The 67,638-nt window shown below is 43.6% G+C and overlaps 2 protein-coding genes and 1 long non-coding RNA gene across 6 annotated transcripts in view; all 3 read left to right on the top strand.

Annotated features, from left to right (window-relative positions):
* Nucleotides 1-12,230, top strand: part of dusp27 (dual specificity phosphatase 27) — a 14,399-nt gene extending 2,169 nt beyond the window's left edge. The window contains exons 3-8 of the mRNA XM_079495565.1: nt 126-244; nt 3,877-4,108; nt 5,132-5,343; nt 6,529-6,810; nt 8,091-8,622; nt 9,315-12,230. Coding sequence (XP_079351691.1) covers nt 126-244; nt 3,877-4,108; nt 5,132-5,343; nt 6,529-6,810; nt 8,091-8,622; nt 9,315-11,412 — 3,475 coding nt within the window. The 3' untranslated portion in view covers nt 11,413-12,230. The remainder of the gene's footprint in view (nt 1-125; nt 245-3,876; nt 4,109-5,131; nt 5,344-6,528; nt 6,811-8,090; nt 8,623-9,314) is intronic.
* Nucleotides 12,231-29,413: 17,183 nt separating this feature from the next.
* LOC306917277 (zinc finger protein 513-like) lies at nt 29,414-47,053 on the top strand. 4 transcript variants are annotated; one of them, XM_079495420.1, is made up of 9 exons: nt 29,414-29,481; nt 32,304-32,506; nt 33,641-33,887; nt 36,636-36,758; nt 37,273-37,407; nt 38,074-38,637; nt 43,330-43,577; nt 44,007-44,333; nt 46,118-47,053. In XM_079495420.1, exons 3-9 carry the CDS (start codon nt 33,848-33,850, stop codon nt 46,505-46,507), a joined length of 1,827 nt encoding a protein of 608 aa, XP_079351546.1. In that variant the 5' UTR covers nt 29,414-29,481; nt 32,304-32,506; nt 33,641-33,847; the 3' UTR covers nt 46,508-47,053. The 4 variants fall into 4 exon arrangements, with proteins under 4 accessions (XP_079351546.1, XP_079351545.1, XP_079351547.1 ...); XM_079495419.1 differs by having other exon boundaries at nt 29,416-29,608; XM_079495421.1 differs by lacking the exon at nt 32,304-32,506 and having other exon boundaries at nt 29,416-29,612.
* Nucleotides 47,054-47,120: 67 nt separating this feature from the next.
* Nucleotides 47,121-50,758, top strand: LOC306917067. Its single transcript, XR_013789106.1, has 2 exons — nt 47,121-49,543; nt 49,627-50,758. It is a non-coding gene; the product is annotated as an uncharacterized lncRNA (long non-coding RNA).
* Nucleotides 50,759-67,638: the final 16,880 nt, after the last annotated feature.

Below are 67,638 nucleotides of genomic sequence, written 5' to 3'. Positions count from 1 at the left end.
ACAGATTACAAATTACTTTCAATGAAAAGTTATGATTTACAAAGATGCAAAAAGTATTATATCATTATAATTGTATTGTGAGACATCTTTTTAGCCTCTTGCTTTCTCTCTCTCTCTCTCTCTAGTCTCTCTATGTTATCAGAGTCCAGGTTCTCCATGATCTCTGGTTCTGATGCCGACAGTATCTACATGGAACCCATCCACCTGTCGTCAGCCATCGCTGCCAAAAAGATCATCAACGAGCGTGAGTAGAGCCAGCAAATTAAATAAATGACTGAATAAATTAACTAATTCCTTCATTCATTAATGAGTAAACACAATCACTAAAGGAAGCCGGTGAATTCCTATTTCCAATAAGCAAATATTCAACAGGTGTCTTTGTCTTAGGGCTTTGTTCACAAACTGCACACACAGGTACAGTAGGCCTACTTATTGATATCTAACGATTGAACTGCTTGAAGGCTGCAAGCAACCCATTGTGTTATTATACCCTTCAAGACGGGAACCCCTTTTGGTGTTCTTGTTGTTATGTATGGCATATAGCAGATTTATTTCGAGTTTTTCCAGAAAACCTCAGGTTTTCAGGTCAGGATTTAGAAGACGTTTTTTTAGAATCGGCCTCAGTCCTAAATGGGTTAACAACACAACACCATTATTCACACCTGTGGAGTTAATTTGGTGTTGCTTTTATACAGGCCCCTTTTCCACGGTTCTAGAACTGGTTCCGTTCCAGATCCTTGGAACCATGGCGCTTTCATGGAACCATGCAACGGCCATTTTCTGGTTCCAGTTTCAAACCAACGTTAAGGGTTCTGAACCAATTAATTTTCAGTGGAAGCACTCTGAGCTGGTTCAATAATATTACGCAGGAAAAAACTAACCGAACCATTTCAACCCTACTGGTGGAGAAGGGCCACACAGCATCATAGAGCCTGGCACTTACATAGGGCCACAGGTAGAATGCTGCGGTCACACGGGCAGATGCAAAGCTACGGTCTACCATTCATTGTCCATGGAAAACGGCGACATGAAGATGCAGAATTGTAGTTGCTGCAAAAGCTACAAAAGCTACAAATACACTGTAGCTTTGCATCTTTGTATCTTTTGCATCTGCCCGTGTGAACGCAGAAAAGGAGCTGGTATTCAGATGCAAAAGTCCATATAGGATAGTGTATAATGGTTCCCAAAGTGGTGTCCGGTGACCCCCATGGGTCCTTATGGGGGTTCCAGGGGGTCCTCAAAATGTGTTTTATTAGTAATAGCATAAAAATCAGCTTGTTGATTTTTTTTTTTTTTTTTTTTAAGGGATAGTGAAAACAAGATGAAGCGCTCTGTGTGAGCAGATATGTGCAAGGTTGGGAGTCGCTTATTGTCGGTATACAGTGTCTATATAGACACTGTAACAGTTCCCGTTACAGTGTCTATATAGACCCCTGAGAGTTGGATGCTGAGGTGGCGCGCCACACCTACCATCAGCTCCCAGTACTTACCACACAACGTGCCGCACCCAAGCCGTGCTACTCAATACGCTGGGTTGGCCGTTGCCCGGTATCGAAACCCATGACAATGTGATCCAAAGGCAAGAGCTCTACCGACTGAGCTACCCGGACAGGCGGACACTTATGTGCTGTCCTCATGATTAGTATCCTCATATGCTAGTCCTCAGCAGGACCTTTTATATATATTTATTTTGTATTAGTGGGGGCCCCAGGCGACTCCAAGCCCCATGAATCATTAAGACTCCTCATTGCTTAGTAACAGGCCTGTACGGTGCATGCTTCTGCATTTAGAATCGCAATGGCTGCCGCGTCCCGGTCGGTCGGTCGTACTAATCCCAACGTGTTTGAACGCAGTACGTGATTGCTGCAAGTTAAGGTTTCCTCCAGGACGGATGTCCTGGAGCTGCGCTGATTGATGAAATGATTTCTGACGCGGCAGTATGTCATTACGGTCAACCGTTTGTTCTCGCATGATTGCGGGTATATTAGCCGCACACTGCTTGATGTATAATGCATGTTCCATCTCCAAGAGCTATAGGCCTGAATGACCATAGCAGGTCTGTACCTCTGACAGTGTTCAAATGGAACCAAATGGACCCCGTATGGGTTCCATTTGTCAGAGTTAAGGGGGTCCTTGCAAATAAAACATTTGAGAACCACTAGTGCTAGTTGGACTCCTAATATGCCATAGTGTGTCATACATATTCTGAAGAAAACCTGGAGACTTGGCATTCAGTAATTGGGTCTTATGAAGTTATGATCAAAACTAGAAAAAGTGCCCTTCTGGGCACAGGTCTCCACCAGGAGGATAGGATTGTGTGTGATGTTTGGCAAAATGTTTAGGAGTAATATAAACGTGTGTGTGTGTGTGTGTGTGTGTGTGTGTGTGTGTGTGTGTGTGTGTGTGTGTGTGTGTGTGTGTGTGTGTGTGTGTGTGTGTGTGTGTGTGTGTGTGTGTGTGTGTGTGTGTGTGTGTGTGTGTGTGTGTGTGTTACTCCTGAAAACTTTAGAAGCCAATCGTAGGCAATCAGGATGGATAATTATGAGAAATCAAACAAATCACATGATCACATGACTATGGAGAGCATGTGTACCGATTTGCGTGACATTTGGATAAAATCTGAAGGAGTAATATTAGAAAATGTGTTTTACATATGTCGGCCTCCTGGTGGCGCTATAAAGAGCAGATGTGAAAAATTCCAGGCAAAGGTTTTTCCTTGGCCTCTAGGGAGTGTGCATACATGGTTTTACACAGATCGGTGCAGTTATAGGTAAAACACAAATCGGCCAGTTATAGCGCCACCATGAGGCTGAGTTGAAAATATTGAAGTGGCATTTCTTCCTCGACCTAGTGGGAATGTGCGTGCAAAATTTCACGGAAATCACACCATGTGTTCATGATTTGCAGCATTCTGTTTGAAACGGAGCACTCCTGCGAACTTTGGAAGCCAATCTTAGCCAATCAGGATGGAGTCTGAAAAATCTGAAAGACCGGTTTCGTTGAATGGCTCTAGAGAGACTGTGTACCAATTTGCGTAATGTTTGGACAAAATCTGTAGGTGTACTGTCAAAACATTTGTTTTGCACAAAGCGGCCTCCTGGTGGCGCTATAACAGGCCAATGTGAAAACTTTGGGGCAGAGGTTCAGCTCTGGCATTCAGGGAGTGTGTGTGCAGAGTATGGCTGCGATCAAGCCAACGGTGCCAGAGATTAGCTGTTCACAGACGGACACACGGACGGACACACGGACGGACGGACGGACGGACGGACGGACGGACACACGGACGGACGGAGTGCAAAACATACTCTCTCCCCATGCCTTCGGCCTGGTGGAGACAATAAGAGCATAATGGTGTGTAAAAAAGGATCTAAAATTTGGCACGGACAAGACCAAGTCTTTGCACGGACACATTTGTCCGTGTATACGGACATATTGATGACCCATGCAGTGGTGTAAAGTAACTAAATACATTTACTTAAGTACTGTACTTGAGTACAATTTTGAGGTATTTGTACTTTACTTTACTATTTCCGATTTCCAGTACTTTTACTTCTACTCCACTACATCTCAGAGGCAAATTAAGTAAAGTTTTCAAATAAATGTAGTGGAGTAATAGTACAATTACTTTTACTCCACTACATTTATTTGAAAACTTTACTTACTTTGTAGATTTTGATCATTATTACAAAACATACAGTAACCACTTCAGCTGTACTGTACATTTACTGTACATTTTGGCCATTATAATAGCTTGTAGATTGGCTATTTTCAAAACATTTTTATACATTTGGAAACTTGAAATGAGACATTCTCCTGCATATATAACGAGCACTTTCTACGTTTTGGTACTTGAAGTACATTCTGATCGCCCCACAGAGCTGCCCCCTCGCGGCGTGCGCGTGGACTCCGTGCCCGAGTCCATGCTGGAGAGCGCCGAGCAGCTGATGGTGGAGGACCTGTACAACCGCGTCAAGGACATGATCGACGACCGCAGCCCCTACAACACGCCCTGCGTGATGGACATCCAGAGAGCCATGGTCCAGGACCGCCTGGAGGCGCCGCTCAACCCCGTGGACGAGGTCTGGCCCAACATCTTCATCGCCGAGAAGTGAGTCGATGACAATACATTCAATAATAATAATCGAGTTCTTTAGCTATCCAAGCTCACAACGTGTTGTGAGCTTGTAGAATCGGTTTACAAGAAGTTTCACTTCTAGAACTTCTACTTCTTGTAAAATGTATTCAGAAAATGCACAAAAAGTACATAGTGACCCGCACACCATCTGCACTTGCAATATGAACACTTGTATTAAGCAACGTTTCGGTCATAAAAGTGTTCATATTGCAAGTGCGGGTCATTGTGTACTTTTTGTGATTTTTTTTTTTATACTCTGACTGAGCCCTGCCTACGCATCGTCTCTGAGCCTATCAGGTGTGCATAAGACTTTGTTGCCTACTTATATTGTGGAAGTTATGGAATTTCTTAACTTCCACGCTTTATATTAAAATATGACATGTACCGTGACTGCCGGTATTGTTTAATTAATTTTGGAGCATACGCCAACGTATTTGCGCCTTTGATCCATGACAATCCCCCTGAAAATAGTCCCATGACTTGTTGCCTCGCCGAAAAATCATCGTACCAAAATACAGAAGACAATTGACTGGCCTCAAGTAGCCTACCCGCTGCTATATTATTGATATCACAACATAATGTTATATCATTGTTATATCATCCTAGTGACGCACGGTTATAGATTCACGGTCGGGAGAACTTGGGATTCCATTCTCGCGTATCAGTGGGACATGTCCCGTATACCAGCACAGGTACACGTACCAGTGGTTGGGAACCTCTGTTGTACGTCACAAAACCATTGACTTAGGCAAAAAAAAGCCTATTTTGGCCTAAGTCATACTCTTATTTTGGCCTAAGTCACGAGCGGGATCAGCATGATCCTTTTCAATTAGGACTGTGGCGATTTGACCAGAGGTGGCCAGTGTCATGAGGAGCTGACTTAGGCCTACATTCCTCAAAAAAATGACGTTGGTCATTAGCTTGAGGAGGTGACGATACAGTCCTTGTACAGCGCGGCTCATTTGACGGTGGTTCGCGCGTCTCGTTTTGTTTCAGATCGGTGGCGGTCAACAAAGCTCGCCTGAAGCGGATGGGCATCACGCACATCATAAACGCCGCACACGGCACCGGGGTGTACACGGGAGCCAGCTTCTACGCGGGCATCCAGTACCTGGGCATCGAGGTCGACGACTTCCCAGACTCCGACATCTCCCCGCACTTCAGGACCACGGCCGAGTTCCTGGACGAGGCCCTGCTCACACATAAAGGTGTTGGAGATCTGTCTGTCTGCATGCACTGACCTCATGTACTGGTGTTGGAGATCTGTCTGTCTGCATGCACTGACCTCATGTACTGGTGTTGGAGATCTGTCTGTCTGCATGCACTGACCTCATGTACTGCAGTGGCTTTCAACCGTTTCAATTAGGGATGTGCCGATGAGACATTTTGGCCGATATCGAATTTCCGCTATAATTAATTGCTGTTATGGTCGATAACCGATATTACCAATGTCGATATGATCTCATTCTGTATTGAAAATTTGTATAATTTTGTCCATTCTGACAAATACATGTAACAGGGTGTCTGCACTGCAGGCTTAGGAAAGTCAGATTTAACTTTAATACCTTTATATTTAATATTGTTAGCTTGTAGCTCTGTTCAAGCTGTTACTTTGGGCTTGTTTATCTGTAAAGACAGACCGATTAATCGGACTGGTCCGATTGATTAATCGAACCGATGCCGATTAATCTAAAAACAACTAAAATTGGCCGATACCGATGTGTTTGCCGATTAATCTCCCATCACTTGTTTCAATATCTTCCAGGCTGCGTTTTTGATCAAAACGAGCTTGATTTGCGGCTCTTGGGTGAATTAAATAACATGCGTCGGACATGTTACGTAGCGATTTTACACTTCCTGTTTCTCCGTTTCCGAGTGAAACGGCTTTCAAAATAAGACGGTTCTCTGTTGAAATGAATGGTGGCGGTCTTCGAGTATAGATTCAGCCACCAGATGGCGGTGATGGCACCTAATTAGAGGATTGTGACATTAAAAAAAAGTTTTTGTAATATATTTTTTTTTTCAATTGCACCCCAAAAAACCTGAACTTTTAACATTCAGTAGATTTTCTGTGGTCTGGGGGTTTCTGGCTCAAACAAGTGCTCTGATTTTCCTGTGTTTTCATTGCAGCTCAAAAGGCTTCACAGAAAATCCCAGACCACAGAAAATCCACTGAATGTTCCAGGTTCAGGTTGTTTGCGTGTAATTGAGGTCATAAAGCCTAAAAGCGAAAAAACTAAAAATGAAAATCAATGAAAATGAATGTCATGAAACCTTTAAGTAAAACATTTGAGTACTTTTTCCACTACTGCCTCTTGAAACCATTTGACACTGAGGTGTTTGACATGGCCGTGATTTAATTTCATGTCATGTTAATTGTCCTCTCATCTCAGGCAAGGTGCTGGTGGACTCCATGATGGGCGTGAGTCGCTCGGCCGTCCTGGTGGCCGCCTACCTGATGATCTTCCACAGCATGAGCATCATGGAGGCACTGGGCACCCTGCGGAAGAAGAGGGCCATCTGCCCCAACGAGGGCTTCCTCAAGCAGCTGCGCGAGTTCAACGAGACGCTGATGGAGGAGCGGGACGATGACGACGACACCCTCAGCCAGTGCTCCGTCATCGACGCGCGCGCCCGCGCACGCATCTTCGGCGAGGTCGAACCCGAAGAGGACGGTAGGGAGATGGAACGATAATCATTATTCACCATGATAGGAAACGATCAGGATAATCGTATCGTGGAGATTTAAAAGGAACCACAACATGCATTTTAAAACTGTTTTAATATTATAATATATATATTTTTTAACCTTTATTTAACCAGCAAAAACACATTGAGACTGTCTCTTTTACAAGTGGGAACTGGCGAAGAGGCAGAAATAAAATGACACTTCAATACTACATATACTACGTACATGTCACATTACAGAACAGCAAAATTACAGAACAGCAAATGTCCCTCAAATGTAGGCCTATTTCTAATGGTTTGAGCCTAAATCACCACTCTGATACCGTTAACCAGTCCATGCCATTTCTGTCTGGCTTCTAAAGCAGTTTTAGCTGCAGTACCACAATGTGGTGGGGGTGCTGTGTATGCAAATTATATTCTCCGGCACACCCTTATCCCAGCTACTCCCATGCTTTTGTTCTTGCTAAATGTAAATCGCTCTGGATTAAGAGCGTCTGCTAAATGCCTAAATTGTAAATTTTACTCCCCTCCCACATCTTTGACTCATTATAATAAGGCCCCTCCCCTCCCACAGTCTCCAAAGACAATGCAAATTTGGAACTGAAGAGGGGGAGGGATTATACAAAGTAGGGAGATACCTATGACATCACGAGTAGCACCAAATCAGTTGGCCTCTTGTGACATAAAACCCAAATGTTAAGCTGTGTAGGTCAAGGTCAAGGTCAAGGGTCAAGTTTATTCATATGTCCCAAACTGGGCACTTCGTTTTACAGCAGATAATAAAAGCTCTCAAAGACATTACAAACAGTACAACATACATAACAACAGACATACGTATACATTATCACAAGATACAAATGTTACATTAAATATAAAGTGCACCGAGTGTAACTACATCTACCTCCTCCTGCTTCCCTTGTTGATGGCTCGGATGGAGGTAGGTATGAATGAAAATTTGTACCTGTTTGTTTTTGTAACAGGGGTCTTTAACCATTGGCCGGATGGCAGGAATTCATATTCCCGGTATAGGGGGTGAGAGCTGTCTGCTCTAGGCCTATGTGTTCAACAACACACAAACACAAACACAGCCATTCAAATAACACTGACAGTTATGAGGTGACGAAAGCTTGCCATCCTTAGCAACGGTTGCTATTCACTATTTGGATTGGCATGGGACAATCGCTTTTGGGGTGGGTGAAAGGCGAAGGGCTAATTATTTTCGCCACAATAATAGTGACCTGTCATTTTCATATGGTCCCATTCCTAGAGGACGAGGACACCGACGAGGACGAGGAGCAGAGCATGGTGGGCGTGAAGGCTCACTCCATCATGATGGAGGAGGAGGGCGACGACACCGCTAGCCTCATGAGCAGCGTGGCGAGCTCCGCGGCGGCCGCCGCGCTCAAGAGCGGGATGATCGCGGCCCGGGCTAGGGCTGAGAACCCGGCAGGATCGACAGAGGTCGTCGGCGAGGAACTCGCCCTGCCCGTGTCGAGGGAGAGCGGCGGGGGGGAAGGCGGCGAAGAAGACGAGGAGGAGGATGGCGTGGGCAGCATGATCCGCGAGTGGCAGCGGCGGAACGAGAAGTACCAGAGTGATGAGTGGTGGGAGGCGCAGCTCAACAGCGAGGCGGAGGGGGACGACCTGGACTCGCTCCTGGGAGGGAAGGGGGCGGCGAGGAGTGACGCCGACGGCGGCGACCTGGAAAGCATCACCAGCGAGGACGTCCGCGCCGTCAAGGAGCGGGTGAAGCGCCGCAACCGCCGCGGACCCCCGTCGGAAGCCGCGTCCACCTCAAGGTTATTAGAGTTAACGAAAACTAACGAAATTACGGAAACTAAAATAAAAAAAAAGAATAACTAAAATAAATAAAAACTTGAATTAAACTAATTTAAACTTTATAGTGTAACGAACAGAAATGATAGACAAAATGCCCTTAGTTTTAGTTTTTGTCAATTTATAAGATTTTGGGATATGAAATCTTAATCTATTCGACTGTACCAGTATTACACCAGCGGTCTGCACCACCATATGGCACCTTGTTTAACAAATAACCGAGAGTCATAACGGCCAGGTGCAGAAAGCTGTCGTTTATGGGCATCTACAGTATAATCAGTTTGTGTGCCGCAGCCTCTGCCTCAGATCACGGCTTCACGTTATGGCGTTCAGAGTATGGGTTTTATGGGTAAGTCTCCCATTGGCTTAGATGCAGCCTAGAGACGAGGCAGCCAATCATGAAAAGGTGTCTACTACGGTCGCTACTAGAGGTAGTAGTGAATGTAGGCCAGGATGCTTTTCAAGCACCTGGCTAAAACTAACACTAATAAAACTAAAACTATTACCATTTTCAAATAATTAAAACTAATAAAAAACTAGCAAATCCACTGTAGAAACTAATTGCAACTAACTGAAATTAAAACAAAAATGTAAAAATGAACGAAAGCTAAACTAAAATGAAACCTCTTAAACCCTATTCTGACTCCACCTCCAGCTGCACCAGCTACGCCGACCTTTGGAAGCAGCGTCTGAGGGAGATCGAGGAGCAGGCGGCCGCCCGCTACCGCAAGAAAGACCTCGAGGAGGAGAGCGAGAGCGACGCCGGCGCCCCCGGCGGGCCGGGTGGAGCGGCGCACAGGAGGATGGACGACGAGGTGGCCAGCATCATGTCGGACTCCTCCTCCATGTACAACTTCTGCCAGAAGAACAAGGAGAAGCTGACGCCGCTGGAGCGCTGGCGCGTCAAGAGGATCCAGTTCGGCTGGAACAAGAAAGGGGAGGACGGCGACGGAAGCAGCGTCGTGTCGGGGCTCAGCGGGGCTAGTGGCGAGACGGAGGCGCGCCCTTCGCCGTCGCTGGAAGACGTCAACATGACGGCCTACCAGACGTGGAAGCTGAAGCAGCAGAAGCGCCTGGGTGAGGACGGCAACAAGGACGAAGTCCTGGAGATGAGCCGCGTCGTCGACGACTCGGGCAAGGCCAAGAGGCGGCAGCAGCGGCGCGAGGAGGTCATGGAGCGCTCACGGAAGAACCTGGAGGAGAGCCAGTCCATGTGCGGCGGCTGGGAGTCGGAGAGCTGCGTCAGCGGCGGCAGCGCCATCCCGCTGTCCGCCTTCTGGGCCGGCGCAGGCGTCGCCACCGGCCCGCCGAGCGTCGCCAACAATAACGACGACAACGTGTCCATGCTGAGCGGCAGGTCCTCCAACATCTCCTCGGTGTCACAGGCACGCAGCGTCCGCTCGGCGCATCCCGCGGGGCCCACGCCCCCCATCTGTCCCATACTGCCGGTGCCCACTGTTATGGGCCCCGGCGGAGAGCCCATGGTCAACCTGGCCAGCATCCAGAACTGGATCGCCAGCGTCGTCTCAGAGACGCTCGTGCAGAGACAGAACGAGATGATGAGCCTTCCTCCCCCCTCGAGCGCCGGGTCGGTGCTCGGCTACGGAGGAGGAGGCGCGTCCAGCGTGGTTTCGGGTCGCGGCGGCGACGACAGACGCTCAGTGCTCAGCGGCGCGCCCTCCTACGCCAGCGATCTGTCCCGCGCTCGCGCGGCAGGCGGCCGGGCCGAGTCGGTTCTCTCCGGGAGCAGATTCTCCAGCGCCTCCTCAGGCGTGAGATCCACACTGGACTCCACCAGCGTCGCGTCCAAGAAGAAGCAGATCACCACCACCAGCGTGCCTCTCTTCAGCCTCTTCCAGGACCAAGTGGACCTGAAGAAGCTCGACTCCATGGAGAAGGAGATCAAGTCCGAGTTCAGGGACAAGATGGCCACCTACGAGAAGAAGAAGATCCTGGAGGACAACAAGCGCAGCACGCTCTACAAAAAGAAGAAGCCGAAGGAGGACGAGGACGAGGAGGAGGCGGACGAGAGGAAGAGGCGAGAGGAGGAGTTCCTCGAGGAGGCGAAGAAGAAGGTGGAGAAACCGAAGCGCTCCTACGGCCTGTCCGGGTGCCTGAACCTCAGCACGGCCCTGGAGAAAGGCAAGGAGACCAACATCGATGACTGGCTGAGAAGCGTCCGGCCTCCCCCGAGGAAGCCGACGGACGGAACGGAGGCCGACCCGCCGGAGGACCCTTATTACGACGACCTCGACGCCTCCGCCTCCGAGTTTGGCTTCTCGAACCGGAGAGCCTCGTACGCCATCGAAGAGGAGGAGGAAGAGGGATATGGCGGCGGCAGGTCCCGATACAGGTCGAGCCCCGAGCCGCTTTACCGGAGGACGCCGTTGGACGCGGAGTCGCCACCCTCAAACGGGTTCTCTCGCGGCTACGGGCGAGCGGGCAGGTCCTACGGCGCACTGCCCGACGAGGGCGGCGAAGGAACGGACGGCGGCTACAGTGACTTATCCACAAAGAGGAAGTACGGCCACCTCTCGCGGCATCATGAAGAAGGCACAGAGACGGAAGCGAGACCAAACAGGAGAGTGGAAGCCGAAGCGGACACAGAGGAGGAGGACGTGGAGGCCTTCATAGCGCAGACGAGACAGAGAATCAGAGCTCGGGCCCTCGCCGAGGCCGAGGACGACGAGGTGCTCTCTGCATGGAGGGAGCAACAGGAGACAAAGTCACGGAGTAAGAGTGAAGAATCCTAACGCACGGAAGCAATGATACAGAAAAAAGGACACTTTTCCACCAGGGTTGAACTGGTTCTGTGCTTTTTTTCCCCGGCTTAATTTTGAACCAAATGTGTTCCTAAATCCCTAAAAGTTGGTTCGTAACTGGAACCAAAAAAATACTTCTTCTTGCCCTCAAGTGGGAAAAAAAGTGAGCGTGTCACTATTCACGTTGGAAGATGCAGATGACATAAACCATCATAAGAAATTAAGAACAGAACCAGTTCTATAGAATCAAAGTTCTATTGGTGGAAAAGGGGCCTCAGTGAATGAAAGCTACCCGACAGTAACGTTTCCAGAATCTCCAGAAAATGGGACACAAGCTTATTCCTGAAGTCTGCTGCTAATTCATGTTCACATTCTCCCCTTCTCCCCCTGATTCTTCTTTTTTTGCTTCTTTTTGTTTTACCGGAGTGGACTCTCGAGAGTCCCAAAGCACTGGCAGCCACTATGAAACATAACACACAAAGTTCTCCATCCCTAATGTCTTTTGAATTGAGGACTTTTAAGATTTATTTATTTATTTAATCACAGGACGGACACACCGTATCACATTATGTTTAATATAGCCATTACATATAAATTAAATATAATACAAAAGAGAAAACACCTTTTTATCATTACTGTGATGTTATTAGTGTGAATGTGATGCCATGGCAATGATAATACACAATCAAATTCCCACTGACTGCACACTTCTCAACAAAGACACTGCACAATTTATTAATGACATTGTCAAGCCCATTTCTATTGTTTTGGTATTTTATTATTGATAAATAAATGTTCTGACTACGTGACCAGACCAATCTTTTTGTCTTTTTTTTATTGATTTTATACTTTATTTGTCAGAAATGTAAACGGCACCCGGTACAGTAAGATCTTCAGTTCAGTCCTGTTTATTTTTTATTTATAGTAGCCTACAAAATCACGGGGTCTCTGTGCACTTTACAACAGAAGTACATAAAAAACACAAAACATAGCAATAAGAAAACATAGTAAACTAGAAAAAGTGCCCCTCGGGGCACAGGTCTCCACCAAGCCAGGTCAGGTTGTGGCCTCCTGGTGGCGCTATAATAGGCCAATGTGAAAAGGGTGCCATTTCTTCATACGCCTTTGATGGCAATTGGATGATTTGAGGCATTTTGTTCCAAAAATGTGTTTAGCAAAAATCAACCTGTTGGTGATAACAGGCCAATGTGAAAAGGGTGGGATATATTCCTCAGCCTAGTAAGAAAATGTGTGAAAGATTTCACGTACATTGCATGCTGCGTTCATGATTTGATGGCTTTTGTTCAAAACGGGGCAATCTTGCAAACTGTGAAAGCCAATTATAGCCAATTAGCCAAAATATCGGACAGATCCGACTTGAACACATGACCATAGAGATACTGTGTAACGATTTGTGAGATTTTTGGACAGAATCTGGAGGAGTGATATAAAAAAATGTGTTTTACAAAAGTCGGCCTCCTGGTGGCGCTATAAAAGGCAGATGCGGAAAATGCAGGTCAAAGGTTTGTCCTTGGCCTCTAGGGAGTGTGCATGCAACGTTTCACGCAGATCTGTGCAGTTTTAGGTAAAAAATGTGAAAAGCTGCCTCATGGTGGCGCTAAAATGTGGAAAATGTGGGGCAGAGGTTCATCGTTGGCATGTGTGTGTGCAAAGTTTGGCATCGACCGGGTTAGCGGTGCCGGAGATTAGCTGTTCACAGACGGACGGAAGGACGGACACACACACGGACGGAGTGCAAAACATACTCTCTCCCCAGGCCTTCGGCCTGGTGGAGACAAACATAGTCAAATCAAATGTGCATAGCTATAAATCATCAGGAAGAAATCGAAAAAAAATAAAATTAAATTACAGCACAGTATTTTAAAAACACAGGCCGGACACGAGGGTAAGAAGTTCAGTCACACGAGAGAGACTCGGAGTAGAACCGCTGCTCCTTCGCCTGGAAAGGAGCCAGCTTAGGTGGTTCGGGCATCTGGTTAGGATGCCTCTCGGGCGTCTGGTCCTCGACGCACGTCCCACTGGGAGGAGATCCCGGGGCAGACCAAGGCGCAGTTGGAGGAAACACATCGACTCACTGGCCTTGGAACGTCTCGGAATCCCCCAGGAGGAAGTCACTAAAGTTGCTCTGGAGAGGGAAGTCTGGAGCACTCTGGTGGCGCTGTTGCCCCCACGACCCGACTACGGATAAACGGTTGAAGATGGATGGCTGGATGGATGGAGGCCGGACACGGTGTACATAATAATGGTTTCAATAACACTAGGGTGAAACGTAGTGCAGAGAGAAAAGATGGGTTTTAGCCTAGATTAAAAAAAGCTCACAAGATGTCGCATCACAGCGCGTTTTGAGCTTGTAGATCTGCTATTTGCAAAAGATCTTGAAAGAAAATGTGAGATATTTGGCATATATAATATGTTTTATAATTTAACAACACAAATATTATCTTTTCACATGCAGGACAGCAGACAAATACATTGGGGGTCCTTGACATGAACATAGGCCAATTTGAGAAACACTGGTTTAAACAGCATTAGGAAACGTGCCCAAATGAGCAACTACACTAACTAACAAAACAAGCCCCCAAAAAACACAAATATTTACAAGTGACTTTACAGAAAAACAAGTCGCTAATAATAAGCAGACATAAACACTGGCGTCAACGTGAGTATAATAATGTACCACTGAAGTGAGTCTCAGATGAGCATTGCATGAGTTTGTAGTGCCATCTAGTGGATAAAACCTGTAATAGTTTTCTCTAGATAGATGACTGTTGAAAAGTAGCCCCTTCTATGCCCAGCTCGATGATTTGATTGGCTGAGAAAAGTACATATCGAGGATAAAAAGTGAAGACGCCAAAAGTGATTGGCCGGAATTACATTTGTGATGATTTGATTGGCTGAGCACGGAATGTGATGTATGATGTGATGATAAGAGCGTCCCTCACTTCACACAAGTGTGATTTTTTTCTTTTAAAGCTTTGCCACTGCTTCAGTGGTATGCATAAACACACCATTGAACTTTAGGCCTGCCTAGGCTACTGAAACTATTTCGTTTTAATCTAGTCTTAGCCAAATAAAAATGAATAGCCTACTGGCATAAAATAAACTGAAACACAATTGCCCAGACACTTCTTCAACAAAGATGGCGAAAGCAAACATTTTTATCCCTAACCTGTAAAACAATCGCCCCGACCATTGACTCCCAAAAGTAAGCCTGGCCGAGCCATGAGGCCCATAGGGGCAGGAGCCGATCTCCTGTTTCTGTAGTGTGAGGCAGCTTGATGTACAAGTACACCCCCTGGACATGACGCAAGTATGTCACAGGGACTTACCCCCAATCCAACCCTTGATGCTGAGTGCCAAGCAGGGAGGCACTGGGTCCCATTTGTCAGAGTGTAACCACAAGGCCACTGAGCTGGTCATTGACTCCCAGGCTCAGTCAAAAAGATAGTCGCCATGTCTAACAGCACGCGTCCGTGTTGTTTCTCCGTGAAAACGAAGGAAGACAGCGATGTGTCTTTAGGCCACTGACCGTGTTTTTTCCGTGCTCACCGCAATCGCTCCAACGCATCACGGAAAGGAGAAACTGCAAAAGCTGTCCCCGCTGTGATTATGGCCAGTAGTCGCAGACCCACAAATTTAAAATCTGGGTTGAAAAGGCAGAGGTCAGTGACCTATCACGGCTACAAAGCACAGGCACTTCGGCATATAATTCACATATTGTATGTCAATCAGTGTGCAATCATTGTATAGATAGATGTAATAATCACATTGAGACATACACATTAAAATAAATTTGTTTCGGCATATAAACAGTGGAAACAAGTGGGAGGTTTCAACCACTGTATGTAGGACTGATGTAGCGTAGATTGGATACCACATCAAATGATAGCAGTGGTGGAAAGTACATTTACTACTGTGCTTAAAGGCTACTGTACTTAAAGGACCACTTTTAAACGTATCTTCATATAGTTGGTCCTCACTACTAATGTTCATGATAAAATACCAAAAAAAAATCTACTCGGTCTGTGTCTCATCGGAGGGCTGAGGGTAGTTCAGAAATCCGGCCACCAGTGACATCAACGTTTTTAAACAAGATTTTTTTTTTTAGTTTTTATGTAATATATATTTAGGTTTGTATTATCGTGAGAACGATGGGTTTCATTATCGCATTTGCAACCTTTCAGGAATAGAAAGCCTGCCGTTTCTATTAGCTAGAGGATTCCTCATGTATGATGATTATATGAAGTTAGGTTGAAAAGTGGTGAAGTACAATTGTACAGTACTTTACTTGAGTATTTCCAATTTCCAGTACTTTTACTTCTACTCCACTACATCTTGGACTCAAATATTGCACTTATACTCCATTTATTTGAAAACCTAATTACTAGTTCCTTTGTAGCTGTTTGACCTGAGATCAGATTCTAAAAATGTCTTCTACATCCTGACAGCTTTCTGAAAAAGCTGTTTCTATGTCAGTCGTTCTTTGATTTTTCAAAAATAGCAGACCTACAAGCTCGTAGCACGCCACTCGGTGGCGCGCTATGAGCTTGTAGATCTGCTATTTTTCAATAGCTAAAGCATAACATAATGCTAACAGCAAAAGGGGTTCCCACCCAGAATGGGTTAATATCATACATGAGGCATTTATAATGTCATGCAGTAACATTTTATTAAGCTGACATTACAAACATAAACCAATTCAACAGAAACGTGTTTGGTCGTATGTGGTGATGAGATTCCATGGCGTTGTGGCTACTGGGCATTTTCCACAGCGGTGCCAGTGTAGCAGTGGTTCCCAAAGTGGGGTCTGGGGACCCCCAGGGGGTCCTTGACATGAAACCGTTTGGGAACCACGGCGGTATAGTATACGATGGTAAACAGGATTCTACCAGAGACATTCAAATGTATGTGGCCCACAACAGTGGTTCCCAAAGTGGGGTCTGGGGACCCCCAGGGGGTCCTTGACATGAAACCGTTTGGGAACCGCACTGCAGTATAGTATAGGATGGTAAACAGGATTCTACCAGAGACATTCAAATGTATATGTGGCCCACAACAGTGGTTTCCAAAGTGTGGTCCGAGGGCATCTTTGAGGGAGTTCCAGTTTGGAACCAAATGGACCAGTGGTTCCCAAAGTGGGGTCTGGGGAACCCCCAGGGGTCCTTGAGGGAATTCCAGGGGGTCCCCAGCTAAATTATAGTTTGTAACCAAATGGACCCTTATGGGTCTGTAACTCTGAGAGTGTACACTATCAGAGTTAAATTAACATTGATCTTACAATACAAATTGGGGGTCCCAGAGAGAGAAATGCCATTAAATGGGGGACCATAGCCTTATTCAGGTCAATCCGCGGAGGCCCTTGTAATGAAAATGGTTGAAAATCACTGCTAGAGCCGTACAGATCTTCTCTTATTGGGGGTCCTTTCTATGTTTTCAAATGGGGGTCCACAGGCTAATGAGTATCATTTTGGGGGTCCTTGACATGAAAAGGGTTGGGAACCACTGCAGTAGCCTATAGGATGGTAAATGGGATTCTACCAGAGACATTCAAATGTATGTAGCCTACAATAGTAGGCTATAATAGTCCTACTTGTGATAAATAACATCAAATCAAACTGGTAAAATGTGCACTACTGACTTTTTTGCACTTTTAAAACTCAATATATATTCTTCTGAGCACAGTATCTCTCACAAACCTGTTGACATTTTCTCCTCAATCATTAAAAAAAGGTTAATTAGGCAAGTGTCTAGTGTCAGCAGCCATGTGCAAATTAACTTTTTAATTAAATTGCAATAGATTAATAATAACCTTTTCACAAAAGTGGGATGAAAATATACAGCAAAAATATATCTTGGTCATACTATCTTTAAATTAATTAGGCTACGTATATTATCAGTTAAATAATATGGACATTACTTCAGAACTTGGTTAAATGATGTAGCATTGTAGCCTATGCAGGTTTTTTAGGGGGCGCTCGCCCCTCCTATGCCCAGCTTTGAGTGTTTGCAATCACAAACATTGAATGCCTTTGACAATGAATGGCCAGTTTTGAGTGTTTGTGGTAAACACAAACATTGTGTAAACACAAACATTTAAGACAAAAGTGAGGACGCAAATTGTGATTGGCCGGAATGAGATAATGTTATGATGTATAAGAGCGCCCCTCACTGTGATTTCTTTTCATATCCATAATGTGAGGTTTTATAACTGGCTGTATGAAAATTTAAGGTCATGGGAGATTAAAGTTGATTGGAATGCCTCATTATTCCACTATGGTCTACTACTGACTCTACACAACACAACTATGGTGATTCGTCGTAAGGCACGATAAATATAGGCAAACTGGACTCATCCCCGGTGATGCAGATATAGGACCTGATGCGAGTCATATGGTTCTAAATTGAGTTATATAGCCTACGTCACTAAATAAAAAACAAACAGAATTAAGGGACACCTGAGAAGAAGACAAGAAGTACATGTCAATAGCACTCAGGTTGGTGGTTCGGTAATCTCTCAAGACAAATTCAGAGCTGTTTTCTTTGCCTTTGGGTTGCCAGATCAAGGACAAGCAGAACTAAACCTAACCTTAAACCTAATCCTATAAGTCTAACCAGGCTAAACCTAACACCCTATACCCCAGCTGTGTCCAAAGTGCGGCCCGCGGGGCAAATATTAATCTTATACTGCCCGCAGCTTCATACCTGCATAGTATTATGGCATGGATGTTTCTCTGTTGCAACGGGACAAACCTTCAATTATGCAACTAATCCACTCCACACATATAATATTCATTCTAGGGATGTCCCGATCACGTTTTCTTTTGCTCCCGATCCAATCACTTGCAAATGACATGATCAGCCCTGATTTCCGATCACGTGATCAGATCGGGACAACCCTAGGCCTAGTGTATATCCATGGGTGACTCCAGGCCATAAGCAGTATACAGTATATAGGCTTTAAGTGGTTAAACATTACCCAACGAGCAATCATCAACACTCAGTTCATGAACTTGTTCTCAAACTCATCTATCCTCTGTTTGGTGTTGCCTCTCCGGATCCTTCTGTACGACACGGTTTTGAACTTTGACGCCGCTTCCTCTCCTTGGCTTCCGTCCGTCTTGTCGTCGCCCGCTGCTGCGGTGGTCTCGCCGTTCAGCTCGTGAGAGCCTGATGGTGGCGGGGCCTCTTCTTGCGGCCTCTCTTCCGCCGCGGCGGTGCTTCCGCGGCGGGGCCGGGGTTCTGGCGCTCTGGCTGGTGGCTCCTCCCCGCCGGTTGAATTCTGCGTTGGGGGGGGCATGGGGGCAACCCCCGTGCCACTTTGACCGGTGGCGGCGTCCATCGGTGTCACTTTCTCAGCCGGCGGTGTTGAAGTACTGTCTGATAACACTGGGGGGAAAACAAACAAAGAGAAACCATTTGTTCTTTTCAAGTGCAAGACCACTTTGGTAGAGATTTGGCTTGTGTCACCTTGCCATGATGTAACTCCAAATGTGGACAAGAAATCAAAACATAATTGCTCCATTGATTAGAAATTGATAATTCAAAATATGCTCCTCATTGACTTACATTGTACGCTGAAACAGCTCTCAAAGTCACTCTTTTACTATGTAAACAAACACAAACAACGTTGATTCCGATAATATAGAACATCACCAAACCCAGTAGGCCTACTGTTTGTTTTTTCAATAAACATTTTAACTTCCTGATTCCTGTTGATTTTACTATTTGAAGATCTGGATCCGGATCCACTGATCCAGTCCATGCTTTCTTCTTAATAAAAATGGCAAAATCAACAGGAAGTTACCATTTGGTAATGAGTCTATATTGTCTGAATCATATTTGTTTGTTTACGTACTAAAAGAGTGACTTTGAGAGCTGTTTCAGCGTACAATGTAAGTCAATGAGGAGCATATTTTTAGCACAATTACTTTTTGATTTCTTGTCCACATTTGGAGTTACATCATGGCAATTAGGTAACTACACAACCCAAACCTCTACCAAAGTGGCCTTGCACTTTAATGAGGAATGTGTTTTGCAACTTGCACGATAATCCCAACAGGCTACTTATTCTGCGTAGCGGTTGACTGAGCATTGACTGTGGAATTTTAATTGGTTTTTAATGAGTGAGTGAATTATCTCACATGCCTGATTTCACAACATGTTCCTATTATGTAGCATTCATAAGTTACATAACGTATATTTACATATAGCCAGAGCACTTCTGATGAATGTTAACCGTCTAAAATCTAATAAAACAAACATATTTCTCAGCTTCAATTCATAGTTAACGTTACACAATCAACAAACACAAATACATAAATGACATATTATTCTTCCCTGTAAATCTCAATAATACCTTCTTTTTGGGGGACAGTTTTTTCGGGTGGAATATCTTGGGCCTTGTCTTCAAGAGATGGTGTAGTTTTACCTGGTGGCAGGGGTGGAAACTAAGTACATGTACTCAAGTATACTGTATAAAGTATAAACATTTTGAGGTACTTTTACTGGTATCCGGAGAACTTGCCAGTTTACCAACTCGCCGCGATTTAGTGCATTTTAGTTTTACTTCACCTTCATTTAAATTGCATTGAATTGAGAGAGAGAGAGAGAGAGAGAGAGAGAGAGAGAGAGAGAGAGAGAGAGAGAGAGAGAGAGAGAGAGAGAGAGAGAGAGAGAGAGAGAGAGAGAGAGAGAGAGAGAGAGAGAGAGAGAGAGAGAGACAGACAGACAGAGGATAGTTGTTTAGAGTTAACACTAGAGAAAGTAGGAATGTTGAAAGTTTAAACACCAAAGTACCGAAACAATGTAATTTATTAGTAAACATATCCTGACTGAAATGGTACTTATCATAGGTATTCACATAGGCCAACTCACCTTTTTATCATCATCTAGCTGACCATTTAATTGCACAAAATAATTTGATCACTTTGGAAATGAACTATAACATCTGTGAGTTTGACATACTATACAGATGAAGACAGCATGTTAGCATAACGATGAAGACATTGATGAAGAATTTTCGCCAAACTGGCGAGTTCTCCGGTATTCCTTTTACTTTACTGGAGTATTTTCCAATTTCCAATAGCCTTCATACTTTATACTTCTACACCACTAGATCTGCGATCCTAATATTGTACTTTTACACCACACTACATTTATTTGAAAACTTCAGTTACTATAGATTTTCATTATTATTACAAAACAACACATTACCTACTTCATTTTGGCCATTTGAAAACAGCAGATCTACAAGCTATAAGGTAGGTACTTCTCAGGCACATTTTGAAACCAAAACGGGGGAAAAAACAATGAAGTACTTTTTTCAGCACTGCCTGGTGGTTCAGCTGGCTGTTGGTTTTCGGTGACACCTCCTTGCTGTTCTGCAGGAGGCGATGTCGGGACACCGTCGTCGACCTTGCTGCTTGGGGTCGCGGATGATGATGGTGGCGTGTCCGGTTCGGTCCCCGATCCACCCGTCGCCTCGGCTAGCGGAGCTGACGGTACTACTGCCGCCGCCTGGGCATCGGATTCGCTCGGATCAGAACGAGCGGCGACCGACGGAGATGTTGTCTCGCTGTGCCCGGTGGCCTGAGTGCCGTCATTGCCGTGTGTCGGTGCCGGCGTGGCAGGCTCCTCCGAACCTCCGCCGGACAAAGAAGTGTCCCCTCTCTCATTGTCATTGCTCGGTGATGCGGGGGAAACCTCCTCCCCGCCGCTGTGAATTTTGCCAGCATCCCCAACGTTTTGGGGACCCGTGGTGACCTCGCTCCCCTGTCCCGTGTTACTGGCTTCACTGCTGGCTCCGGCGACGCTTGAATGATCAGCAGACACTTCGGGGGCCTCTGTGTCACTGTTGTGCTGCTCCATAGCAGGCTTCACCTCCTCCCCTGCCGTCTTCCCTCGCTCCCTCTCTCCCTCCTTGCCCTCTCCCCGCTCCTTCGTCCCTTCTCCTGTGTGCAAGATCTCACCGATCTCTTTGATAGACTTCGATACGTCTGGCTCCCTCTCTCCTGCTTTGCAGTCTTTTTCCACTTTGTCTTCCTCTGCCTCCGCTCCTCCTTCCCTCCCCACCACGACTGCTTCCTTTTTCTCCACTTGTTTTTCCTTGCTCTCCGTCTTCTCTGCCCCAGGGGGAGAGGTCTCTGGGCAACAGGAAGAGATATCTGGGCAACAAGAGATCTCTCCCCCTGGAGAAGAGATATCTGCGCAACAGGAAGAGATCTTTGGGCAACAAGAGATCTCACCCCCAGGGGAGAGATCTTCTACTTCCACCTCTTGCTCTACTTCTCCTTCATCTTCCTTCTCTTTAACTCCCAGATCGTCGTCGTCGTCCTCAGACCCTCTTCCGTTTGTCACTTCAACCTGTTTTTCCCGCTCTGTTCCTCCGTCGTCCTCCTCCTCTACCCCTCCTTCCTCTCTCCTGACCTCGACCCCGCTCCCAGATTCCCTCTCGTTCCCTGCATGCCTTCCCTCTCCTTCCCCTCTCTCCATCTGTATCTCTCTCTTTCCCACATTCCCTGGCCCTCTATCTTCTTCTGCTCCTACTTCTTCTTCACGCTCAGCTTGGTCTTCTCGTGTCCTCCCTGCCTCTGACTTGCTCTCATTCACCATCTCTCCTTCTTTGCCCTCTGGCCCCATGACCTCCTCTGAGTGTCCACTCCCCCTCTCCGCTTCCTTATTCCAACTCTCACTCACTCCCCGACACGCAGCCTCGTCTTCTCCCTTCTTCCCGCTTTCTCCCCCTTCCTCCTCTACGTCCTCCATTGACATCTCCTCCTGTCCTCCGTTCTCTGCTCCGTCCACCTCTTCCTCCTCTCGTATTGCCATTTTGCCTCCATGCACCTTCTCGCCTCCGCCTTTCTCCACACATTCCTCCCTCTCTCCCTCTGTCTCCGCGTTTTTGATCCGCCCTTCCTCTCCCTCCGTCCGTGCCTCTTTGCTCTGCGTCTCTGAGTTTTCGTACACAACGTGCCCCCGCCGCTGCCCCTCTACCCTCGCCTCTGGATTCTTTTGCTCCAGGTTCTTCGGAGCATCGTCCATGTTCTCTTTCTCCAACACCTTGTCCTCTCCGGTGTTCTCTGCTGCCAGACCACCTGTCTCAGTTTTCTCGGAGACAGAGTCTGGCGCGCAGTCGGGCGTGGACTCCGGTGCGGAGGAGGAGATCTCTTCGTCGTCAGAAGAACCAGAGACGTCCTCGTCAGAGGAGCCCAAAGTGTCTCCGAAGAGGCCGACCGCTTGGATCACTCGCGCTACGATGGAGTTCTCCTCCAGGTTCAGGCCGCCGAACATGCCTCTGGTGCTCCACCACGAAGACATGGTTCTCCCCGAGCCCGGACACAATGCAAATGTTTCATAAAAGCTCCGTCCGCGACTCCTGCTTATGGCTGGATAATTACGGCGTGCACAAGAAGTGAAGTGTTGAGCTGATCCTCAATTGTTCAACCAGAATCTCCTTTGCAAGAGGTTCACGTTATTCGCTGGGAGGCGTTTGAACTGCACGTGACCTCCGCCCTGGTTGAAACTAAGCACTGGTCAGTGTGGTGACATACTGTACGCCCACCGGACAAACTCTGGTTCACTGTGACTGTACTAGACGTTGGTTGGTTGTTGGTGGTCATGGTATGTGGTATCGTACATGACATGCCATGTTGCAATCCATGGTCCGGTGACTGCATAGGCCACGTTTTCAGCCTCATGCCCTGTGTGTGTGTGTGACAGTCTGTGTCTGCGAGAGAGAAAGCTTGTGTTTATATACTTTAATCTGTCAAGTGTAATCTCTGAGACCTGTGTGTGTGTGTGTGTGTCCGTTCGTCCGCCTGTGTGTGTGACTGTCTGCGAGAGAGAGAGAAAACTTGTGTTTATATACTTTAATCTGTCAAGTGTAATCTCTGAGACCTGTGTGTGTGTCCGTTCGTCCGCCTGTGTGTGTGTGTGCGCGTGCATGCACGTCTGTCTGGGAATGGCAAAAACCTAAAATTCGGGAAGACCATTCAAACTAAAGTAAATGTCAGAACAAAACAAGATCTCTGTCAATTATTCTAATCACAGAGTCATGGCTTGTATTAACCAAGAAAGTAGATTAACATTCTCCACTTGTTTATCCGTCTTTGCAATGTAAAGCTTCACAATAAGCTGCTACTGAGACTCACTGGCATTTCCTTCATGTCATAGTTCAGCAAAATAATTATAGAGTTATTATATCACTGCAGTGTTGATTTCATAGACTAAAACTATGACGAAAACAAACAAAAGTAACAGAACAGAACTAACAGAAGTAAAATAATTTGGTACAAACAGATGACTTTTGCTTTATTCAAATCAACATCATTCAGGAGTTAAGGCAAAGATACAGTACACACAGACAACAATCTATGCAATCTGAATCTATCAATGATATTATGTTAATAGACAAAGATCACTCAAGCAGATGTACAGTAAACATGACATTTTATCAGAATTTACGTTGCAGCAAATTCAACTAGACAGTTATATGACTTGTGTCACTCAGTGTAGTTCAGTGCTAAATCACGGTGTGTGGTTTAATGGGAATGCTATGAAAGACCTCAACTACATGAAAAGGCCTGATAAAATGTCACATCTAAACATTTATGATCAATTGTGTTTGTCAGCATATTACGATATGCTCATGGGTTTGATTTTAGTCATCATTGCCCACTACCCATCACTGCTCAAGCTAATACTAAACAAACTCCTTTGCCTGAAAATATTGCCCATATAAATGTAATACAACAGGCTTGATCATGCTGTTTAAAATGTGGGTACATTTCGAGGCAATGGAAATGGGCACTTTAACTTGCAAATTAAATATAGCTGTTATGACTGAGATATGTATTTGCTCGGCACATGAGCATTTTCTTATTTAATGAAGCAACGTTTCGGTCCCTCCGACCTGCCTGAGGAAGGTCCGGAGGGACCGAAACGTTGTTTCATTAAATAAGAAAATGCTCATGTACCGAGCAAATACAGTGTGCGGGTGTACCTTATTGCTTTCATTGATGACTATGAGATATAAAACAAACCTCACCAAACACGTACTGCTGCTATTGGTATTGATACCTGACAAGATGCACCATTTCCATTGCCTCAGAGTTGCTGCTGTTCTGTGTATATAATGGCCCTTCAGAGGGAGAGAAATTGGCCATTTACCTCTGTTCACATCACAAACTAAGTTCTACTTACAGAATCTATACCTAAACAGTCCCCTGGAACAACACAGAAGAGAGAGTATTTTAGGTACAGACCTCTAGCACATTTTAATAACTGAGTGACTGCATGTGGACTGTCCCTATAGGAGAAATCCGAGAATGTTCATACAGTGTCTTGATACTTGTGGACAGTTAAGCCTTACATAATTCCATCGCACAAGTGTGTGACAAGAGTAAAAATTAGACTTTACTCGTCTTCAGAATGTGTCTCCTTGTGCTGTATTCTGGTCATGGTGACCCTGGCTCTGCAGGCAACACCACCTGGTGTAGTGCAAAATATCTCCTCACAATCATTAAGGCAGCGGTACAAATATATCAAAAATAGCTGTGACAGACTGATCGACCGATCGGGCAGTCAGTCCATCGATCCATCAATAAATAAACTACTCAATAGACAGGTCCAAAGTAGTAAGACCATGTTTGTTCCACTAGTGGAAAATAGTCGGGCGTGATCATTTCTACCTTAAATATTTTCTTTTTGCAAGATGCAATGTCAGCAAACTTCTCACTGGTAGACCAGTCAATCTAAGATTTGACCCAAAATAAATTGCAATAGTAATCGATCAAGGTTTTTTATGATCCTTAGGGTCATCCAATTAACATAAAATTGATTATCTACATTTTGGATCATGGTAAATTCAATGGTTGAACGTGAAAACAAGGCAAAAGTCAAATTTGAATTATGCTTTAAGTAGCATGTGACATGTCAAACTAGGGGTTATTCATGATTCTGACTCAATTGCAAGTATTAGTTTCATGAAAAACACTCCTTGGGCTTAAAATGGCCAAAGCTGTTTTCACAAATTTGGGCAAGTGGCTATGGCCGTTTTTAGCCCAAGGAGTGTACAGTATGATTATTATAGTACTGTACAATGAGTTTTAAAAATCTTAGTTGAAACATAACCTTGACTGTGAATTTGCTGCTGCAATAAGGACTGAATAAGACTTCCAACTTCACCATCAGGTTTTGTGTCAGTAGAGCAGGTTGGAGGAAACAAATACAGAGTGATGCAGGCGAACAGTGTGGTTTATTGAAACAATCGTACAGGCAGGCAAACAAAATCACAGGGCAATGCGCAGATAGTGGCCCATAGAGGCATTACATTGAACAGCTCTATTCAACAGGCTGAAGAAAGAAACATCTTAGGATCACAGACAAACTAAAATGTCAGAGGAGTGGATGTAGAGAGCAAACAATTTCCTAAATTGTGCAAATAATATTTTCCACACTAATTTCAAGGTCAAGTGAAGTGAAGCTACTGCAGTATGTGTCCCTACTAGAGGCTTTTAAAGTTTTAAACATCGAGAGAAAAAAAAGTGTAACAAGTGTCATAACAACAAGCACCAAACCACTCCCGACTAATGGATCCATCCTTAAAGTCATTCAACCCGAGTTGAGATTCACAATCCTATTTTCTTTTAGAGTTCAGACTGCTCTTTACAGCTCAAATGCAGAAAACATTGTATCAGAGTGTGTGTTGGGGGGTAGAAATAACAGAGGATCTTTTAAATTTGGACAGATATTCAAATTACTATGAAAATGGAAATATTGGCAGCTTGGATCTGAGATAAAGAAACTGATTTGAAAAAAAAAAAAATGTACTGAAGTCATACAAGGTGGTCTTCAAGTTCCTCCTTTTTAATGGAGACGGATTATTGGATTGGTCACAGTAGGAAGGCTTCACTCTCCAGCATTGATGCACCGATGAGTTTTTAATGATGTATACTGAGAAAATAACTTTCCACACTTATCACACCCAAAAGGCTTCTCTCCTCTGTGCATTCTCTTGTGGGTCTCAAGGTGATTCATTCGAGTGAAGCTTTTCCTACATTGGTCACAGCTGTAAGGCTTCTCTCCGGTGTGCATCATCTTGTGTCTCTTCAGGGTAGAAATTTCAGCGAAGCTTTTCCCACATTGGTCACAGCTGTGAGGCTTCTCTCCAGTGTGCATTCTCTTGTGACTCTTGAGGTGAGACATTGTGATGAACTTTGTCCCACACTGATCACAGCTGTAAGGCCTCTCTCCAGTGTGCATTCTCTTGTGTGTCTTGAGTTGAGACATTGTGGTAAACTTTGTCCCACACTGATCACAGCTGTAAGGCCTCTCGCCAGTGTGCATTCTATTGTGTGTCTTCAGGATATACATTTCAGCGAAGCTTTTCCCACATTGGTCACAGCTGTAAGGCCTCTCTCCAGTGTGCATTCTCTTGTGTCTTTTGAGGTGAGACATTTGAGTGAACTTTGTCCCACATTGATCACAGCTGTAAGGTCTCTCTCCAGTGTGCATTCTCTTGTGACTCTTGAGGTGAGACATTGTGGTGAACTTTGTCCCACATTGATCACAGCTGTAAGGCCTCTCTCCAGTGTGCATTCTCTTGTGTGTCTTCAGGGTAGACATTGTGGTGAACTTTGTCCCACATTGATCACAGCTGTAAGGCCTCTCTCCAGTGTGCATTCTCTTGTGTGTCTCGAGGTGAGACATTCGAGTGAACTTTGTTCCACATTGATCACAGCTGTAAGGCCTCTCTCCAGTGTGCATTCTCTTGTGACTCTTGAGGTGAGACATTGTGATGAACTTTGTCCCACATTGATCACAGCTGTAAGGCCTCTCTCCAGTGTGCATTCTTTGGTGGATTTTGAGATTGTAAACTGAAGTGAAGCCTCTTCCACATTGGTCACAGCAGCAACGTCTTGGTTTAGGTAGGACCTGGTCTGGACAGGTATCTGAGGTAGAAAACATAGATCTGATAAGAGCTGGCTTCGTGCATCAATCTGCCTTCAAGTTCAGACCCAACTTTATACACTTCACACTACTGTATAGTTGACCAGGGTCCCCCAGGAGTCTATACTTGGTCCGCTCCTTTTTCCCTCTACAGCGAGTCTCTTGGCCAAAAATAGCCGATCTACAAGCTCAAATCGTGTGAGCATTGTAGATCTTAGTAGAATGTTCACCTCAGAATAATCTACGAGCTCACACCGCGTCACTTCGCACTGCACTGAGAGCTTGTACAGCTATTTAACATTATTGGAAAAATATCAAAAACGTTGAATTATTTTAACAAATCTGCTCTCCTGGGGGTCCCTGGCACCAGACTTGTGCCAAATACATATCATTTTGGTGGTCCAAGAGCGGACAGAATTAGCCGATCTACAGGCTCAAATTGTGTGAGCGTTGTGAGCTTGTAGATCTGCTATGTTAGTCAACTAATTCACGCCAGAATAAGGACGCTAGGGTTCATGTGGTTAAAACAAAGAAACAGAGATCATGAAACTCACGGAGGTTCTAGTGGTTTTCAGGTTTGACATTTTTGGAAAAATATCAAAATGTAAAATTATTTTGAATTATCTTAAATCTTCTCTCCTGGGGTTCCTGGCACGATACTTTTTCAGATGGGGGTCGGCAGCCAAATACACTTTGGTGGTCCTTGACATGAAATGTCTGAGAACCACTGGTGTAGAGTAGACTAAATAACATAACGACTCATACAACCAGAAATTAATCATGTGCAGTGCAGACAGTTATGTGGATGATTATAATTTATCTATGAATCCTTTAGAATTTTATTTTGAAGCCTAGTTTCCGTATAGCAGTAGCAGTATGACTACTATGTGACGTTAGTGGCTCTCAACCTTTTCAGGATACCCTCTACAGCGTAGGCCTTGCCCAACTTAAGCAATCAAAATGTATTACTATTCTGAAATATCATCATGTTGTGATAAATTACGTGGTATCCGATCGGGATAGAGTAGACAGACATACTTGCTGATACCGATAAAAAGCATTTTAGGCCGTATCGGCAGCTTTTATGATACCGGGACAAACTCTACCAATAAACAGTGGTCAATAGTTTTATTCATAGCTTATAGGAGTGGTCCTTCACTTTTTCATGTCAAGGACCCCCCAAGTTGAAACCCTGAAATAAGTGTGCTAGTAGGAATCCCAGAAGAGAATTTTGTGTTAAATTGTACACATGCCATCCAAGGTGTTGTGCAGTAATCCACCACACAGCTTTGTCGCTTGCAAAAAAAACAGATCTACATCTACATGCTAATAATTGTAACAGTGAACATAGTTAAATGTTTACAGTTTACAATTCTGTGTAACTTGATCACTGGTAACATGGCGGCCTGCATCACTGCTGGTCTTCTCTTGAGATGTGATGATGAACCATCCAGACCTCTCAGGTCATCTGGGGAAGCTCTGCTTCCTGTCCCTGGAATCAAAACAGAATTTAGTTTATGCACCAACAACATACCTGAACAAACTGAAGAAAATGGCAGGTCTGCTGCAACTGCCTTTCATTGATATGTTTTAATTATTCTTCTGCACTGTAATTTCACTCTTATTATTCTGTTTTATTTCTTACTTTTGTTTGTACTGTATCATTTTATAATGTTCTAAGAGATAGAATATAAGAAGCGGACACGGATTGCCTGGACTACATTTTTATTTAAGCCTGATTTAAGCAGTTGTTTCGCCCCCATCTATCAGTTTATCATCAACAAGCAATCACTCAATTATGTCAATCAAGTTTACAACAGAGTTCATCATGACAGGTTAAATATTATCCGTATACGGCCAAGCTACACCAGGCTTTTCTCGCGCGTTTAGAACTGCACCGTTTCATGCTTTCATGCACGCACGCACGCGCGCTCGCCGGGGCTCCACTGGACGCGAGACGCAACGCTGACGCGTCCAGTGGAGCCCCGGCGTTATTGTTCGTAATGTATTGTTACATGAAATAGCCAGAGACGTCTCCCTGACGCTCCAACCCGAAATAAATTAATCCAAACGTAAAAGTGATCCCCGAACGTAAGTAAATCCAACAGAGAAATCCAGCTGTCCTCCGAACGGAAAAGCAGTACTCCTCGCTGGACACAAACAGTGAGTCAGACAAACAAAACTCTCACCGGAGCAGATGACTCCTGTCACTCCTGCGGTGAGTTGGTGGCCTTGGCTATATTCCACCGTATAGCATACAGACAAAGTTTATACGAACGCGATCAGGTCTCACGTGGACTCCCTGCCCGTTTCGGGGGGCTCTGTCCCCACAAGTCTAGAGCCAGCGACTTCCGTGTGTTTAATCACGGAAGCGTCACGGCCTGTCAATCAATCTCCTCCCCACATGTACTCTGACTCGCATGTAGATAATGCAACAGTAGCTTGATTTCTTGTCTTCCATGAGATCAGAGAGCTTCCTTCACTCAGACTGGCACAATATCCTGATGTGCTTCGCCTGTCGGACACATCTGATGCCCAGTCTGCATCGCTATAAACTCTCAGACCTAGTTTATCCGTCTCATTTCTTTTGAAGCATAACTCCTGTTCTGCCGTACCTTTGAGGTATCTAAACACATGCTTCACTGTGTTCTAGTGTTCTAGTGTTGGCTCAGCAAAGTGCTGGGATAACTTACTAACCACAAAACTGATGTCTGGTCTAGTGCTAGCCCCTCTCGGGACCCTACGTAAAGTTTTCTGACATTTGGATGACTTTACACGTAGGGTCCCTCTCCAGTTCGTAAGCCCACAATATGATGCAGCTGTACATAACCTCCGTTGCGGCCGTTCGGCGCTTTTTTTTATGGGGGTTAGATGTTTCAAAAGAAGCATATAGGAGCTATAGGAGACAACGGAAACGTCAGAGAATTTTCCTTTGGCGCAGAAGCCGTTAAGTATTTTTAATCTTTGTTTGACCGTTTTGGCAGCTCTGAAATTCTCTCTTCCTTCCTTCCTTGACTTCCTTTATTGACATCCCATTGTACCAGCACCGACACTGGCTACAGTGGCGACAGAGGATCAGAGGCAGGAACGTAGGGACGCGCAGCTAGCCAACCTGGCGCTGGAGGCGGTACAATGGGATGTCAATAAGGAAGTCAAGGATACTTAACGGCTTCTGCGCCAAAGGATAATTCTCTGACGTTTCCGTTGTCTCCTATAGCTCCTATATGCTTCTTTTGAAACATCTAACCCCCATCAAAAAAGCGCAGAACGGCCGCAACGGAGGTTATGTACAGCTGCGTCATATTGTGGGCTTACGAACTGGAGAGGGACCCTACGTGTAAAGTCATCCAAATGTCAGAAAGCTTTACGTAGGGTCCCGAATGTGGATAAGTAAATCAGGCTTCCCACTGCCTCTCTGAACCTTCTTGGGTCTGTCATTTTTTCTACATCTTCAGTGTACTCTAGTTTAGCCTCACACGGAGTCTCCCTGGACCTGCAATCCTGCATTTCAAATCGCTCTAGAATTTTTGACTTCACCATTCTGTTTGGTCAAAATCGATCCCTAGAAAATACTTCAACTTTCCTAGATCCTTCATTTGAAAATGTTCAGTGAGCATCACATCAGGATGGATATAGTGTTAAAGGAATATTTTGAGCCATGCTCTTTTAAATGACATTTTAAAATAAATCCTTAATGAATAATATGTGGCAGGGCTACAGGCTAATGAGTGTCATTTTGGGGGTCCTTGACATGAAATAGTTTGGGAACCATTGTTCTACATCAGTGATTTTCAACCCTTTTCATATAAATACATTAATACATTATTTATTCTGCATTTGAGCTACAGACAATTATTTGATCAGATTTAGACTTGCAGGCCCAAAACTAAAGAATATGTACATATTTCCATGCTGTATTGATGTTGGCACCATAGGAGATAACAGGCAAACGTTGATCAAAAAAACAATTCTACATTCATCAGCCAACCAAGAAAGAGTACCCATTTGTCAACTTTCTATTTTATAGTGCTCAGTACTCACTAGCCCCTCTCGGGACCCTACGTTAAAGTTTTCTGACATTTTGATGACTTTAGACGTAGGGTCCCTTCCCACGTATATGTTAAATATAATATACAACCCGATTTCCCGTCGCAACCGCCTTTGCTGCGCCGTGTGTGTGCTAGTTATTTGTTCCAAAAGAAGCATATATCTGCTATAGGAGCCAACGGAAACATAAATGAAACTTTCCTTTGTCGCAGAAGCCGTTAAGTATTTTTAAACTGTGCTTGACCATTTTGGCAGCTCTGAAATTCTCTCTTCGGTCCCTCCTTGTTGACATCTCGGTTGGCTAGCTGCGCCTACGAGGCGCGTAGGGAGGCGCAGTTAGCCAACCCCGATGCTGGAGGCGGTACAATGGGATGTCAACAAGAGAGAATTTCAGAGCTGCCAAAACGGTCTGACAAAGATTAAAAATACTTAACGGCTTCTGCGCCAAAGGAAAGTTTCATTGATGTTTCCGTTGGCTCCTATAGCAGATATATGCTTCTTTTGGAATATGTCAGCATCACACACGAACAGCGCAGCAAAATCAAACGCAACGGTGTCATTGTGCGTTTGAGAATTATCATGTAGCTTTGCTTTGGTGATACCGGACCCTATGGGTTGGGGTCCAAAGGAGCTCAACCCGGGGGGTCCGGAGACGGGCTAAGTACTCACACTAAACACACACACAAAACCCATTTTTACTGACAACTACAGCGTTTTCATTTTCTAACGAACAATATTTCATAGTCCAGCTTCCAGCATCATTCATAAAGTCTTACCATGTTGTCTGTGAATGCGTTCAGAGAGTTTTAAACAAGCTAAAAAAAGAGCAGGCTATACTTCACTTAATACTTATGTCTTATTTACAGACTACAATCTGTGACTACACTACCCACAGTACACCTCTGAGTGACGTCACTCCAGGAAGTGCCGCTAACCTAACAGACAGTAGCGGTGGTGGTCGGTGTGTGTGCGTTTTGGCTTTTATTTGGCAACAAAAGGACTGTCCAGTGGAGTCGATCACAATCTGCGTGAAGTTCTGGACATTTTTCCTCGGACCACATCAAGCAGGGTGAGTTTGACGCCCACCGCGTGTCTTTTATTGACAAAAACACAACTTTATTGTCATCCGAAAAACTGCCTTTTAGAGAACTACCCCCCCAAAAAAAGCCCTGGCTACCAACATGGCTCCGTCTGTTCGCCGTGGGAACAATAACAGAGAATGAGTCACCCACCCACCGCCGTCCACGTTAAGGGGAACATGCTATTATGTTATTATATGTATAGCAGTGGTTTTCAACCCTTTTCATGTCAAGGCCCATTATTTATTCGTCATTATTTATTTTACTTGAGCCACAGACTGCCAGACCATCATGAGATCTGATAGCCCCTCACACCCAAAACTAAAGAATAATGTTGTTGTCGTTGGATAAGATTTTGTCCATAATAACAATGTTGGCAAACATTGTTCAAAATAACAATTCTTCTACATTCTCTAATTGTGTAGCCTTCTTGTAACTGAAGCAATGCAGATGTTATTAACAATAATATAACTGGTCCATTTGGTTTCTAGTTAACTCTCGAGAGTTAACTAGATCTATACGGGTCCATTTGGTTACCAACTCTACATCATTTAGCTGGGGACCACCTGGAACCCCCCCAGGACCACTGGTGGTCCCCACTGGTTGAAAATCACTGATGTATACTATAGTCATTCATATACGATTTGAGTGAGAGGTGTGTAGCCTCACAAATTAATGCAGGACCCTGACTTAAACATGTCTTAGTAGTGCTTTTCCTGATTAGATCCACAGTTAGCAATTTTTATATTGACCTGTACTTTCGTTTGCACTACCCATTCTACATACTGTGAAAATGTCCAGTCAGTCAGTCAATCAATCAGTAGGCCTGTCACAATTATTACATTCTTGTTAAACATCTGCATTACTTAATTTACAAGAAGTCTACATCATTAGAATAATGTGGAAGAAATTAGAATTCTTATTTTGACCAACGTTTGCCTGTTATCTCTCCTATGTACCACATCAATACAGCATGGAACTGTGGACAAATTCTTATCCGAACGATAACAAAATATTGAGGCAAAATCTCATCAAATGGTGGTCCGTGGCTCAAATGCAGAATAGATAATGGGGCCCTGATATGAATAGGGTCTAATGAAATAATTCCTCTTTTTTTCCTCCAGTGTGTAGCCATGATGGCCCCCGAAGGGTGGTGGTGGTGATGACACCAACACTGCCGCTGCTCTTTGGAGGAAGAGGAAAGTGGTGATGACACTGACATGCAGTTAGGTCGTTGACTGCCTGCTGTCACGACCACAGGATCCGTGTGTGTGTGTGTGTGTGTGCACGTGAGTGTGTGTGTGGCAGAGGAAGAGTAGACGAGAGAAGCTATGCCGAGGAGGAAGCAGTCTAACCCACAGCCGGTGAAATGTGAGTCGATTGTTATGTGATGATGATGATGATGATGACTTGTCTTTGATGATAATGATTAGCCGCAATTCGCAACACTAGATCTTGTTGAATCCATTGTTGCAACCCCATCCTAAAAGACAAGTCTTGACTCCTATCTGATTTTATTACAAACACGCCAACATTGCAGCTGTACGGAAAGCTTGAATTATCCTCTTTCCAGGTGATTATTTTTCTAAGCGTTGGAGTTTGGAAGCTCTCGTTGGAAATCACTCGCGGGTCCTCCTGCGTACCACCTGTTTTGAAATTGCACATAATGCAGGAGGCAGCGGGACATTGCGTTATTGGAAACGAGCCCTTCCAAACCCCAACAAAATAAAAAATCACCTGCAGTCCTGCATGGGATTTCTTGACGGCAAGTAGCTCATAATAAAATGTCCTTAGGTACTTTACCTAAAGACCTTAGGTAAAGTACGACTCTACGAATAGTTTCTAAACCAGTACCTACTCACGCTTTCAAGAGCGTGAGCAGGTTTACTGTGTGGTGGTATTATGTATGTAGCATGACATGACGTGTGTTCACAGAAATCAATATGTGTATCTATGTTGTCTCCATCAAAGGCTGATTTCTGTATGTCAGAATTGGCAGTGAGACAATAGAGGATATGCGCAAATTGCGCTTGCATAGTACAGTGAGTGGCAAAGTGAGTTTAGCATTATTTAATGCAATCAGATAGGACTTTCCTGTTTGGATGTATGGTCTGTCAAGGCCAGAAAGTAGTTTTTTTTTTCTGCCACTCAGTAGGCGTTCCTGCATAACTTCCGGGTATAATGATGATGTCACACGCATACATAACCTCTATATTGCAGTTGCAGACATGATTCTAGTGTCCACCTTCTCTGTGTGCGCGCACGTGTGTTATCTCATCGTGAATGTCCCGGCTCACTCGGACTCCTGTTTCCTCTCTTCCTCGTCTCTGCTTTCCTGTCTCCCTACTTCCTGACTGTGCACGGTCGGTCGGGTCCTCCTCGGCACTGTGTCTGTGTGTATGACTATGTGTGTGTGTGTGCGTGTCCCCCGACCTCTGACCTCGGCCCTCCTCCTCCTCCCTGCGCCCCCTCCCTTCTGTTCGCTTGTCCTTCCTGTCCCTCCTTATCTCCCCTCTTCTCTCCTTGTTCTGCTTTTTCATTTAGACCTGATGCCGATTCTATAAAAAACACCTTCTAAATCCTGACAGTTTTCTGAAAAACCAATGTTTCTATATCAGTGGTCCTCAACCTTTTTCATTGAAACTTTGTAATTGGCCGCCAACCCCATCTTAAAATATGTTGTTTCAGGGACCCCCCAGAAGTAACGATTTGAGTAAAAAACGTTCGCTCTGAAAGAATATATATTCAAAGATTTGTGCCAACATTTTCCAGATAAAAAAAAGCAGATCTACAAGCTTGTAGCGTGGCACTTGGTGTCGCGCTACGAGCTTGTAGATCTGCTATTTTTCAATAGCTAAAGTATGACATAATGCTTAAAACACCAAAAGGGGTTCCTGTCCTGAATCAGGTTAATCCACTCTGTGTGCTCTGTTCCAGTGATTCCAAACGCTTCAGGTCGAGACCCAAAAGAGAGATTAGGCGTTTTGGTTGGTTCGTGTCGTGTTGTGAGCTTGTAGATCGGCTATTTTCACTACTATTTTCACTAATCTGACCCACTGTTTGAGAAACGGTGCTCTATTCCATCTCCACTGGTGCTGACAGATTTGGCGAGAGAAACAAGCAACCGGGTTAATGAAAACAAGGCCAACAGAAGGGTTTAACAACTGTACACAAATCTGGTGCGGGAGTCCCTGGCTCAAATTCCACTTTCAGGTGGGTTTCAAGTGCACATTCATTTGGGGATCCTTGACATGAAACAGTTTGAGAACCACTGGTTTTAACAGCATTTAGGAAACCAGACCAAATTAGCAACTACACTTAAGAACCCCCCAGCCCCCCCCCCAAAAAAGAAACAACCCACAACCAATATTTACAAGCAACTTCACAGAAAAACCAGCCCAAAGACTCTTACAATAAGCAGACATGGCAACCACCTCTTATCTCCCTCTTTGCTATCCCCCGCTGTCTTCTGCATTCGCTCGCTCGCACACTCACACTCTCGCTCGCTCCGGGCCTCCTCTTCCCCTCCTTGCGACTCCTCTTCCTCCTCCACACTTATCTCGTCCAAACCAACTTCCTGTGCTTGTCCGACCGCGTAATGACGACGGCGTAATGCACTGCTCCCTCTCTCGCTTCCCCTTGTCCTGTCGTCCACATCCTCTTATGTTCCCTTTGCTACTTCCTGCAGAGCAAAATGAGGAAAGTCCCCGGCTAAATGATGGAGAGTCTGTAACCAAATGGACCCTTATTGGATTTAAAAACTTTAACTCTTAAAATTAGCGTGAAATGAAACAAAATGGACAGGGTCCATTTGACTCAAGAGTTAAATTATTGTTAAACATCTGTATTACTTAGAGAATGTAGAAGAATTGTTCACCTTTGAGCCTTGTCACCCATATTTGGAGTGTTGCAGGTTTTCTGCTTTTGCAGTTTCTCTATCTCCTGTGGTGCCAACATCAATACAGCATGGAATTATGGACACAATCGACGAAGTTTTGCGTTTAATGGCCAATATATAATGGACCTTGATTGGAAATGCGTTGAAAACAACTGGTCTAAAGTGACTAAGTTAGGCTAATATTTGTGTGTGTTGGTCTGTGCGTGCGTGTGTGTGTGTAGTTGAGACAGAGGATGGAGCAGTGGTCTGTGAGCCAGGTTGTCTGGTACTGGAGAGTGACTTCCTACTGAGCGGAGAGCTGGAGTTTGGAGACTCTGAGATCATGGGCCTGGACAGAGATGCAGGTCAGTGACACACACACACACACACGTACACACACGTACGTGTTCTCAAATGTTGTATTTGCAAGGACACCCCCTTAACTTAACTCTCAGAGTTAACAGACCTGTTATGGTCATTTGGGGCTAGCTCTTTTGTGTTTCTGGTAATATCATTCATAAAGTACACTCATTTGTATGTCCGTGGCAAAATTAGAATTTGGACAAAAATTACCCCCCTGCTTCTAAGACACACACAGATCCGGCGCTATCGTTGTCAACATCACCCTTTGTATTTTGTCTTAATAGTGTAGATCTTTCAACATGGTGTCCCGTTTCATGTCATTAATGAAAACATTTTCGCACACACAAAAAAAGAAATAAACAAAAATCAGCTATTTTCACCACTCGGTTGGTACAACAATGTATGAAATAACGACTGACTAGTGGTTGAACAATGGCGTCATCCCTTCTCCCATACATAGATGATGACCCTTTTTTTTACTCTACTGTTCTGACCCCGTGGCGTTTCTTTCGGCAGGCATGACAGTATTCTCTCTGAGCGTGGAGGAGGACCCCACGGCCAGCACAGACTCCACCTTCCCGGCGTTCCTCTCCTGCAAGGGCTGCGGGCAACTGCTGGGGGACACGCCTCTAGGGGCGGGACTCCATCTCGGTACGTTTATTTTTTGTTTTTTGTTGTGTCCGCACCAAGTCCCTCCTGCGCCATGAGCTTGTATATCTGCTATTGGTTCAATAGATACAGTTCCAAACCAATGGTTAAAGTGGTTAAAAGCTACGGTGACACAGATGGCGTTCCAGATCTGAGAATTTCGGACTAGAAGGCCTTCTTACCTTATTTGTAGTTGTTACGTCCCCACCAAAGAGGTCCAGGTGTTATTCTGTGCAAAAGTGCATTATTGGCTATTTCCCCTACCATATGATAAGCCCTCAATGGGTTTTGGGTTTTTGTGCTAATTCGCTTATTTCCATCGAAATAAGTAGTAAAGTGTGCAGCTTGGGATACATTATGAAGAGGGGATATATACAATTTTTTTTTTTATTGTTGAGCGATGTCATGGAAATAAGCGAATTAGCACAAAAACCCAATGCCCCATTCAATTCAATGCATTTCAATTCAATTCATTGAGGGCTTATGGTAGGGCAAATAGCCAATAATGCACTCTTGCACAAAGTAACACCTGGACCTCCTTGGTGGGGATGTAACGACTACAAATAAAGGTAAGAAAGCCTTCTAGTCTGACATCTTTAAGTTACAGTACCTGAGTACATGCACTTAAGTTACTTTACACCACCGCTCGTATGTCTTCTCTCTCTGAAGGGGCGGGCCTGGACTTGGGCGCGGGTCTTTACTGTCTGACGTGCGGCGAGGGCATCCACGCGGACCACCGTGCGGCCGGCGGCGGCGACCTGTCGCCGCCCTACGGGGCGAACTCCGCCGCTCTCCCCGACGGCAGCGGGGCGGGCGGCAAGAGGCGGCGGCAGGGCAAGGCGCAACCCCCCGGAGTCTACGGCGAACCCATGGCCGCCGGGTCGCCCCCCTCCTCCAAGGTGTACATGTGCTCCCTGTGCGACTTCTCCTCGCGCTACTCCAACCACCTGAAGCGGCACATGCGCACGCACGACGGCGAGAAGCCGTACCGCTGCCCCGTGTGCCCGTACGCCTCTGCGCAGCGTGTCAACCTGCAGAGGCACGCACGCACGCACACGGGCGAGAAGCCCTACCGGTGCCCGCAGTGCGCGTACGCCTGCAGCTCCATGGGCAACCTGCGCAGGCACCAGCGCATGCACACCACGCAGACACAGGAGAGGAGGCCACCGCAGCGCCGCGCGCGAGAGAAGCGGAGGACGCGGAGGAAAAAGGCAGGCGCCGAAGGGGACGAAGGTAAATGCACGGTGACACCGCCCGCATGCTTAAACCATTAAGTCCTGAGACAGATTCTACAAAATGTCTTCTAAATCCTTTCTGATAAACCTGTGTTTCTATGTCAGTGGTTCTCAAACTATTTCATGTCAAGGCTGTCCTCCATTTGAAAATATGTCGTAAGCAAAGATATGAGTTTAAAAACATTTGCTGTGAAAGATTTGCACACGTTTCAACGTTTTCATAGCGCTGCACCAATCTCCTATTTTCAACAGCTAAAGTTTAAAATAATGGTTAAAGTGGTTCAAAGCTAAGGCGACACAAACGCATTCCAGGTCTTAATGGAATATAATATCGTTGCTGTCTGGCAGAAACCATTTATCTCCAGGGGTCACCAACATGTCCGTACACGGACAAATGTGTCTGTGTCAAAGACTTGGTCTTGTCCCTGGCAAATCTTTTATTTTCTGTTTTACACACTATTATAATGTTCTTATTTTGATCATAAGACCCACTTACTGAATGTCAGTCAGAATATGTATGGCAATTATAGTCCAACTAGTACTAGTGGTTCTCAAATGTTTAATTTGCAAGGACTTAACTCTGAGAGTGTTCAAATGGAACCAAATGGACCCACAAGGGTCCGTTTGGTTCCATTTGAACACCCTCAGAGTTACAGACCTGTTATTCAGGGCTATTTATTTATGTGTTTCTGGTAATGGAAACATGGCGACGACCCCTGCTTATCTCTGTATCTCTGTTGACGAAATTGTTTAGTCTCTGTTTTATTCACAACAGCTTTGTTTTTATTTAGTTATTATTTAGTTTCCGTCAGTGAAAAACGGTAGTCGTCGAACACAAAGCGCACATTTGTTTGAAGAGGGAAGGACGGACAGGGCAGGCACCGAGGCCTAGTGCCTACTGTACATGTGAGAGTAGCCTTACATATTACTGTACATGTGAGAGTAGCCTTACATATTACTGTACATGTGAGAGTAGCCTTACATATTACTGTACATGTGAGAGTAGCCTTACATATGACTGTACATGTGAGAGAAGCCTTACATATTACTGTACATGTGAGAGTAGCCTTACATATTACTGTACATGTGAGAGAAGCCTTACATATTACTGTACATGTGAGAGTAGCCTTACATATTACTGTACATGTGAGAGAAGCCTTACATATTACTGTACATGTGAGAGTAGCCTTACATATTACTGTACATGTGAGAGTAGCCTTACATATGACTGTACATGTGAGAGTAGCCTTACATATTACTGTACATGTGAGAGTAGCCTTACATATTACTGTACATGTGAGAGTAGCCTTACATATTACTGTACATATGTACATCCAAGGTTTGTCATAATGTCATTATATGTCATTATGGTTTAGTAGGCATACACTTTAGCTGGTCAGTCAGTGTGTGCAGACTCAGAGAGAGAAGCAGCACTGCTCTGCTCATTAAATTGATATGACGCATATGCGCATCTGATCAAGATAATTAGTTATTTGGCAACACCTGTGTGAAATACCAACGCTTTCATATAGCCTTTAGAATAAGCTTTTTCTTTTTTTTTGTGGCCATCTGCAGGCCAGCCATGTGTACTGCATCTTTATCTTGAAAACGAAGCAGTTTACCGGTCTCGAGTGGACGTCGTACATAATTAACATAACCGCAATGTAGACGCAGTAAAGTTTTATATCGTTCACAAAACTTAGGCGGGGAACAGCCCGCGACGTCCTCGTGAAGGCAGCCCCTCAGTCTACATAATGTGCTATCTAAGGGGCTAGGCTAGGGCAAGTGCTACGGGCCATGGTGGAGTCTGAAGAGGTGGGTTTTCAGACTACGGCGGAAGATTGGGAGTGAGGCTGCAGTTCTGACTGCGATGGGAAGTGCATTCCATAGTTTTGGAGCCTTACATATTACTGTACATGTGAGAGTAGCCTTACATATTACTGTACATGTGAGAGTAGCTTTACATATTACTGTACATGTGAGAGTAGCCTTACATATTACTGTACATGTGAGAGTAGCTTTACATATTACTGTACATGTGAGAGTAGCTTTACATATTACTGTACATGTGAGAGTAGCTTTACATATTACTGTACATGTGAGTAGCTTTACATATTACTGTACATGTGAGAGTAGCTTTACATATTACTGTACATGTGAGAGTAGCTTTACATATTACTGTACATGTGAGAGTAGCCTTACATATTACTGTACATGTGAGAGTAGCCTGGTACATGTGAGAGTAGCACGGTTCACTGCTTATGTAGTGAAGTACAACGCTGTGACCGTCTGTGCGTATCTGTGTACGGCTGTAATTCACAGGGAGTGAATGCCCATGGTCCATATATGGAACTGGCCTGTTCTGACATCACAATACTCCATATTTGGGCATGCCTGACACAAAACTCCATAATCTGGCCTGTGTTCTGACATCACAACACTCCATATTTGGGCATGCCTGACACAGAACTCCATATATAGGAATAAAGGGACACAGAGAGACACATGCAGAAATCTGTCAACAGCCCTCCTATGAGTAGAAAAAAATGGTGGCATTTTATCATGAAGCACTGAGAAAACTTCAAACTTGACTACAGGAGCGGTGGTCTCAAAAACACAGAGGAAAACTTGACAGAAAATGACTCGCTCACTGTATAAAAAAATGAAGGAAAACTGAAAAACTCCTTAGACCGAGACTTAATAAAACATTTTTTCTTTTATTTTATCATGCTCATAAAGTGTCTTGATCAGATGCGCATATGACGCATATGCGCATCTGATCAAGATAATTAGTTATTTGGCAACACCTGTGTGAAATACCAACGCTTTCATATAGCCTTTAGAATAAGCTTTTTCTTTTTTTTTGTGGCCATCTGCAGGCCAGCCATGTGTACTGCATCTTTATCTTGAAAACGAAGCAGTTTACCGGTCTCGAGTGGACGTCGTACATAATTAACATAACCGCAATGTAGACGCAGTAAAGTTTTATATCGTTCACAAAACTTAGGCGGGGAACAGCCCGCGACGTCCTCGTGAAGGCAGCCCCTCAGTCTACATAATGTGCTATCTAAGGGGCTAGGCTAGGGCAAGTGCTACGGGCCATGGTGGAGTCTGAAGAGGTGGGTTTTCAGACTACGGCGGAAGATTGGGAGTGAGGCTGCAGTTCTGACTGCGATGGGAAGTGCATTCCATAGTTTTGGAGCCTTACATATTACTGTACATGTGAGAGTAGCCTTACATATTACTGTACATGTGAGAGTAGCTTTACATATTACTGTACATGTGAGAGTAGCCTTACATATTACTGTACATGTGAGAGTAGCTTTACATATTACTGTACATGTGAGAGTAGCTTTACATATTACTGTACATGTGAGAGTAGCTTTACATATTACTGTACATGTGAGTAGCTTTACATATTACTGTACATGTGAGAGTAGCTTTACATATTACTGTACATGTGAGAGTAGCTTTACATATTACTGTACATGTGAGAGTAGCCTTACATATTACTGTACATGTGAGAGTAGCCTTACATATTACTGTCCATGTGAGAGTAGCCTTACATATTACTGTACATGTGAGAGTAGCCTTACATATTACTGTACATGTGAGAGTAGCTTTACATATTACTGTACATGTGAGAGTAGCCTTACATATTACTGTACATGTGAGAGTAGCTTTACATATGACTGTACATGTGAGAGTAGCCTTACATATTACTGTACATGTGAGAGTAGCCTTACATATTACTGTACATGTGAGAGTAGCTTTACATATTACTGTACATGTGAGAGTAGCTTTACATATTACTGTACATGTGAGAGTAGCTTTACATATCGTACATCCAGCTTTCATCTCTAAAGTGAGGAGCGGAAGGTCAAAAAGGGGAAGAGAGGAGGAGGAAACTGAAAGGCTGTGAAAAGAGGAAGAGGAACGGTGCCTCCACCACGGTCGACTGCTTATCCAACTCACTCACTGTGTACGGCTGTAATTCACAGGGAGTGAATGCCCATGCCCATGGTCCATATATGGAACTGGCCTGTTCTGACATCACAATACTCCATATTTGGGCATGCCTGACACAAAACTCCATAATCTGGCCTGTGTTCTGACATCACAACACTCCATATTTGGGCATGCCTGACACAGAACTCCATATATAGGAATAAAGGGACACAGAGAGACACATGCAGAAATCTGTCAACAGCCCTCCTATGAGACACAGTCTGAGTAGAAAAAAATGGTGGCATTTTATCATGAAGCACTGAGAAAACTTCAAACTTGACTACAGGAGCGGTGGTCTCAAAAACACAGAGGAAAACTTGACAGAAAATGACTCGCTCACTGTATAAAAAATGAAGGAAAACTGAAAAACTCCTTAGACCGAGACTTAAGAAAACATTTTTTCTTTTCTTTTATCATGCTCATAAAGTGCTCTGTGCTCAGTGCAATTAAAAGTAGCAAACGTTTCGGTCCTAAGACCGAAGACTAAGGTCTTAGGACTGAAAACGTTTGCTACTTTTCTTTTTCTGTCAAGTTTTCCTCTAGACATTTTATCATGAACATTAGTGAGGAGTCGAGGACCAATTATATAAGCAGATAAGTTGAAAAGTGGTGAAGTGGTCCATTTGGTCACAGTCCAACAATAAAATGAACGTCTTTTATTGCGCTTGTTTTGTTTTTTCAGGGACCAGCCAGGGAAAGCGTCGAGGAGGAGGGAGTCGACTTCTGAACCTGGACGACGTCGCGGTGGTATCGGACCTGACACTGCGAGTGTCCCAGGACTCGGCCTCGTACCTCCAGACCCTGGGGGGTCTGGGCTCGCCCTCCGCCCCGCTGCCCGACCTCCTGTTCCCGCTGTGCTGCCGCGTCTGCGGCCTCACCCTGGAGGAGGAGGGAGAGGAGGAGGAGGAGGAGGGGGGCGACGGCGGACAGGTATGATGTTGTTGTTGTTTTAACCCATTCAGGACGGGAACCCCTTTTGGTGTTTTAAGCATTATGTTATACTTTAGCTATTGAAAAATAGCAGATTTCCAAGCTCGTGGCACTCGGTCTATTTTTGAATATATATTCTTTCAGATCGAACGTTTTTAACTCAAATCTTTGCTTCTGGGGAGTCCCTGGAACAACACATTTTTAGATGGGGGTCCGCAGCCAAATACAGATAATTCTTTATTGATTGAGAACCATAGAAACATAGGTTTTTCAGAAAACTGTCATGATTTAGATTTTGTTTTTAAGAATCGGCCTCAGGTCTAAATGGGTTAAACTCATTGGATTAGAAGAAAAAAAAAAAGTCTAAACTATAACTACAACTAAGCTATAATGAAAAATTCCAAACTATAATTATAACCCTGTCTCCAGGTGTGCCGCGGTTGCTCCGCCGACCTCCTCCTCCTTGACAAAGACTCGCGCCTCGACGGCGCCCCCTGCAGCCCGGAGTCGTCGCCGGCTCGGCGGACCAGGCGGAGGGGGGGTGAAGCCGGCGGCGGTGGTGCGGCGCCCACCGACAGGATCTACCGCTGCCCGCACTGCCCCTTCCTGTCGCACTACCCCAACCACCTGGCACGCCACGCGCACACCCACTCGGGCGAGAAGCCCCACCGCTGCCCACACTGCGCCTACACGTCGGCGCACCTGGACAACCTCAAGCGCCACCTGCGCGTGCACACGGGCGAGAAGCCCTACCAGGTAACTATGATAGCAGTGGTGGTGGGAGGCAAAAAAGTATTCAAATGTTTTACTATTTAGGCCTGACGTCTTCTAAATGAAAAACCTCATGTTTCTGTATCAGTGGTGTAATGTAATTGGCCACCGACCCCCATCTGAAAATATGTTGTTCCAGGAACCCTTCAGAAGCAAAGATTTGAGTTATAACGATCGCTCTGAAAGAATATATATATTCAAAGATTTGAGCCACATTTTCAAGATTTTTCAAAAATAGCAGACCTACAAGCTCGTAGCGCGGCACTCGGTACCGCGCTATGAGCTTGTAGATCTGCAATTTGTCAATAGCTAAAAGTATAACATAATGCTTAAAACACCAAAAGGGGTTCCTGTCCTGAATGGGTTAAGCGATTCACTGCCACCTGGTGGACGCAGCAAGAGCCAACGCTTGACTTCCGACCCGGATCTACTTGGTTTTTTGTGTGTCCGTTTTGGGCATCCATTTTAGATGCTAAATAATTAGCGTCAATGCTAGCGAGCTAAAATGAGGCCATCCTTGCTCTAGAAAGTGCCAATGTTCCAATCGGGATGACCGGACAATCACAAAAGACCTCCGAACATCGCGTATTTTGTCAAAACCATGGAGAGCTCCGTACATTTAGAGTTATTCAGCTTTTCTGTCCGCCTGTATACAAGAAGTGAACGGCAGTGCACGCGAAACCGGCCTAGGATCACTGAAGAAGGAAAGGCCAAGCAAAAAATTAAAATAGTAAAAAATCAGCGATCCGGTTTGATATCAATAATAAAGCTTCTATGACGGAACGTTCCGCCAGAAGCAGTTGACGGTTGGATTCTATACGGAGGAACATTCCGCCACGAGCAGTTTTTGTAAAAGTCCGGAATTCAAAATTGTAAAAGTACAAAAGTATTGGTATCAAAATGCACTTAAAGTACCAAAAGTAGAAAGTACTCATTATGCAGACGGTGCCATTTCAAGTTTTCTTCAACATCTTCAAGCTCACAATGTGTCTCACAATTTGCTATTTTCAAATGGCCGAAATGTGTGTGTGTGTGTGTGTGTGTGTGTGTGTGTGTGTGTGTATATATATATATATATATATATATATATATATATATATATATATATATATATATATATAGGGCTGAAGTGTTTAATGTATGTTTTGTAATAATAATCCAAATCTACAAAGTAACTAGTGAGTAAAGTTTTCAAATTAATGTAGTGGAGTAAAAGTACAATATTTGCCTCTGAGATGTAGTGGAGTAGCAGTAAAACTAAAGTGACACTAAAGCAGTGTTTTTGGCAGCAAATTTCTATTTTAGTCTATATTATATTTAGTATTTAGTCTTTGGAATTAAACCATTTAGTTTTAGTCACCTGGAATGTTTTAGTGTTAGTCTAGTTTTAGTCAACTAAATCTACAGTTGATTTAATCGACTAAAATGTGTTTTGGCGGGCCTTGATGCTGTCGTAATGGCTGATTTTACACTTGCTGAAAATAGCCAATCTACAAGCTCAGAACGAGCTTGTAGATCAGCTATTTTCAGCATTCAAAACAAGTGTAAAATGACTTATACTGGATCTCTTGTCCACTAGTCCCTTCCTAACATTTTAGTCTAGTTTTTATTTGTTGGTGAAATTGTCAATATATTTACTCTTAGTTTTAGTCGTCATAGCTTAGTTTTCATTTCGTTTTCCATTTAGTTTTCGTCAGTGAAAAAACATTTTTCGTCTTAGTTTTAGTCGACGAAACCAACACTGCACTAAAGCCTCTTCTTATTCCCAGTGCCCGTCGTGCAGCTACGCCTGCGGCAACCTGGCCAACCTGCGGCGCCACGAGCGCATCCACTCGGGCGCCAAGCCCTTCCAGTGCGGCGTGTGCGGCTATTCCTGCAACCAGAGCATGAACCTGAAGCGCCACATGCTGCGGCACACGGGCGAGAAGCCCTACGCGTGCGGCGAGTGCGCCTACACCACGGGACACTGGGACAACTACAAGAGGCACCAGCGCAAGCACGGCCACAACACGGACGGCTGGGACAAGCACGACGACCGCGGGGGGGGTCCCACTGGGCCCGGCTGGGGTCCCACGCCCGGCGGTGGTGCGGGGGTGGCCGAGGAGGAGCCGCTGGTGGAGGCACAGAAGCAGGCGGGAGGAGGCGGGGTCCCGTGTTAAGGCCTATTAATAGTTTGGATTTTCGGTGGTGAGGTGACCACCAAAGCGGTGGTTTGGATGTCGCCAATGTTGTGGTTGGATGAGCGGTGGTTTGCTCTTCACCGCGGCTCAGTGACGTCATGTTGTAGTTGCGGTGGTCACCTCACCACTGAAAATCCAGACTATGAAAGAGCCTTTAGCGCAGCAGGGGTCGTCGACGTGTCCGCGCACGCGGACAAATTAATGTGTCCGTGGCAAAGACTTGAGGGCCCTATTTTCTTCAGTGCCTAACCCCTTATCCTTAACCCATTTATAGACCTGAGGACGATTCTACAAATGCCTTCTAAATCCTGACAGTTTTCTGAAAAACCTATGTTTCTACGTCAATGGTGCTCAAAGGTTTTCATGTTAAGGACCCCCAGGAATTATGTGTAATTGGCCGCCGACCCCCCATCTGAAAATAATGTTGTTCCAGGGACCCCAAGAAGCAAAGATTTGAGTTAAAAACGTTCGCTCTGAAAGAATATATATTCAAAGATTTGCGGCACATTTAAAAAAAAATCTAAAATAGCAGATCTACAAGCTTGTAGCGCTTGGTGTCGCGCTATGAGCTTGTAGATCTGCTATTTTTCAATAGCTAAAGTATAACTTAATCCTTAAAACACCAAAAGGGGTTCCTGTCCTGAATGGGCTAAACTTCTTTGCCTTTTTTTACTATTTTTATTTTTTATTTTGTTGAATAGTTCAAATAGCCGATCTACAAGCTCAAAATGTGTCGATGTAGATCGGCTCGTTTAAACAAATTTAAAATGTTTTTCAAAATGTTAAAGGCATAGAAGTTTAGGGATAAGGGGTAAGGCGCTTAAAAAGATATGGCTCCTTTTCTTGTCCGTGGCAAAGTTTGCATTTTCTTTTTTTACAGTTGAGGCTTTTTCAGACGGGCAGAGACTGACCGCGCGTCGTCTAGTAATTCATTTTCAAAGAGACGTCTGCCGTTTTTGTTTTCTACTGGCCATAGAAGTTTCGTGGGCGCGGTGGTACCGTGAGTCACACGTGCTTTGCTCGTTTTGTGCCCCGCGACTAAACCTGGATTGTGTTGAGCTTCTTTTTTTGTTTTGGGAGTCGCGCCCCCTCTCTCTCTCTCAGACCTGTTGTTGATCCAGGCGAGAACATCCGCGTCACACACACTCTCTCCCCGTCTGAAAAGGCCTATAGAATGTTCTTGTTTTGATCATGAGACCCAATTACTGAATGTCAAGTCGTATTCTCTTCTTCAGGATATGTACAGCACTGTTTTACTGCGACACTTTGGCACATTATGAGTCCACTAGTACTAGTGGTTCTCAAACGTTTTATTTACGGACCCCCCCCCCCCCCATAACTCGTATAAACGGAACCAAATGGACCTGTAAGGGTCCATTTGGTTCCATTTGTACGCTCTCAGAGTTACAGACCTGTTGTGGTCCTTCAGGGCTATCTCTTTATGTATTTTTGGTAATATTATTGTCCACTCATTTTGTATGTCTGTGGTAAAAACAAATATTAATTTTGTCAAAAATGTCCACCTCAAGCCAACATAACCCATGTGTTAGCGAAGACGACATTTGATTATGCGTGCGTGTGTGCGTGTGTGTGTGTGTGTGTGTGTGTGTGACTGGACGTACCTACGCCAGGGTTCCTAGTACTGCGGTCGTGTTGTTAAAGCATCCTTTCCAACGCGTCATTTCGTCGCGGTGACAAATTGAAGGGGCGCCGTTTCAAAGACCCTGCCGATGTTGCCGATATTTTAACGATGCCTTTTTTTTGTTTTATTTTTGGGGTGAAACTGAGCTGCTAGTACTCGTCTGTATCACTGGGGTGGGGGAAATAATGTTTTCCTTGACTCATTCCGCTGTGGAATGGAAGATGCAATCCTTAATGCACTCTGTACCACAGAGGTTCTCAACCCTTTTCATTCTGGAATAGACTAAATATTATGACTTTTAGTTTTTTTTTAATTATGTTCTTTTATCATTCAAATCTTAGTGTCTTCTTGGAAATTATTTGAGGGCCCACTTGCAATATCCTCATCATGGCACCCACAGGTTGGGAATAGCTGCTCTATCATACAGAGTCGTTCCACAAATAATTCTTTATCCATTGATCGTCCGGGGGACAATCATTGACATCGATTTGCCGCGTACGCCAGGGACCCTGATGTATGCGTGTTGTCCCCGCCCTGGTGGTGAATGTGTGTGAATACACTGGTGGTGACCCTCCTCCGCTGAGGGCCGGGAGCTTAACTCAGGTGCCTTTTTTCGACAGGCCAGGGACTGACTATGGACTGACTGACTGAATGACCGACTGTACCGCTGCACTGCACTGTAAACTGTGGGTATTAAAAAAATCAGACCCGTCTGAAGTGAGTGGTACTGTACTGTACTGTACAAGCCCTCCTCCCTGGCCTGTGTGTGTCTGTGTGTTAGGCTGTGCAACAGTGACACTTGGTGGTGAACAAACGCTAGAATTTTCGTGCTCGGACACAGCCAGGGACGGACACAGCCAGCCACACACAGCCAGCCACACACACAGCTAGCCACACACAGCTGTCTATAGGAGTGGTTGCACCACTCGAAAAAGAAACGGCAGAAAGAGACCGTTGAAGAGAGCGGTTGTGAATGTTGAGAATGGGCCTCGGTCTTGTTCTCTGAACCTACAGAGCAGTGGGTGCAAGTCCAGGCGTGCCTTAGAATACTCTGATAGCAATTGGAATTGATCAACACTGACTTCAGTTTAACCACTTGGACCCTCTAGATCAGTGGTTTTCAACCCTTTTCCAAGTCAAGGTCCATTATTTATTCAGCATTTGAGCCACGGACGGACCACCATTTTGATGAGATTATAGCTTCTCGGACCCAAAACGACAAAATATTTTGTTGTTGTTGGGATAATATTTTGTCCACAATTCCATGCTGTATTGATGTTGGTACCATTACGAGAGATAACAGGCAAACGTTGATCAAAATAACTGCATTCTCTAATTGTGTACACTACTTCTAAATTAAGTAATGCAGCTGTGTTTAGCAATAATTTAACTGTTAAAGATCCATTTGGTTACAAACTCCATCATTTAGCTGGGGACCACCTGGAACCTCCTCAAGGACCACTGGTGGTCCCCGGTCCACTGGTTGAAAACCGCTGCTCTAGATTTTGTCAAACGGACCTGATTTTGTCAAACGGACCCGAGTTGCACTGTACTTGTCTTGAGTTGTTTTTCCATCTGCTGAACAACGCTATTGTGGTTAAATGTCAAGTATAAAGTTATTTTCCACTATGTCTATATTCTCTCAAGTTTAGGGGGGAAAGATTTTCATATTTTCATACCGTAACACAAGTCACTGTTTTTGGAACACAGTTCGTTCCCAGGTTGGAATGCGTAAATTATACAACGGGTAGTTTCGAAGGAAGCAATCTGATTGGTTGAAATAGCCATCTACCCGTGCTTTTACCAGCATTATGGCAACACCTAATCAAAGTGTAGAAACAGCTGTTCTGATGAGACGGAGACTCGCAGGACATTCGTGGTCGTATTGGCTAAATCTGGCAATAGAAAATGATGAATTTCTATCGAATATTATAACGTGTTCTTTTTAAGGGTAACTGTTGTATAATCGCAATATTACACTCAAGGGTCGTGCTTTACCGAGATTGACACTTCAGCGCTGCTTACGGAACTCGGCTAAAGCGTAGTTCCTGAAGCAACGCTGTCGTGCCAATCAATACGGTAAAGAAACACCGTCTCGTCAGCCTTCGGTGCTCCATGAAACACATGCAGTTTGTCTCAACATCCATATTTAAATGAGCCAAAATCAGGTGAGCGCCTTGTGTGCGAGTGAAGCCACTGTTCTTTTTTGTAAAAGCTAACTCATGAAGCCCATCTGAGGAATTCAGATGTTTATTTTTTCAACAGATTTATATTTTGTTTGTTTGGGTGGAAGATTTTGTTTTGTGGTATATAGTTTTGTTGTTTTTTTTCAGAAATTGTTATTCTATTAGCCAAGGTGCGTTAATACTGTACACACAACTCGACGGCAAAGAGTTCTTTCCAGACAACTTTTACAGAAAAAGGCCTAACATTTAAACTGTGTGAATATGTTGAAGTGCTGGTAATTGTTTTTCTTTTTCAAAACAAATCCCCAGTGTGGTGTCAGGATGGATGGACAGAGAACCTGGCATTTTACCCCAATTATGCATTTGTGATTAGTAATTATTAAATCCCAACATGTTGATCTATCTCGCTCTTTAATTTAAGATCTGTGTCATTTTACATCTTGGATATAAAAGCATCATTTTCCGAAAACTGTTAGGATTCAGAAGGCGTTTCATTGTTTCTGGCAGAAACCTCTTATTTAGTGGAGAGTTAACCCATTTAGGCCTGACGTCAAAATAAAAAAAGTTTGCTCTGAAAGAATATATATTCAAAGATGTGTGACTCATTTTTAAGATTTTTCAAAAATAGGTTTAACCCAAGGTTTAACCCATTTTGACCTGAGATCAAATTTTAAAAATGTCTTCTACATCCTGACAGTTTTCTGAAAAAGCTATGTTTCTATGTCAGTCGTTCTTCGATTTTTCAAAAATAGCAGACCTACAAGCTCGTAGCGCGCCACTTGGTGGCGCGCTATGAGCTTGTAGATCTGCTATTTTTTAATAGCTAAAGTATAACATAATGCTTAGTTAAAACTGGGGGTTCCCGCCCAGAATGGGTTTTAACCCATTTAGACCCAAGGCCGATTCTAAAAAGAACATCTTCTAAATCCTAACAGTTTTCTGAAAAACCTATGTTTCAATGTCAGTGGTGCTCAACCCCCCCCCCCCCCCCCCCCAGAAGCAAAGATTTGAGTTAAAAACGTTCCCTCTGAAAGAGAATATATTCAAATTTGTGCCACATTTTCACGATTTTTCAAAAATAGCAGATCTACGAGCTTGTAGATCTTTTTCCATAGCTAAAGTAATAATGCTTAAAACACCACAAGGGGTTCCCGTCCCTAAAAAAATTGTGGTGTAGCCTAGGGCGCCCGAGCAGGCGACCTTGGGAAACTTTTGTGACAGCTGCTGAAAGTTGGGGTACCATTAACAACCTATATAAGGTGACATTTTCTATATTTCATTATGCTTTAAGTAGAATGTGACATGTCAAACTAGGGAGTTTTCGTGATTCTGAATCCATTGCAAGCATTTGTTCATCTGTATGTACTTCATTTCATTGTTCAAAAAGAAAGAATACTCCCACACACAGACACAGTAAGCGTAATGCAGAGTTTGGGTCTGTAGACCTTCATCAGGTTCTTTAGATTTCACTAGGCTACATTGAAAAAGAACACAGTGAGGTGATCAGTAGTTAACCTGCAGTGATGTTGATGAATTCCAAATATTATCACAGTATTCTGTGGCATTCCCTGGCCCTGTGTGAACGCACTTTGAGAAACCCTGCCCTAGAAGGTAATTCATTACACATGCACCTTAGACCCCCCACACACACACACACACTGCAGACACAGACACACTATTTTGTGTTTACAAGCGCTGCTTTTCTTAAAGAATCACACCTGTGTGAACTGAACTGAGTGATGCAACGCACCCAGCGTGTCGGCCCGGTTCCGGTGAGCCGCCCCGCGTACGAAACGGTCGAGAAATGACAGAGTTACTGTGTGGGGGAATTAGCGGACAACACTCTCTCCCCCGCTCCATCTCTCATGCACGCTCCACATTGTAATTAGCAGGAAACAGTGCAACACTCTCTGATCTGATTCTAGCACAACAGTGCCACTTTTGCCCCTGTTGGTACCCTAAACATAGGGATGGACATGGCTGTTCCTTGGAGTGGCTGCACCACACAAAAAGAGTGTAAAAAGAGTGTAAACCTATTAATAATAATGAAATTACCTACCTAGGTTCCATCCTGGAGGCTAATCTTTCCGGTGATAAAATGGCCACCAACGTAATCAAAAAAGTCAATCAAAGAACAAGATTCCTTTACAGGATCTCCTCACTGGTCAACAAAAACACCTTGAAGACCTTAACAGGAGCCCTCGTACAAGGTTTCTTTGACTATGCATGCACCTCTTGGTACCACAGAACCTCAAAGGCCCTCAAAACAAGGCTCCAGACCTCCCAAAACAAAGCTCCAGACCTCCCAAAACAAACTGGTCAGGCTCCTACTTGGTCTCACCCCCCGAACCCACCTCACCCCTGCCCACTTTGACAGGCTGGAATGGCTTAGGGTCGACAACAGAGTACAGCATCTTGCAATGGGTCTGGTACACAAGATTCGATACACCACCAAGATACCCATGTACCTGTCTAAATACTTCCTTAATGTTAATGAAGTCCACACCCACAACACCAGAGGGAGTGCAACAAACCATGTACAACCCAGATTCGGCACAAACAAGGGACTAAATTATTTTCGCTCCTATGCCACCAAAATGTGGAACGCCCTACCAACAGTCATTAAGACATGTGAATCCCTTGACTCCTTCAAAACCACTCTCACTTTCTTTTCCCTTTTTACCTCTATGATGAATTCCTGTTCTTTGACTATATAGAAGTGTATTTGTACGTCTCTAAATGTTTTGATGAATTGAACATGGTGGACCCTCTTGTAAACAAGTGTAATGCTTAATTGGGTCGTCCACTCACAGTTAACAGTCATTGTATTGAGTTTGTGCTTGAAATGTACTGTAATTCTGCAAACTGTTAATAAATATTTCAATCAATCAATCAAAAACTCAAGTTCACAAACGGGTACTGAATACAGCGCAACACTGACACCTGCTGGACACAACGGGACACAAAGCAATGTCATTGGGCAATGGGCATACAGAACAGGTGTCAATCAACTCTAGTCAACATATTGCAGGTTTGACAGGGTGTAGGAGTCTAAAAAAACAAAATAGCAGGAAGGAAAACAGTCTGAGAATGAGAGATCTGTGGAAACAGATGTTTATACATTAAATAATATAATGTCACCAAATGAAGAGCCAGGGATTAATATCAGTGTGTGTATCAGCATGTTTGTGTGTTTGAGGCTGGTTTTCACTCAGTATTTCTACCATAACCAGCTGACATTAATAACAAGATGGACTGTGACTGTCAACTAACACACTAGCCTGCCCTGGAGGAGAAGAGAGTGAGAGACATTTCAACAAGTTTCTGAGTGAGTATGGATGCTATCTGAGAAGTGTAATGACATGGACATTTAGTTAAAGTAAAGGACCTTTTATAGCACTAAAAGGCTGTCCTATTGCATACATTTCACTGACACAGGAGGGCATATAGCAGTGATCTATGGTTGTGTACTGCATACATGGAATGTAATATCACAGCTAAATTGTGTTGTGGTGTTTAAGACCTGTTGCAGTAGAGGTGCACAGACAGACCATCAAGACCAGGGGTGGGCAACTGGCGGCCCCCACCTTCACTTAATGTGGCCCTCAGGTTAATGTCAGAATACTGATATATGATTGGTTTCAGCTGTTACAATTCCACAACATGCAAACATGACCCGCTTGAATTACTTCAGTCTAAACTAGTAGCTCAATGTTCAACACAAGTATAATTAAAGGCATTTGAAATTACATAAAAATGTTAATTTTCAGGATTCCAATTCAAAAATAGCAAAGATTTTAGGTTTCAATTCGAATATAGCAAAAATAGCCGATCTACAAGCTCAAAACGTGTCGCAGCGCGACGCGTTTTGAGCTTGTAGATCGGCTATTTTTGCTACGACAGTAATATATGGCCCTAGAGAGTGAGTGTGGAAATATAGTGGCCCTCTCCATCGTCAAAGTTGCCCACCCCTGGTCAAGACTCATCTTGTTGGGGAAACTTTGCAGCAGCTGTCTAAAGTTCTCAAAGGAAATGTGGAAATATCTGATCTAAGCTCACAACAAGTTGCGATGTAAAACATTGTGAGCTTGTAGAATGGATATTTCCACTATTTTTGCGACCGAAGATTAACTATGACGCAATGGTTCTGCAGGCTCATGGTGCATGGTGGTGCCTTGACTTGAATGGCTCTCCCAAAGACCTCACCGTGGGTTTGTTGGGCTTCTTCAAGCAAACAGTAGGAAACAAAACAAAAAACATTTAAAAACATACATACACAAGGAAAGTACAAAGGTGCAAAGTGCATCTATATAATTTAGCAGCGTTTTTTTTTAAGGGTGATATGGATTTATAACTAAAGTAACTTGTATAAGGTGCAGGTATTGCATACTACAGATATCTCCATATACAGTATGGGCACAAAAGGGACACAGCCAGATTGTTAAAACGGGTGCCATGACAAGTTGACAGGTATTATTAGGTTCCCAAGTTGTATCGTTCCAAGTAGGCCAGTGGCCGACGGGCACGTACAAGTCTAGTTAATATAACCTGTAAAATGTCTTGACTGCTTTGGTCTGTCTCTTCGTGTCCAGGATGGCCTGTCTAATGCACCAGCCATTTCTAATTCCAAATCAAAATGTAATCATGCTGATTGCGATTGCAGAGTACTGGAAAACAGAAGCAGTGCATCTACCCCTGGCCTGCAACAGAGACGCAGTGCATCTACCCCTGGCCTGCAACAGAGATGCAGTGCATCTACCCCTGGCCTGCAACAGAGACGCAGTGCATCTACCCCTGGCCTGCAACAGAGACGCAGTGCATCCACCCCTGGCCTGCAACAGAGACGCAGTGCATCCACCCCTGGTCTGCAACAGAGACGCAGTGCATCTACCCCTGGCCTGCAACAGAGAAGCAGTGCATCTACCCGTGGCCTGGAAAAGAGAAGCAGCACATCTCCTGGCCTGCACGGTTGCACCACAGAAGCCGTACATCCTCAGGCTGCATGGGAGAAGGTCAAGTTTTTTGTTCCAAGCTGGGCAATTCATTTTACAGCAGATAATAAAAACTCTAAAAACACAATACAGTAAGACATACAACAGTAAGACATACAACAGTAAGACATACAAGCAACAACAGAACTAGTTCATCCCCTCACCACAGATGCAGTAAATCCCACAGCCTGCACCAGAGAAGCCTGGGCTGCATCAGAGAACAGAGCCACTGATAAGGAAACCTTTGTTTATGTAAGAATATTTAATAGTATTTCTGGGCAGACTGATCTGCTGTTCAGCAGAGCAGACAGCAGATGAACACATTTTTGTTGAATCAGTTGTTTAAACACTATAACCCTTTTTGTCCTAGCACTCCTGCAAAATATCCTTGCTAATCAAGAGACGATGAAGGACCAGATGAAAATAAATTTCAAAGCAGTCCAGGGATTGAAATTGATAACTGAAGAAGTAATTTAATTTATTCTATTCATGCATCTCCTCCACATGCATCTCCATCCATATCATGTACAGTAGTATATCTGCTGCTATGCGTTATGTCTGACCTTGGGTACATGCCGCACCGGAGATATACTACTGTATGTGTAAATATGTAGATGTATTATTGTTGCTTTTTGTCTCCACCAGGCCGAAGGCATGGGGAGAGAGTATGTTTTGCACTCCGTCCGTGTGTGCGTGTGTGCTTCCGTCCGTCCGTCCGTCCGCCTGTTACCACCTAATCTCCGGCACCAACGTTTGTAAAACACATTTTTTAATATTACTCCTCCAGATTCTGTCCAAAAATCCCGCAAATCCATACACAGTATCTCTCTAGTCCGGCTTTCAAAGTTTGCAGGATTGGCCCGTTTTGAACAAAAAGCCTCAAATCATGAACGCAGCGTGCAATTTACGTGAAATCTTTCACAGACTTTTCTACAGGCTGAGGAATATATCCCACCCTTTTCACAATGACCTGTTATAGTGCCACCAAAATACTTTTGGAACGAAATGCCTCAAATCGAAATGCCTCAAATCCTCCAATTGACATCCAAGGCGTAAGAAGAAATGGCACCCTTTTCACATTGGCCTGTTATAGCGCCACCAGGAGGCCACTGACCTGGCCTGGTGGAGACCTGTGCCCCGAGGGGCACTTTTTTCTAGTTTAGATGTATCTTTTCTCTCTTCCCCTTGCTCTGTCCTCTTCTTACGCGGGCCGGGACCTGGTCGGGTCCCAATGGGCGTGCAGGGCTCTAGTTAAAATACAGGCCTGGCAAGAAGAACACTGTTGGTACAAAACCAGCAAGGTATTTTTTTTCACAACTTGTATCTGGCTCTGTTACCTTTATTTAATCTTTCACTAAACAGCACTCAAGAGAAGAGGTGATGTATGGACTGGTGGTGCAGTCATGAAGATACAGGCCCAAGGTTCCTGGTTCAAATCAAATCCAGCAAGGGCTATTATTTGTATCTGCATTTCCACAAGCAGAACCTTTTGTTGTTTCTTCTTTTATGTTTTTTTTGCATCTTTCCAAATTTGTACCCTTGTACCTGTCTCTAACATTACAATGAAGAGGTCTCAAGAGAACATTAATGCTTGAACCAAGATGGTGTAGTGGTTAAGATACAGGCCTTCCAAACGCAAGGTTCTTGGTTCAAATCCAGCAAGAAATCTTCTCTTAACTTTTACTTGTCTCATTTAACATTATCTAACGTTTCACTGATCACGAAGGAGTACACGTGACCCATTATGTTGCAATGGTGAAGATGCAAGGCTTGCAACCAGAAGGTTCCTGGTTCAAATACAGCAAGGATGTCATTCTACTTTTACCTGACTCTTGAACCTTTATCTGATCTTTCAATGAAGTGTGCACAATAGTATCAATTCTACATGAGCCAGTTGGTGCAGTGGTGAAGATATGGGCCTTCCTAACAGAAGGTTGTGTGTTCAAGTCCAGCAAGGGTGTTTTTTCAAACTTGCATCTTTATCCAATATTTCACTGTAGAGCATGCAATAGCATGAGTTCTGTATGAGAAGTGGTGGTGCAGTGGTGAAGATACAGGGCTTGCAACCAGAAGGTTCCTGGTTCAAATACAGCAAGGATGTCTTTCTACTTTTACCTGACTCTTGCACCTTTATCTGATCTTTCACTGAATTGTACACAAAATAACAGTTCAGATATGAACTATGGTGGTGCTACTGCTACTACTGGTTAAGATACTGGCCCTGCTATTTCTGCTGCAAATGGGACTTGTTTGATTAGGCTACTTACACCCCAATTACTCAAGTGTCAGTAGGTACTGATTAGCCCCTCCCCTATAAAGCCTGGTACCCATGCCACATTTCCTGTTTGGTCTTTCTTTGTGTGCACTGACTGAGCAAAGTAGGAAACTGCTTGTAATTGCCTTAGCACTTTTTGAGTTTAGGCCATCGATTAATCTTTTGGACTTTGTGGTCCTAATGTATGTTTCTCAGGTGTCCCCTCTATACGCGTCAGTGGCGATGACCAATGTGCAGGAATGTTGCCTTTGACCTTCATAATGTGGTTCTTCTAACAAACCTCTGCTTATAGGCTTGTCTACTCTCACCATTGTGGAACGTATAAGCAGTGTGGTTACCTTAGCACTTTTAATGGTTTCCCAAGATGGCATACCATCAAGTTGAATTTAAGACATGGTCACACATACAATTCCACAGTACTTAGTTCTTAGCCCAAATTGTTGTTTGTTTTTGTATTTAATTGATTGGTGTTTGTTGTAATAAATACATACAATGGAATTTGTTTGATTCAATTAAATAATGTATATCCTTGAGTCACTAGAATAGCTCAAAACAGAATGCATATCACAAGTATGGAGCTCAGCCTATACTTGATTTGATTGACATGCTGCATGCCATGAGGGTATAAAGTGTTGTTTTTTCTAAATGAATTGAGCTACTCTAAGATGAGCTGTGGTCATAACAGCACTGTTTGAGAAACTAGTTGAAAACACTTTAATGACCATTTTATTGTAACAGTCTAAAGTGAGAACAGCAACTGTACTTAACAAAATGTAAGTGTAAAAAAAATTACACTAATCACAAAACACTTTTGTACTAGAGTGTCTTCTAGGTGAAAGAGCATGCCACTGATTGAGAACATTATTTCCACCTGTGCTGATTAGCAAGATCCCCTGCAGCCTGTTTGTAGAGTTTTTGATAAACAGACTACAGTACATTTGTTGTTCTCACTTTAAAGTAAAAGTCTTAAGTGAGAACAAAATGTACTTAACTTTTGATCATCGGAAACTAATATGATACAATGGGTATGCATTTTAATGACAGTACTTAGGCTGATATGAAACTTCTCTATTTTGTTTCAATGAAAGTGTAAATCCATGTGCAGTCTCTAACAATGTTCTAACATATGGTTTTAAGCAATAATCTAAATCTCAGTTGAACCCTGATCATCAGAGGGTGTATCTAGCAGATTCTTAGATTTTCAGTCATTCTGTCAGGGGTAGAGGTGTTTTTATGGATTTTCATCTTTTGACATGTCACCTCTCCCTTCAACCTTAAATACAACCTCCAAAATCTTATTAGTGTGAAAAGCCCAGTGGCGCAAGAGAAAAGCATAGGTCTCACAAGCTGAAGGTGGTGGGTTTGAATCTTGCTCAGGGTAAACCTTCATTTTCGGGCTTTTTAAGGTGTAGAGAGCCGAGGCAGCCCGCCTCCCTCCTCCCGCTCTCTTTTAGCTCCGGTTGAAGAGGGAGGAGCATGGAGGGTACACCTCCAGGAGGAGGATTTTTTTAGAAGCCCGCCTCCATGGGGAGGAGCTCCCCCTGGAGGCGGGCTGGAATTTGCATATTAAATTAAATTGTTTTTTTTATTAGAAATTGTTTTTTCACTTTATTAACTTGATTGGCAGTTGTCTTTTGATGCATTGGTGCTACTTTTGAGGCATGTTAGTTGTTTGGAGGATTTTTTTGTTTTTATATTGAGTTTTGTGAGTTTTGAACCTACAACCTTTAGTTTGTGAACCATTGACTATTAGACTGCACCACGCTGGCACATGAAAGATATTGCGGGAATGTTATACTTGACCTTTTGGATTTTAGGTGAGCAGCGAAAGACAGTTGACAGAAAATATGTTTCACTGGGCTTGAACCACCAACCTTCAGTTTGCAAGGCATGGTCATATCCTCTGTGCTACAGAGACATGAAAGAAGTTGCGGGAAGGTAATACTTGAACTTTTGGAAATTAGGTTAGCAGCGAAAGAGTTGACAGAAAAGGTGTTTTACTGGGCATGAACAGCCAACCTTCAGTTTGCAAGGCATGGTCATATCCTCTGTGCTACAGAGACTTGAAAGATGTTGCGGGAATGTAATACTTGACCTTTTGGAATTTAGGTGGGCAACAAAAGACACTTGACAGAAGTGCTTTATTTTATTATTACTAATTGTTGTTTGACACTGATGTTTAAGGTTGTTTATTTTTCATTTGTTTGATTGGCAGTGAGTGGAGTCACTTTTGAGGCAATTTGTTTGTTTTTTTAGTGTTTATATTGAGTTTTTGTGAGTTTTGAACCTACAACCTTTAGTTTGTGAACCATTGACTATTAGACTGCACCACGCTGGCACATGAAAGATATTGCGGGAATGTTATACTTGACCTTTTGGAATTTAGGTGGGCAACAAAAGACACTTGACAGAAGTGCTTTATTTTATTATTAGTAATTGTTGTTTGACACTGAGGCATTTGATGTTTAAGGTTGTTTATTTTTCATTTGTTTGATTGGCAGTGAGTGGAGTCACTTTTGAGGCATTTTGTTTGTTTTTTTAGTGTTTATATTGAGTTTTTGTGAGTTTTGAACCTACAACCTTTAGTTTGTGAACCATTGACTATTAGACTGCACCACGCTGGCACATGAAAGATATTGCGGGAATGTTATACTTGACCTTTTGGAATTTAGGTGAGCAGCGAAAGACTTGACAGAAAATATGTTTTACTGGGCTTGAACCACTGACCTTCAGTTTGCAAGACATGGTCATATCCTCTGTGCTACCTAGACATGAAAGATTTTGCGGGAATGTAATACTTGACCTTTTGGAATTTAGGTGGGCAACAAAAGACACTTGACAGAAGTGCTTTATTTTATTATTAGTAATTGTTGTTTGACACTGAGGCATTTGATGTTTAAGGTTGTTTATTTTTCATTTGTTTGATTGGCAGTGAGTGGAGTCACTTTTGAGGCATTTTGTTTGTTTTTTTAGTGTTTATATTGAGTTTTGAACCTACAACCTTGGCTTTAGTTTGCAAACCCCTAGCTTTTTGGCTGCGCCACGCTGGCACAGCAAATGATACCGGGAATGTTAATGTTAATGATAATTGACCTTTTGGGATTTAAACAGTCATATGCTCTTTGTGCTACAGATACATGAAAGATATTGGGGACAACACATTTCTTAAGATGCTGGGGACAACAAAGTTCTTCACCTTATGGGGTTTAGATGCACACTTGTGCATTTCCAGAAGTTTTTCCTTTCAAATGACTGTTTAATCACATGCTCAACGTCGGGGAAAATACATCTTAAAGCTTTAAGATGCTTTATCGTTGGGCAACGAAAGACACTAGCCAGAAATTGTCTTTGACTGGTCTTGAACCACTGACCTTTGGTTTACAAGGCATGGTCATATTATCTCTGCCACAGAAACCTAGAAGAGGTTGTGGACAACAAAGTTCTTAACCTTATGGGAATTAGAAGCACATGCATGAGTGACAATATACCTTATTCAATAGACAATATATATATTAGACAATATACCAATACACCTTATTCTGTGAGCCTACTTGTAGAAGAGCCTATTCTGTGAGCCTACTTGTAGAAGAGCCTACTTGTACGGAAGGCCAAAGACTAACATACATTTCAGTGAGAAAAGCTTCACTCTACAAAGGAGGAGCTGCCAATTGCACATCTTCAATATTTGCATATTAAGTAAAGTTCTTTATTTTATTGTTTGACATTGAGGCATTTGATTTTTAAGGTTGTTTATTTGTATGTATGTGTATGTGTATGTGTATGTATGTGCGTGCGTGCGTGCAGCTGCAGTGCATAACTAATCAGAAGAGAGAGAGGATGAGAGCACAGCACCGTGGCATGGACACTCTGACAGACAGAAGAAACGAGAAATGTTTTATGTCTGAAGAGAATTCAACACACTGTTTGTTAAAAGTCTTTACCAGATTTTAGTGTGGTAACTGTGCTTGTCTCTGTGTGTGTGTGTGTGTGTGTGTGTGTGTGTGTGTGTGTGTGTGTGTGTGTGTGTGTGTGTGTGTGTGTGTGTGTGTGGGGGGGGGGAGATTTTCACATCGGAAAATTAATCTAACAGCACGTGAGCCCGGCTCGTTGGTCACGGACAGAAACGGCCGGGGTCGGGTCCCAATGGGCTTGCAGGGCTCTAATTAAGATACAGACCTTGTAAGAAGAACACTTTTGGTACAAAACCAGCAAGGTATTTTTTTTTTAAACTTTCACTAAACAGCACTCAAGAGAAGAGGTGATGTATGGACTGTGGTGGTGCAGTCGTAAAGATACAGGCCCAAGGTTCCTGGTTCAAATCAAATCCAGCAAGGGCTATTTTCCAAGTTTGTACCTGCATTTCCACAAGCAGAACCTTTTGTTGTTTCTTCTTTTATGTTTTTTGCATCTTTCCAAATTTGTACCCTTGTAGGCCTACCTGTCTCTAACGTTTCAATGAAGAGGTCACACGAGAACAAACAATCCTTGAACCAAGATGGTGCAGTGGTGAAGATATGTGCCTTCCAAACAGAAGGTTCTGTGTTCAAGTCCAGCAAGGGTATTTTTTCAAACTTGCATCTTTATCCAATATTTCACTGTAGAGCATGCAATAGCATGAATTCCGTATGAGAAGTGGTGGTGCAGTGGTGAAGATATGGGCCTTCCAAACAGAAGCTTCTGTGTTCAAGTCCAGCAAGGGTATTTTTTCAAACTTGCATCTTTATCCAATATTTCACTGTAGAGCATGCAATAGCATGAATTGTGTATGGGAAGTGTTGGTGCAGTGGTGAAGATACAGGGCTTGTAACCAGAAGGTTCCTGGTTCAAATACAGCAAGGATGTCATTCTACTTTTACCTGACTCTTGAACCTTTATCTGATCTTTCAATGAAGTGTGCACAATAGTATCAATTCTACATGAGCCAGTTGGTGCAGTGGTGAAGATATGGGCCTTCCTAACAGAAGGTTGTGTGTTCAAGTCCAGCAAGGGTGTTTTTTCAAACTTGCATCTTTATCCAATATTTCACTGTAGAGCATGCAATAGCATGAGTTCTGTATGAGAAGTGGTGGTGCAGTGGTGAAGATACAGGGCTTGCAACCAGAAGGTTCCTGGTTCAAATACAGCAAGGATGTCTTTCTACTTTTACCTGACTCTTGCACCTTTATCTGATCTTTCACTGAATTGTACACAAAATAACAGTTCAGATATGAACTATGGTGGTGCTACTACTGGTTAAGATACTGGCCCTGCTATTTCTGCTGCAAATGGGACTTGTTTGATTAGGCTACTTACACCCCAATTACTCAAGTGTCAGTAGGTACTGATTAGCCCCTCCCCTATAAAGCCTGGTACCCATGCCACATTTCCTGTTTGGTCTTTCTTTGTGTGCACTGACTGAGCAAAGTAGGAAACTGCTTGTAATTGCCTTAGCACTTTTTGAGTTTAGGCCATCGATTAATCTTTTGGACTTTGTGGTCCTAATGTATGTTTCTCAGGTGTCCCCTCTCTACGCGTCAGTGGCGATGACCAATGTGCAGGAATGTTGCCTTTGACCTTCATAATGTGGTTCTTCTAACAAACCTCTGCTTATAGGCTTGTCTACTCTCACCATTGTGGAACGTATAAGCAGTGTGGTTACCTTAGCACTTTTAATGGTTTCCCAAGATGGCATACCATCAAGTTGAATTTAAGACATGGTCACACATACAATTCCACAGTACTTAGTTCTTAGCCCAAATTGTTGTTTGTTTTTGTATTTAATTGATTGGTGTTTGTTGTAATAAATACATACAATGGAATTTGTTTGATTCAATTAAATAATGTATATCCTTGAGTCACTAGAATAGCTCAAAACAGAATGCATATCACAAGTATGGAGCTCAGCCTATACTTGATTTGATTGACATGCTGCATGCCATGAGGGTATAAAGTGTTGTTTTTTCTAAATGAATTGAGCTACTCTAAGATGAGCTGTGGTCATAACAGCACTGTTTGAGAAACTAGTTGAAAACACTTTAATGACCATTTTATTGTAACAGTCTAAAGTGAGAACAGCAACTGTACTTAACAAAATGTAAGTGTAAAAAAAATTACACTAATCACAAAACACTTTTGTACTAGAGTGTCTTCTAGGTGAAAGAGCATGCCACTGATTGAGAACATTATTTCCACCTGTGCTGATTAGCAAGATCCCCTGCAGCCTGTTTGTAGAGTTTTTGATAAACAGACTACAGTACATTTGTTGTTCTCACTTTAAAGTAAAAGTCTTAAGTGAGAACAAAATGTACTTAACTTTTGATCATCGGAAACTAATATGATACAATGGGTATGCATTTTAATGACAGTACTTAGGCTGATATGAAACTTCTCTATTTTGTTTCAATGAAAGTGTAAATCCATGTGCAGTCTCTAACAATGTTCTAACATATGGTTTTAAGCAATAATCTAAATCTCAGTTGAACCCTGATCATCAGAGGGTGTATCTAGCAGATTCTTAGATTTTCAGTCATTCTGTCAGGGGTAGAGGTGTTTTTATGGATTTTCATCTTTTGACATGTCACCTCTCCCTTCAACCTTAAATACAACCTCCAAAATCTTATTAGTGTGAAAAGCCCAGTGGCGCAAGAGAAAAGCATAGGTCTCACAAGCTGAAGGTGGTGGGTTTGAATCTTGCTCAGGGTAAACCTTCATTTTCGGGCTTTTTAAGGTGTAGAGAGCCGAGGCAGCCCGCCTCCCTCCTCCCGCTCTCTTTTAGCTCCGGTTGAAGAGGGAGGAGCATGGAGGGTACACCTCCAGGAGGAGGATTTTTTTAGAAGCCCGCCTCCATGGGGAGGAGCTCCCCCTGGAGGCGGGCTGGAATTTGCATATTAAATTAAATTGTTTTTTTTATTAGAAATTGTTTTTTCACTTTATTAACTTGATTGGCAGTTGTCTTTTGATGCATTGGTGCTACTTTTGAGGCATGTTAGTTGTTTGGAGGATTTTTTGTTTTTATATTGAGTTTTGTGAGTTTTGAACCTACAACCTTTAGTTTGTGAACCATTGACTATTAGACTGCACCACGCTGGCACATGAAAGATATTGCGGGAATGTTATACTTGACCTTTTGGATTTTAGGTGAGCAGCGAAAGACAGTTGACAGAAAATATGTTTCACTGGGCTTGAACCACCAACCTTCAGTTTGCAAGGCATGGTCATATCCTCTGTGCTACAGAGACATGAAAGAAGTTGCGGGAAGGTAATACTTGAACTTTTGGAAATTAGGTTAGCAGCGAAAGAGTTGACAGAAAAGGTGTTTTACTGGGCATGAACAGCCAACCTTCAGTTTGCAAGGCATGGTCATATCCTCTGTGCTACAGAGACTTGAAAGATGTTGCGGGAATGTAATACTTGACCTTTTGGAATTTAGGTGGGCAACAAAAGACACTTGACAGAAGTGCTTTATTTTATTATTACTAATTGTTGTTTGACACTGATGTTTAAGGTTGTTTATTTTTCATTTGTTTGATTGGCAGTGAGTGGAGTCACTTTTGAGGCAATTTGTTTGTTTTTTTAGTGTTTATATTGAGTTTTTGTGAGTTTTGAACCTACAACCTTTAGTTTGTGAACCATTGACTATTAGACTGCACCACGCTGGCACATGAAAGATATTGCGGGAATGTTATACTTGACCTTTTGGAATTTAGGTGAGCAGCGAAAGACTTGACAGAAAATATGTTTTACTGGGCTTGAACCACTGACCTTCAGTTTGCAAGACATGGTCATATCCTCTGTGCTACCTAGACATGAAAGATTTTGCGGGAATGTAATACTTGACCTTTTGGAATTTAGGTGGGCAACAAAAGACACTTGACAGAAGTGCTTTATTTTATTATTAGTAATTGTTGTTTGACACTGAGGCATTTGATGTTTAAGGTTGTTTATTTTTCATTTGTTTGATTGGCAGTGAGTGGAGTCACTTTTGAGGCATTTTGTTTGTTTTTTTAGTGTTTATATTGAGTTTTGAACCTACAACCTTGGCTTTAGTTTGCAAACCCCTAGCTTTTTGGCTGCGCCACGCTGGCACAGCAAATGATACCGGGAATGTTAATGTTAATGATAATTGACCTTTTGGGATTTAAACAGTCATATGCTCTTTGTGCTACAGATACATGAAAGATATTGGGGACAACACATTTCTTAAGATGCTGGGGACAACAAAGTTCTTCACCTTATGGGGTTTAGACGCACACTTGTGCATTTCCAGAAGTTTTTCCTTTCAAATGACTGTTTAATCACATGCTCAACGTCGGGGAAAATACATCTTAAAGCTTTAAGATGCTTTATCGTTGGGCAACGAAAGACACTAGCCAGAAATTGTCTTTGACTGGTCTTGAACCACTGACCTTTGGTTTACAAGGCATGGTCATATTATCTCTGCCACAGAAACCTAGAAGAGGTTGTGGACAACAAAGTTCTTAACCTTATGGGAATTAGAAGCACATGCATGAGTGACAATATACCTTATTCAATAGACAATATATATATTAGACAATATACCAATACACCTTATTCTGTGAGCCTACTTGTAGAAGAGCCTATTCTGTGAGCCTACTTGTAGAAGAGCCTACTTGTACGGAAGGCCAAAGACTAACATACATTTCAGTGAGAAAAGCTTCACTCTACAAAGGAGGAGCTGCCAATTGCACATCTTCAATATTTGCATATTAAGTAAAGTTCTTTATTTTATTGTTTGACATTGAGGCATTTGATTTTTAAGGTTGTTTATTTGTATGTATGTGTATGTGTATGTGTATGTATGTGCGTGCGTGCGTGCAGCTGCAGTGCATAACTAATCAGAAGAGAGAGAGGATGAGAGCACAGCACCGTGGCATGGACACTCTGACAGACAGAAGAAACGAGAAATGTTTTATGTCTGAAGAGAATTCAACACACTGTTTGTTAAAAGTCTTTACCAGATTTTAGTGTGGTAACTGTGCTTGTCTCTGTGTGTGTGTGTGTGTGTGTGTGTGTGTGTGTGTGTGTGTGTGTGTGTGTGTGTGTGTGTGTGTGTGTGTGTGTGTGTGTGTGTGTGTGTGTGTGTGTGTGTGTGTGGGGGGGGAGATTTTCACATCGGAAAATTAATCTAACAGCACGTGAGCCCGGCTCGTTGGTCACGGACAGAAACGGCCGGGGTCGGGTCCCAATGGGCTTGCAGGGCTCTAATTAAGATACAGACCTTGTAAGAAGAACACTTTTGGTACAAAACCAGCAAGGTATTTTTTTTTTAAACTTTCACTAAACAGCACTCAAGAGAAGAGGTGATGTATGGACTGTGGTGGTGCAGTCGTAAAGATACAGGCCCAAGGTTCCTGGTTCAAATCAAATCCAGCAAGGGCTATTTTCCAAGTTTGTACCTGCATTTCCACAAGCAGAACCTTTTGTTGTTTCTTCTTTTATGTTTTTTGCATCTTTCCAAATTTGTACCCTTGTAGGCCTACCTGTCTCTAACGTTTCAATGAAGAGGTCACACGAGAACAAACAATCCTTGAACCAAGATGGTGCAGTGGTGAAGATATGTGCCTTCCAAACAGAAGGTTCTGTGTTCAAGTCCAGCAAGGGTATTTTTTCAAACTTGCATCTTTATCCAATATTTCACTGTAGAGCATGCAATAGCATGAATTCCGTATGAGAAGTGGTGGTGCAGTGGTGAAGATATGGGCCTTCCAAACAGAAGCTTCTGTGTTCAAGTCCAGCAAGGGTATTTTTTCAAACTTGCATCTTTATCCAATATTTCACTGTAGAGCATGCAATAGCATGAATTGTGTATGAGAAGTGGTGGTGCAGTGGTGAAGATATGGGCCTTCCAAACAGAAGCTTCTGTGTTCAAGTCCAGCAAGGGTATTTTTTCAAACTTGCATCTTTATCCAATATTTCACTGTAGAGCATGCAATAGCATGAATTGTGTATGGGAAGTGTTGGTGCAGTGGTGAAGATACAGGGCTTGTAACCAGAAGGTTCCTGGTTCAAATACAGCA

The sequence above is a fragment of the Electrona antarctica genome, assembly GCF_951216825.1.
Source record: "Electrona antarctica genome assembly, chromosome: 24".
Lineage (NCBI taxonomy): Eukaryota > Metazoa > Chordata > Actinopteri > Myctophiformes > Myctophidae > Electrona > Electrona antarctica.
This window is presented reverse-complemented; position numbering and strand designations above follow the sequence as displayed.

Excerpts from the sequence above, each read along its gene's own strand:
- LOC306917277 (XM_079495420.1), top strand. The coding sequence starts at position 33,848 with ATGCCGAGGAGGAAGCAGTCTAACCCACAGCCGGTGAAAT. Across the intron at positions 33,888-36,635 it reads TAACCCACAGCCGGTGAAAT|TTGAGACAGAGGATGGAGCA; the intron begins GTGAGTCGATTG and ends GTGTGTGTGTAG. Across the intron at positions 38,638-43,329 it reads AGGCGCCGAAGGGGACGAAG|GGACCAGCCAGGGAAAGCGT; the intron begins GTAAATGCACGG and ends TTGTTTTTTCAG.